The following is a 60355-nucleotide window of genomic DNA, read 5'->3' as shown; positions in this document are numbered from 1 at the left end:
CTCACTTGAACCCAGTCTAGAAAGCCCCAGTAAATTATGGGATTTTATGGCCCTGTCTGGCCCAGAAGTTGTTATTCAAGTCTTTTGGGAGAATGCAAAGATTAGGATTTTCTTTTTCCAAACACTGCTTTTGTAAACACTCTGTGGAGAAAGATTTGATATCTTGGAGAGAAACTTTGTTGTACACTAGAGAGAAATAAACAAAATATGAAACTTGTCTGCACATTTTCAGTAAGAGGTGCACTAAAGCTGACTGGGTATCAGCCTCAGACTAAGATTAAATTCCTCATGCATAGTCTGGATTCCACAGGTACCAGTGTTAAGTGTCTAGGTTGAAGATAAGAGGAGTTTGATTAGCGGGGGTGCTATATTTACTGCCATTAGATAGGACCCTTTACCCTCTAAGGTCGTCCAGACCATCAGGAAAATTTCTCTGTGGAATCTCTGCAGGTCAGGCGTGAGGAAATATTATCACATTTTTTTACTCATAAAAATTCAACATTGCACTGAATCATTTCCAAACTGTCCAAACAGTAAATGTCTCGGTTTCATCTATTTCCGTGAGGGCCACACGAACCTCCTTCCACTTTGGGAGATATCACAGTTACCGTGAATCAACATATCTTTCCATTTTTGTATCCAAGTCTTTAAAAGGAATTATGCATGTCAGAGTGAGAAAGATGTTGGTTTACTGAGAGTATCGTACTGAGATTCAAGGGCCTGACGTACGTTTCTTTGTCCTTTTTTACACCAGCTTTTAAACAAATAGCACATATCAGGGAGGAATGAGGAGGAGAGGGTCACAACCGAGTAACAGTAACAAAGTTGAAAGTCTTTCTGATGAGCCCTGGCAAACTCCTCGCTCTGCAGGGCACACATATCTCAGAACACTGTAAATAAATCTGTACTCAAACATGACTTTAATCTCTCTCCAGCAAAACACTTCCTAGACAAATATAGTAAACGATACACATCCAGCCAAGCCATCAAGCCAAATCCGTCCCAAATCATTTTCTAAACATTTAACATAAGCACCACAGACTTCAGCAAACTAATTCAGTTTTGCTAGTACTGGATTTATTCTTTGTTATATATCAATTATATCATATTTGCGATGAAAGAAAAAATAACGGGATATAAACTGTGACATTTAAAGGAACAGACTAAATGTTTCTCTGTGTGTCAGATCCGGGTTAAAGCGAACCAAAGGCTGGGAACCACCCCCGTCTGTGTACCCAAGGGGTCAAGGTGACATTCCAAAACACCTCTGAGACCGGCCCTAATGGAGGGTATTGGTACATTGGCTTTTGTTGAGTGCGAAAGAGGAGACCATGAAAAAGGGTGTAACAAGAGATGTAAGTATGTAGAAAGGGACAGAGGGAGGGAAATGGGATTCTGGGGCAAAATTATGAGATAAGAGGTGAAGGTAAAAAGGACAGGAAGGATTTTGGGGGAGTGAACTTAAACATTTACACATTTAGTCCATAAAGAAACAAAAATATGTTGGGGGAAGTTCAGCTGGTGATTCGTGAATACATAAAGCTTTAATTAATAGGGCCCAGACATATTTTCACATAATTCTTAGACAAACTATTAAATCCTCAAGACTATAATCCAAGTTGTTTCTGAGGCGAATGGCACAAACCATTGTTTTTATTTGACGCAATTTACAATGTTACAAAAGACAAAAATTATACTCTCACTATATAATTGTGGGTTTTGGCGGAACAGTTAAGTATAATTCACTCATTGTAAAAACTATTTAGGCCTCTTTTAATTTGCATTCTCTTTTTAGCATCAATGTGTTCATAGCAAGGAACAATACACACTTGAGCAGCACTAAAACGTCTTGGTTTGTGTACTCAAACAGGACTTTCAAACAAAACGTCAAAACAAATAAGACTGAGATAAATTTAAATATTATATAAAAGGTTTTTGTTGGATTAGAAGTGTCAAAAAAACAAGAACTGATCAGCTAATAATCAACTTTTAAAATTTGAATTTAATAATAAAATGATCCTGCCTCGGGTGTTGAAAAAAAAAACTCATGTAACTATAGTTCCAAATTCTCTGAGCCGTTTAAACCTAACATAACGTGACCTCCCATCCAGAAGACTGCAGGTGCAACCGTCAAGCAGTGAAAATGTAACTCTTACCGTCATAAAATCAACAGACTGGAGACTTTGCTAAGAAGAGTCAGGTAAAGGTGAGCGAGGAGGTGCAAGCCCCGTTTCCCTCCTCTCCTCTGCTCTCGCCTCAGGGTTAAGTCTCTCCTCCGGGTCAAGCCTTATTCCCAGGTCTTCCTCCCGTTTAACGCCTGGGAAGCACAGAGACAACAGAATGAGGAGAAAGTTAGAGCGCCAGAGAGAGGGAGTGACGGGGAAAGAGTAGTTCCCTGTTTGGGTGAAGCCGTGATCAGATACAGCTATTTTCAGACTCAGGCATGCTCGTCTATGAGACTGGAAAGTTACCCCCCCCAGTGTAGATGGGTGGGGGCTAAGTGACAGGGCTGACTATCTCTATTTTACCACACGCACCCGTTTGCATGCACGCATACCACAGCACACAGTATATACACACTCATGCACGCAAAGTCAGGCTATTTCTATACGCACACATTCCATCGCTGTAAAACAACAACGCAGTCACGTACATTTTGTGGTTCTATGGAAAGGTTACACCAGGTAAGTCCACCTTTGACGGGTTATGCACTGTTACATGGACTGCGGGGCTGTGAGCAGACAGAGGGGGGGTGTTGGAGTGCCTCCACACTTCCATCTTTCCTCCCGGGGCTTTAATGTCACACAGTAGCCAGGGCCGCCACTGTGGTGCTATGTAAAGTAGGCTACTCCACACGGAAACTGACGAGAGTGTCACATTCTTCTCACATGAGATTTTCTTTCACTTTCTGTGGCCGACGCTTTGATTGTCTGCTTTGATCCTTTGAAGGGTCTGTCTGAGACGGGCCTAAGTCCACGACTACACACGGAGACGCCCAAACAGTCCTTCTACCTTTTTATTCATTTAATTTTTATTACAAATGAGCCATGTGCACGTGCAGGCTGTAAAAAACTATATAGACTACTTTTATTCCCACTCACCTGTGTCGTTAATAATCTTACTGAGTTGTAATCCATATGGGAACGTATATTTGGAAGTGACCACACACATACACACACAGGGCTGAATATACACAGGAGAGAGGTCACCCAGAAGCACCTCTAGACCCCAGACTCCCTGCTATTCCCAGAATGATGATGTAACGCCTGCTATTAGCATCTCCTATTTAGAGCCTGGATACCTAAAACCAGCCAGGCAGCTACTGTGCGATATGCTATTTGGACGACTTCCACCTCCTGATTTCACGCCTGCACTTGACAATAAACAAACGGGCACAAAAACCAGCGACTCACTAATTACTGCGGAAAGGACTGAGCATTTACTACAAAAGGAAACTCGTGGTAACGCAGCATCATTAGAGGCAGGGAGAGAGCTGATAAGATTTTTGAGCGGTGACACCATTCCCCCCCCAACGAAAGCAGATAGCCAAAACAACCGATTCAAACTATGACCTTTGCAATTAATGATGTTGCTTCTTTTCCAGTTTTTCCGGCGCATAATGTCAGTTTCATTCAATTTAACACAGAATTAACATAAATGTATTCATCAACTTTGGCTACTGCCTTTTCTTTGGATTGGAAACAAATAACTGTAAATAGTTTGTAGAAAGAGTTTATGTACCAAAAGTAATATGTTAATTTCAACCAGTGTAGCCATCACTATCCACATACTTTATGTTGTTAAATAGAATCCATTAGAAGGCAGTAAAAGAGTCTCATCTAACAATTAACATGTCAAAAGTGGAGGAAGTTTTGATAATGTAGCCCTTTAGAAAGCGGAAAAAGCTGATTTTTTTCTCTGTGACGTCACCAAAGCTACAAAGTACCAAAAATGTTCTTCCTCCTGTTTTACTATGATGGTCTCGCTTCAACTATTGGGTACACTGCCCGCCTCCCTGTCCCATCCTTCAACCAAGTTTCCGGGAAATCTGTTTGATAGATTTTGTGTAGTCCTGCTAACAAATTAACCAACCAACCACCTTGGTTAGGGGTAGCAAGAGTAACTGGGTAGGCAGCATGTTTTATGTCATGTATAAAGCCACAAGAGTCAGACACTAAACTTCTGAACAAGTGCAGTCAACCTGCAGTCAACCTTTAAATCAAGCACTAGTGGACTTAGTTGAGTTGTCCGAGATCAACACTGACTGTGACTGCTTTCATCGTGCCAATGATGAAGTGGTAATGTAAAAATCCCGACTTCGCAGGCACTCCAGTGATCGGTGTGTCAACAGACACGATCGAATGGCAGCTGGCCCCTGGAGTTTACTGGTCTCGTGCCAGGGATCAGCGAGGTATGGTGAAAAGCTGACAAGTGACAGGTGCCAATGATGCAACCTTGGGGCCAGAATCAGAGGAGTATCCGGGGACCAATAAAGTATTTCAGTTTACCTGTGAAAAATGTTATTTTAACATGACACGATCCTTTAACCTACTACACTCTTTCGAAAGATGGTTAACGAGACCCCCCGATCAACATCTGAAGAAACGTTACCCAAAGTTTACGACATTTGAAAGATGTGTTTTACAAATCTAGATCACATCCCTCTTTCATCTGAGCTACTTTGAGCATCTCCTCCTGATTTATAAAAACAATTAAAACCCGTCATGACACAGCAGCAGCATAGGAACGATCTCATTAAAGTACCAGAGCAAACTATTTTTATAGCAAGTGACACACACTCACGCTCAAACACACCGACACTTTGACCTATGAGCCACTCCGGACTACCGCGGCCGCGTCGACATGGTCTCACCCATACAGTTTCAACACCTAATTCATTATCAGCTTCTGCAAGGCCCTGCCATTTCCACTTAAGTAAGTGGCGGGATATAAAAAGCATGAAGAGCTGTGCATTTTCACATTAGTAAGTGTCACTTACTGGAAAACGCTCAAACCTGAGAGCAGATCAAAAAAGGAAAAATATAAATATTGTGCGGCAGGCACAGCGCCAAAGTTGCGTTCCTTTGGAACAACACACAGTGACGAGGAATATGAGCCAGAAACTCCAATGCGATATGCGATCTCATGGTTAACGGATTTATTACATGTAATTTAAGAAAAGAAAAGTAAGTAAACCCTGATCTCAAAAGGTTGAACAGAAGTGGTCCTCGTTACAGAGCCCTCAAATAGACACTGTAAAGAGTCACTTCTTCTTTTATTGTAGTTGAGAGCTACAGGCTGTACCATGGCATTTAACTTCACCCCTGACCTTTGGGAATTGCCTTTTATGCTCTGTGATGGGTTGAATACTACAGTTGGGTCAAATGTAGTGGTGTGCATGCAGTTGTTTTTATTTGAATGAACAGAAATACCATTCTGCACGTGTTCCTCCAAACATTCATCTAACGTCATCTGAGGTGTACGAGACTGGATTTGTTAATTCTGACCTACACATGTGCTAAAGGTAGTCTTTGTCCTGGCTTAGCAGGATAGACAAGCTAATCCCTCTGTGTTGTGTTGCTAATCAGTTTAAAGTATCCAATCCTCTACTACTTAAAGACTTTTTTAAGTTCGACCTCTCTATAGTGCTCTGGTAAACTAGTTTTTACTGAAGTAAGGGATAAATGTGAAGAGACAGGGTAGAAACCATATTTAGGTTCCAGTGTGGACCTGGAAATCATGGGATCCTGGTTGGGAGGATTTAGTAGTGAATATGGGAATGTAGACATTTCCTTGTTTAAAATTGCATACACCTGGGCCAACTTAGGCTGTAGATTCCCTTGCTTTAACTACACATAGGCAACATGGCTGCCTCGCATGTCCTACGTCTGTTTTGGTGCATCGGTTTTCTATGTCCTCAGAAATGAACAGAATGGACGTAAGAGGCAGACACCATTATCATGACATTGTTGATTTACTATGCCGTCACCATCGCTTTTCCTGTCGTGGTCTCAGAAGTATCCACAGGCTAAGCTGTTGCCAAGTTTTTATATATAGAATGCAAATTCATGAGTTCTGTCCTGTGTCCTTTAGTTGAATACTCCAGTATAGAGACATAGTGCATAACAAGTGTGTTTACAGTCATTACAGTTCACAGCTCACAACACATCTGATTATCCACAGCTTTTGGGAAGTTTTAAAGTTCAAAGCATTTACTTCTAATTCCGTTAACCGCAACAATTAAAAGCCCCAAAAGAACATGCAGTGATTACAGCAGCAACAACTAAATCCAATGAAACCTATTTTGAGCAAGATACGATTGTTTTTTAGTTTTTCAGAATTATCTCATTCATTAACATTACCATATATAACATCCTATCCTTCCTACACTCAAATCTTTACCATCCATCAATCCATTTACCAAGAATCACTGATCAATCCTCTTTCAAAAACAAATAAATATCTTCAGACAAGGGACCCGGTTCAGCAGTTCAGCGAAGTTGAGCAGTTTAGGTAACAATCACCTAACGGCTCAGTAAGCTCCAAAGGATTTGGTCACTGAGGAAGCTTAGGAAGCAGGCATGTCCTGCAGGCGGCCCCCGGTATCACTTAAAACGGAGAATAAGACCCGTTTTTCACACAACACTCGAGCCACGACTTCAGCCTCTGAAGAAGGGCAGAGAGACAGAGAGGGGAAGAGAAAGGAGGCGGCCGAGGGACAATGAGAAAAGAGGGGACACCAAAACAAGGAAAGAAAGGACAAAAGGAAATGAGTAAGGAATGTGTGTGAGACAGAGAGAGAAAGAAAGTGAACTATGAGATGAAAACCTCTTTTATGGTCTTGACTTCCAGGGGGAAATGTATCACGTTCTCCGAATCCCTAATGGCCTGCCTCGATCCCCTTTAGCAAACACACACACACACACACACACAGACACACACTTTCTACCAGTAACTCTAAACTGGCAGGTGCAACTGAGTTAACGCTAACAGAGAAACACTCTCTGGCCACCAGTCAAAATGCAATGATCGCCGATTGAGTGTGTATATTTACTCCTCTATGAGAAGCTGTTTATTGGTCCAGCAGCCCCTCATGAGACAACTGTTGCTTGCCATGTTGCATCACACTGCATGACTTCCTGTCCCCCCAACACTAAGCATGCAGTTGTAGAAATAAGTGAAATACTAACAACACATAGCTGTAGAGTGAGGTCTACACACACACATAAAGATTCCTACACACAATATACCACACACATACACTGGCAGGACAGGTAAGGCCGCACTGGGAGTGGTATGAGGTTCCCGGAGTGATAGTGTTACACTTTGTGCAACCTGGACACCTCCCAGCTCTCCCAGCATTCAAATGGGTTTTGCCCAGACACCATCCATCGCTGCTGGGTATTTATTTATTTGAATTCATCATTTCATCATTCTTCCAAACCCGGGGTAGTCGGTAGCAGCTCATGCAGGAACATGAGGGACAACTATATCTAACTGTTTTAGATGTGTAGCTGGAGAAAACAAAGCAAATGAGACTGGAAATCTGCTGCTGCTGCATAGAAATGAATGGATTTTCTCTCTGGCTTCTTATAAACGAGACACTGATTTGAATGTTGGCAGCCGAATGCAACTCGCATCAGCAGGAATGAGGAAAAACTGAACCTCAATATTGACTTTACAGTTTCCCCCAGTGAGGGACTGGCCTTCCCACACACACACACACACACACCTTCCTCATGTGTAGGTGTATTAAAACAACACAGACACACTACAAAACTCTCAGGAGAATGTGCATTAATGTAGAACAAACCGAGCTTAGTGTTTAGTTTGTTTTCTGGACTCTTGCACAGAAAACCCCTGTGGGAGCATTACACTGTACAACAATAGAGATTATCCGGAGTGTTTAGGATGTAGGTTAAACATGGATCTGTCAATTCCTGGTTATTGAAATCAAGTCCCCCGCTGGCTCTTTGTTAATGGACACACACTGGTGTCTCCTGATGATGCAATGTGTCTCTTCTGTCCCATGCAGACTCATGTAGAAGCTTGGTGGTTTCAGCAGTTCACCTCCAACCTCCCAGTTACCACCAGTCCCTGCATCTTCCAGTAAAGCACCCCACTGGAATGCACTTCATAGGGGGGAATAGAATCTTTCTTTACCGCATCCAGGACGAACTGGTTCATTGGGATCAACCACACGATGGTTGTTAACCAGCAAAGCGAGATGAGGGGAAAGGTGGATCTTTACCTTGCTTCGCGCCCTCTATTCCCGCAGCATGTCCGCAGGTGTCCGGTCTCTTCCGTGGGACACCTCCGGAGGTCCTCACCCGGAGAGAAGACACGAAAAGAGCCGAAGAAGAAGAAGAAGAAGAAGCAAAGGTGGCGGCTCGTTAGCTAGCGCCGCGTCCCGGGGATGAAACCGTACACCTGTTCGTCAGCTCGCATGGATGTTGACTCCCTCCCTCCTCCTCCTCCTGCTGCTTCTCCTCCTCCTCCTCCTGCTGCTTCTCCTCCTCTTCCTCCTCCTCGCTGGGGGGCTCGGGTAGCAATGCGGTGTAGCCCCCCTCTTCCGTGCCCTTCCCACCTCCCTGTTCCTCCTCACGACACGAACCCTCCAGGGAGAAGTGAAGAAGAGGAGGAGAAGTGAAGAAGAGGAGGAGAAGTGATGAAGAGGAGGAGGAGGAGGCTCGGTCACCGCATGGCACCAACCGCCTCTTCTCCAGAAATGTCCCGAGCCCGCTTCCGTTTTTTTTTTATTATTATTATTATTATTATTATTATTATTATTATTATTATTATTATTATTATTATTATTATTATTATTATTATTATTATTGGATGACGTCGGTGGCCCCGAGCGCAAAATGGCCTCTTGTTATTTCCATTCAGCAACAGTTCACCGCCAGCTCTTCATTGGGTCCTCGCGTCGCCATGGCAACACCCCGCGGTTCAGTCGGTGCTGGGCAGAGAGGACAGACCGGAAGTGAGTGCACAGCCCGGGGCCAGCAGCTGAGTGACACTTTAAAGTTCCAGTGTGTAAGACTCAGGGGGAAAGGGTTTTATTTTATTATAAAATAATCCTAGTGATGTTGTCACTAGTGTGTGCCTTCTTCTAAATTGTACAAATTGTTTTTTTCTTGACCGTAGAATGGACCTTTATGTTTAAATACTTTATGCCATGTTCCATTACACATCAGAATGACTTGGCACCTGAATAACATGAGATGATAGAGTTCCAGTGGCACAGGCACAATGTTTATGTTCACGATAACGCAATACACGGCATTTCACACAAACTAGCACAAAGTAACACGTCCACAGACTGTGATTGGACACAACTACAGTATGTGTACAACACATTTACGGACAGAAGTGCTAAAGAACAGTAAAAATCCAGCCTTCACTACTGTTGTTACACAGTGCAGCCATCTTGGATTTTGAAGTTGGGGGGGTTAAAGACTTGAGGTTGTGTTCCAGTTGCAAGTTCTTATTAACTTCTTAAACTAAACATCTTTGGGGTTTGTATGACAACCAAAGGCTACCACAGGTTTGGAGAGGCGGTGGACTAGTGGCAGAAACTTGGACTATGGGCAGAAAAGGTCTCTGGTTCGACTCCACGGAGAAACAACAAAAAGACAAACCTGGATTGATCTGTCCAAAAATCCAAGAGGATTCTCCCTACCCTGTCTAGTGCCCCTAAGCAAGGCACCTTACTCCCCTAACATCTGCTCCCCGGGCGCTGTACATGGCTGCCAACTGCTCTGTGTGTCCTGCACCAGATGGGTTAAAAGCAGAGGTTAAATTTCCCTGCTTGCATGAGTGTGCTTGTGCATGTCTGTGCATGTGTTTGGGACAAATAAATGTATCTTAATCTTAATCTTAAAGTGGAGGGAGACGTGAGGGGTATTCAGCTGCAACATGCAACTTCACCACTAGTTGTCATAAAATTCTACACACTGAACCTTTAATGTCGTGTGATCGCGTCTGAGGCAGAACAACGTGGCTAGATTTGCAATAGTTCGCCCTGTGGAGGTTGGCTGCAGGGGTTTTAAAAGGAAAGATCCTAACTGGACCCCAAGATGTTAGGGACACACACACCCCAGTCGGATCCTGGTCTGATCAGCCTGTGTTTTGACTTTTGATGACTTAATTAGCTGTGGAATTAAATCAACCCTCTCCCCATGTTTGTCTGACTCCCTCACACACACCAGCGTTTAAATTATTTACAGACTGAATGGTCGTCGTTTACAGTCAATACAGTCTCAGTGCAGCATCACAAACAATGGGTCCGTGGACCTCGGGTGAAAAAGCCCCACGACTCATGAATTTTTGAAACCTTTCAAGGGCACTTACAGATGGTCTAGTGACCTAATATGGAAACAGACAAGAAGCCAAACTGTGATCCAGTTGTCTGATGAAAATTATACTCCAGGGGTGTTTGGCTACAGCAATGTTTCACCTGTTCAACTCTGTGATAGAGTTCAATGCCTTGTTATAATGCAAAGCCAGTATGATCAGTGATACAGCCACATAACCTGCAGCACTTTATATATATTAAAAATGTCAAAATTGTTTGCATAAAATTGAGTAGCTTTTTTACAAAAGATAAAAGAAGAATAAATAGATTTAAATATGTGTATGACACGGTTTAATAGGTTATTTAATGTAAGTTCATGTTGCTAATCGTGTTTGAATGTTTAATGCTGCAAGATAAATATTTTATCCTTAAAAAGCTGCAGAGTAAGTTTGTTCACACGTGCATAAAAAAGCCCCTCTCTTCTGTCAACATTAAAGGGACACAGATTTAGACTGTTATTGATAGCTGACCTTTGTGAGGTGTCAACAAGACAACATCTGTGCGGGTGTAGCTTATTTATGTGTATGTGATTTTGTGGGTGTGTACTTGTGCATGCATGTGTTTGGTCTTTTATCACCACCTCTGATGTGCAGTAGGCAGCCCTTACTGAATCTTACTGTTGTCAAGTACCTTGCCTTTTTATAGCCGCTGCGCTATCCACAGACATGCTCTCAGCAATCCATTCTGGGGGGGGGCAGGGAAGACGATGACAATACGTTATATCTGGTACGCGGTGGCCCACTGGTGAAACAGGTCCAGACATAGTAAAGATGGATGTGTAACTACATTTACATGAATCAGTACCTGAGAGCCTAATATGGCTTTAAGCATTTGTTGTAGAGTTGGCTATCGCTGCATCTTTAACTTAATGTTGATATCAAGTAACGACTGGAGAGCAATCAAAAAGTTCACCTTGGATGCAAAATATACCGAAGTTGACGTCACCCTATTCAAAGTGAATGAGCAGCCACCAACACATACAAGTGAGAGGTCCATTATAGCATTTCCCTTTTAGGATGACAACATGAGCCTTATCTTAGGGTGCATTAAAGCATGTGTTGTGTTTTTATGGCGACAACAACCATTCTAATTCCACATCATGGCTGCAATTATCTTTTGTCAAGCCCGAACATACACTACCGTCACACCCCCCCCTTTCCTAGAATAGACCACAATAAAGCCGAGCGGGCTGGCACAGGGATCTTGAGAGAAAATAACTCTTTTATCTGAGCCGTGGCACAGCCTCACATCTTTCCACCGTTGCTGTCCAAAGAGATTCCACATTTGGAACAGCTGATACCGAGGTTCACTTGTCTGGCTAATGTTAAAGTAATACAGTGGTGCTGAGCGAGAGGACGTGGGCAAATGAGTGCAGGGGGACATTGTCTGGCCGTGACATCAGGCCACGTCTACTTATATTCCAGAAATCGCTTTGATGTCTAAGAGCTGACCAGGTGAAATGCCAGAGTCCGGCATCATCACTCTGTCACCGAAGAAAGTGCCGACCTTCTGCCTTCTGTTTATTGCCGCAGGCTTGTATTTTCCTGTATTGTTTAATTTCCTTATTAGTCTTGTGTTCACCTCATCAGTTGCGGTTAGTCGGACGTCTGTCTTAATTAGGAGCAGTTGGCCGCCTGCCCTTTTGATATGGTGTATGCCCACCTTTCGCTGAGAGTGAAGGAGAAATCCTGCATCCAACCAACCAACATCACTCAACCACCAAAACACAAATCTAAGTACACCGAGCTCAACACTCAGCCTGTCCTCTGTGCTTTATCAATCAAAAACAATGAAAAATCTCCCGGGGGGAAAAGGCCAATGTCACTGCTGGCGCTGCATCGCTATAACGGATGTTGTAGGCGGAGGAGGACACAACAGTACTGAGATGAATCGTTGATGAGAGAAGATGAATAATAACAAAATGACACAGTGAAGGACACAGGAATAAAAACAGTAAGAATCAGGCTAAATTTCAGCTTTCACAAGAGGACATCATCAGTCGTCTGCCTGTCTAGACAAAGATGGACGATACGTCTTCTCTTCCTCCTATATATCCAGAAATGAAACCAAAATATTCCGGATGTGAACGGTGCAATCTTATGCATTTGGAGTCTGCGAATTAGGACTCGAGGAGATGGAGCGGTGGCAGCGAGGTCCTGCTGATGCATGCACTTGACCAATCTCGAGTCAGTTTCAGTTGGACGTCATTGTGATTAGAACTCTCTTACATGACAGAGCGTCTTTCAGGAAATTGTATTTGACTTATTAATTTGGCTCGTGTCCCATTCACTAACACAGAGGAGCAGAGTTTATGACCTATAATGCAGCGAGCCATTAGGTGGTTATAGAGATTATTTGGCTTCACTTTTCGGGATTATTAAAGCTGTCTATCTTTACATATGATAAAGTAATGGTAATAAAAACGTGAACATAATGCGTATTATGACAGACAATAAAATGTTCTGTGTGATAAAATGCTGGATCTGAGTTATTTCTAGATTCATCTTGTTTAATGAATTGAAAAACAGATGTAGTTTTACACTGCTATAGGCTGGAGATTCTGGGTAATGAATTAACCAGTCATCCAATAGTGGACAGAGATGTGTGGCAGGGTGATAATCTGCAAAACTATTACATAACTCACCATTAACCTAGTATACTTGGTTTTTACTAAATTATTTGAAAGACATTAGGTACAGCTGTGGTGCAGAGAGGATAAATCCCCCGACTTTTCCTGCAGCTCCAACAGGTCAAAGTTTTGCAAAATTATTTTTTCAAACCCCTGACCTGAGATTTTGTGTAAAATATCTGTACTTATGGTATTGAAAGTCCTCTCAGTACTGTGGATGGGGCATTCTTAAATTTGATCTTTTCCTCCCTCTTCACACTGATTTTTAAATTCCTAATCTGAGTCCTTGAGCTCACGACCTCATCCACTTTTCTCCCTTCTCCTTATCAGGTCATGAAGGGGGGTGGGGGATTATCTTACGACCATTATGCAACATACCTCTTCAACGTGTGTCTTTCAAACACAATTACTGATAGGCAGCTTCTCTGGAACGAATTTCTAATATTACTCTGCACTTCATCCACCTCAGTCCCCTCCACCTCGGGTTGGCATGTCCCCTCCTGTGCGGCTGCTAAGTGGATTGATAAGTGCTGTTGTGGCTGATGAAATGTTGCGTAGCTGGACAACGATGGGATGTCTGCCAGACATTCCTGTATTATCAATTGTTCTAACTAATGCACCGGAATTTATGTGCCCGGTCAGACAGGGTTGTGAGGCACCATTAAGCACAGGCTGTGAATAAAATGTAAGTCTGCTGTCCAAAGGTTGCATTTAAAACTGTCTGAAATCACACTCGAGCTTTATTTTGTTTTATTTAAGGGACGACGGGGATTGGAAATTGAACCCTAGTTTTACTTTGCATTCAGCTTACGCAAACAACACACCTTGTAGTGACATCACCAAACAAACAAAAACACGTGCTAGCATGCTAGACTAATATGGTAATTACTGTGTCCTGCTGGACGGCGTGCTTGTTTATAATGGAGCGAACACAAAGGGTCCCGATGAGTCCTGACTGGTTTGTCAGACTGTGGGTTAGACGTTAGATGCTCTGGTGTTTTAACACTCACAGCTATTCTAGCTAATTGTAACCGTTGAGTTTTGTGATGTAAATATCTGTTTTTCACAATTTTGTTTAAAAATATACATCCCCAAGAACATCTACTATCTTTTGTTATGTTTTCATGGGCATTTGTTTGTTAGTTTAGTAGGATTACGCAAAAATTGCCGAACGGATTTCGATTGCATTTTGTGGAGTGGTGGGGCATGAGATACGGAAGAACCATTACAATTTTGGAGCAGATATAAGAGTGGATTCAGGAGTTATTCACATTTTGTTTGTTTGATTATTTGTTCACATTGTTTGGTGTATGCCTGGGCCTTAGAACAATCATGCTGGTGGGGATGTGGATTTAAGTGCAGATCCAGGATTTTCTTTGACTTTCTTTAACCTTTATTTTCACTTTCAGACCACTTCTTTTTTCAATTTTCTCAATTCTAAAACCCAGTAATTAGACAGCTATGTTGTCTAATTTAGAAAAATGGCCTGTAATTCAAAATCATGAAACATATTGAAATCAAACGCAGAGAAATGAATGTGATGTACCATATCCGCAGGGGAGAAACCAGCTGGGTCTGCACTTATAGAGCTGACAGAATCAACAGCATTAGTACCAGCTCCTTCCTTCATCTACTTGCTAATGAGCCTGTTAATGGAAGTTGTTTATGAAAAATCTGCTTTAGAATCTGTCTGTGACTTATTGGCAATGCTGTGAGTCCTCTTCAAAGATTTTCAGCTTCTTCTTGTGGCCGGTAATTAAGTAATGGCTCAATTAATCCCGTCAGACCCGCAGAGAGGGGAGAGCGTGAAGGACCATTCATTAGGAGCCCTTAGGAGGAGGTTAATACAGACTAAATATGAAATGGTGCTGGGACACAAGTTTTCTAACAACAGTGGATGATTCTAATGGGTTCAGAAACTTAAATGCACGACTGAAAAACCTGCAGAGCTCGTCTATTTGTGTGCAGAGAGGAAACTTGGAGAAATCACGTTAATTTTGAAAGGAGAGATGGTGTCAAATAATATTCATTATAAAACATTGTGCCTTTTTCTTTTTACTTCCTAATAATAGAATGAAAAGCACAGAAAAAACAAATGCCAACATAATGCGGCTGTCATGGTCCTCAAGCTATCGAAATACTTTCCATTTTAAAGCTTAAGTGGCACAGTGTGTTAGCACAAACACTTAACAGGAAATAGGAATAATGGTAATGGACAGCAGAAAATTGGGCTGCTGTCTTTAGGGCCAAATGTGATCTGTTCAGCCTCAGAGTCTTTCAGGAAGAGGAATGTGACCCTCGAGTCTCCTTCTTCCTTCTTTGGTAACAGCGCTGCACCATCAAACGAGACTTAAATCGCTAAATCAGTTTTGACCACATGACCAGCGGAAATACTTGTGTATTTAGCCAAAGAGGATGAACTTATTAAAGAGGGGTGAACAAAAGAAAATGTCATGAGTGTTCATTTATTTATTTATCAGCTGAAACCGAGTTGTGCTCTACAATTAACTGTATCCTATCAAAATAATGGACATTTGAAATGTTTATTCTGCATTGGACACATACTTGCGCTTTTACTCTTTGTTGCTCTGAGTGAAGGTAAAATCCTCCATTAGACAACAATAATATTCCACCAGCACACATTCCACTCAGCATACATCTGACCTTTCCTAGCCAGGTAATTTCACTTACATATTCATTATAACATTGTACTGTACATATGGGTGCTAGCTCTGTAGTTTCAGACATCTGCAGCGGTCGCAGGTTCAATTCCAGCTTGCGGCTTGCTTCGTGGCTCAACCACTCTTCTCCCTCTCTCATGCCTAGTCTGTCCTGTCAATCAAAGGCTATTATCATTAGGGGGAGGCATGTGTACTTTTATTATTTTACTTTTTTCTAAATTGATTGTAAATGTCATTAAATTAGCAGCAAATGAGTATTATTATAGTTTTTTTAAAAAGCCTTGAAATGAAATGATAATAAATGAATAAAAGTAGCCATAAAATAAGTTGTAAGTATAGATTTTTTGAAAAGTATTATTCAATTGCTAATTGGTCTTGAATGTGAAAATACTTTGAATTCCATTAAAATGTACACATCCTATTGCTAAATGTATGAATTAGCATTTTAAATAAATCTATAAATAAATTAGGTTTTTACTGTAACTCTTTACTGAGAGAGGATGATGCAAGGTGAAGTTCCTGTAACTGGAAGTTAGCTAACTTACTACCCCCTAACCCTAACCCAATTCTTATAACCTCTGTATATGCTTAAAGAAGCTATTACACAGCGATTCCTCACTCCACGTGGCTTTAAGTCCCGTCTGCTAACCACAACTGACAGGCCTGGATCCATGGCACGGCCAGACTGTCGTAGCCGAAGCTTAAGGGGCTTGCACACGGTTCTGCCTGCCCTCCAGGCACACTGTCTGCGGTGTGAAAGGTGTAATCTGCCTCTGACAAGGCCAACTTGTCTCCCAGCGTTTTCACAGCACACGGTCAAACCCCTGCTGTCTCAGCTCAGACCACCGTCTGGGGACTGCAAACACGAATTCCACCAGATCTGCCTCTGTGAATAAGATCTGAGAAACTAAAACAAGGTAATAAAATGTGTAGTTAATTCATGAGGACGTCAGATTGGAAATAAATTCCAACTCTACACAGAAACACTTTTCCTTGGATTTTTAGAAAATGGTTTAGTTAGTATATTAATGTTTACAATGAACTTTGTCTTGATCACCCCTAGTGGCTGGCTGCAGTATAGCTCATAATCCCCGCCTTCTCCATGTTAACGGATGAAGCATGGACCAAACAAAAAGTCAAAGTACATTTTATGTAGATTTATGGTAGATCTTATCGCACTGATATGTTCAAGGGTTCCTTTGAAATTGTCAGTGAAAGAGCCACTGCATGCTACCTGCCTAGAATCTAGCAGCTACAGAAACAATTATGTTGCCTACTCACAGAAGGCAATTTCTAAACCCCTCGATTTGGGCTCTTTTATTAGTTATAATGTATAATGTTGAGTTATATATTTTTAGTAGTATGATTATTATGGGTCTTACACGATTTGTCCTTGGTAACGTTTTTTTGTCGTTTGTTGTACAATGTACTGTTGTGCAGCTGCTGTAACAATTTCCCCATGGGAACAATAACATATATTTGATTTGGTTTTGTTGGATTTCAATAGAAATGAAAGCTGCTGTTGCAGTTCCCAGACGTTGTCTCTCTTTATAGCGCTCTGCACTGCAGAGAGGTAACAGCACAGTAGTAGATCCATGCTGCTGATTCCAGCTGAATATTGACGTCCTGCCACCCCCGAGGATCACTAGGAGACCTAAGTCAGCACTTGGCGAGCACTAGCCTGCGATGAGAAGCACATACCAGCAAGAAAAACTCCAGAAAAAAATAATAATAACATGCATTCACAATGAATTTGTTGATAATTGCACAGCAGTTGCCGCTGACTGCAGGTTTTCCTTTGCAATACCTCTCACAATGATAGCAAGTCAGCTTGATGTTCTCTCGTGTGGGTTCAAGTAATCGCACTCAGGGATAAAAGCTTCCACGTGGGTGCAAAAATGAATCCTCAAGGATGCTACATCTCAGTCATCAGACACCACCTGCCCACTCTGCTGTGTCTGGTTCGACTCTCATCTTCAGTGCACATGCACGTGGAGTCGTCCAAACTGTGAGTGCTCTCAATTCATTACTGCAAGGACAAACCCTGACGAGGAACACTGAGCGTTAACATGCATCCCCTGCTCGGCGTTCTCTCCTGCGTGTGATGAATCGGTTTTAATCAGCAGTCGCCCCCCCCCCCCCTTCCTGTGAGGTGTTACCACAGACGAGCTGCCTGATGACACTGGTGGCGGAGCCGGTGGAGTCCGACCTCCAAACAACATTGGTCAGCAAACTGGGGAGGGGGAGATATACTGCAGTGGGTTTTTTTTTTCTTTCTGCAGAGGGCAGGGAGAACATGCTACGTTACTGCTGCTGCCTGCACCATTCCTTGTACGTACATCACCCTCCCTCTCCTCCACATCTCTCCCTGCCCTTTATCTATCTCTTCATCGCGTAGTTTTCCCGCCTCTCCCTCGCCCGCCTCGTGCGAAGATGAAATAAGGTTTCTTCCCCCCCTGCTCTTAGACTATCAATGTAAAAGTAAAAGCGAACAAAGACAGTAAGATGCATCACATTACACCAGACCATGCTCTGTTGTGAGAGTACTTCATTCACTCCTCTTAGCTACACTCAATACTCTTTTAAAGGCATCATTTGTAATGCAGATTTGTAATGCATGGATGATGAACTGGCAGAGTGAGGTAATGTGCATCATTACATAACGCATCATGTACAGCAGTGAAGAGCCATGTGGGCGAACTCACCTTTTGTTTCAGGGCATTCCGGCACTCCAGCGATTTGCAAATGAGGGAGAGGAGATTTACCCCCGGAGCCGATACGATGAAGAATGTGTCACACACACACACACACTCCCACGGATGGAGCTGCTGCTGCTGCTGCGGCCCCCCCGACCAGTTATCCCTTTTGCGTGAGTGCATTCAATCACATGTACACATGACATGCACTGTGGCTACAGTGAGTCAGACACGTACAGCAACGCCTGCCACTCCAGTCAACAGTTCAGCAGGAGGGTTTCTACCTCCCTAATCCCTCACTCCGATGCCAAGTTGTGTCTCCAGCGGGAATCTGATGTCCACCTGGTTCCTGTCAGCTCCCCCGTCTCTGTTCCGACCCCTGAGCTCCTCGCAGAGCATCTCATGGTTTATCCCCTGCAGCATCATTAGCTCTAGTTCTCATTACGGCCCTTTTCTGCTCCACGTCGCTTTTACTCCCTACTTATATTTATGGCTGTTTTTCCTGCAGAACCCCCAACACCCGACCCCCTGAGACTTATCTGCCCTCTGTTTCATCACATTACTAACTCCACCACCACAGTGCTGATCAAGCTAGCTCTCCCCACTTTTCCACACAGGTCTTCAGCAGTTCCAGCCATTGGCACAAAGCCCCGTAAGCTTCCCCGGCTTAACACTGGACTAAACCAATCAGACGGCCTGAGGTCTATCTCAGGACGGGCCTGTTTTATTAATCTCAGGGAGGGATAAAGGGGACAACAGAGGGGATGGAAAGGTGCGTGTGGACAGTGTGTGTGTCTCTGTGGACATTGCAACACTCAAATCAATTTATTACAGGGAGAAACATGCTGTGATGTTATGTCATGGTATAGGACACGTGTCCTCCTCTTCATGAATCTCGACCTTATCAATATGCTTGCAAAGACATCAGTATAAGCAATTGAGCCTATAAACAAACAAAAATGTTAAACTGATGGTGGTTCAGGGGCTTAAAGTGAATACTATTCATCCGGTGGAGACCTTGAAAAACCCTGGAATTGATCCCCTGGGTCCATGAATGTCCGTATACAATGATGTGTCAGCCCAACATAAAGATAATGAGATGTTAAAGTTCTAGAGCCACCAGTAGGTCAGAGGAGTCATTAACTCCACCAAGATGGTTATGTTTTCACCCCCGTGCATTGGTTTTCTGGTTTGTTTGTTTGTTTGTTTGTCAGAAGGATTAAATAATAACTACTAAACAGATTTTCATCAAACTTAATGGAAGGACGGGACGTAGGCGCAGAAGGAACATACACATTTTCGCAGTGGATTAGAACAAAAGGGGCAGATTGAGTTGATTTATCTTCAACATTGTGAGATTCAGCATTTATTGTATTCCCGAAGGAAATATTCATGAATCTTAGGGGACTGATTTCTATAGCTGTGTGCAATTTAGTGCCCAGCCTAATCGGATTTTCATGGACTGCTAGGTCTTTGCAGAGGTATGTCCTCTATGAGTGCTGTTCTAGTTATTTATCTATCCTCTGGGGACTATGAGTGTCCAATTTAAAATAGAAATCCATCAAAATGTTGAGCTATTTCAATCCCAACCAAAGTGGTGTATCAGCCAACAGATCGATATCACGGTCCCTGAGTCACTAGCATGGCGATAAAGAGATTTTCATAAATGCAAAGTATTATTCTAAGTTTTTTTTAAATGAGCCTCAAATACAAACAGATTTCTGATCAAAGCTCCTCTTGGATTTCTGTGAGATGACTCATTCATTTCAGTGCAGCTTTGAACTGTGCCAGTGTTTGTTTGGATTAATGGCTTCGCTGGGAGTGATGTAGGACACATGCTCCCTCCCATGACAGCTAATGTCAGGCTAATTATCACATCGTGGTTCACTGTCACTGCCGGTGTAATATGACTGAAGATTCAAAACGCCACACAGAACATTCCAATCACTGACGTGCTCTTTGAGTGAACTGTTAACAGGAGATTAGAGCAATTCTTTACAAAGAAGCACATATAGTATTCCTGTTTAAAGGGAAAGTTGTCAACCATCGTCAATCCGAGATGTAATGACATAATTCTGACCAATATTCCACAACAAGGCATTAATTGCTTGTGCTCTAAGAGTTTAAGGTTTTTTTGATCTACTGCTTTAAATCTATAACACTCCAGCAGCAGCAGCAGCAGCAGCAGGTCATCTCAGCTTTTACATTACTGCTGACCTTTCAAGACGCATTTAGCCGTGTGGTTATACTCAGATTTATTGGTGTTTGGGCTGTTGTAATGCAACGCCTTGCAGCCGGGAACTGCACTGACACCAATATACATAAATATATATATATATATATATATATATAGTCCAATAAATTAGCCATTTACTCCATTTACTAACGATGCATATCTTGTTGGAGATCCATTACCTTAATAAGATATATATTGTTTAAGAAGTAATTCATCACTGAAAACAAACAAATGGGAATAAAAATAAAAATGATCTGTGTGCTGCAAATAACGACCTTGGATGGCCGAAACCCATTTGCACAAATAAAAACAAACAGTCTGATTAACATGATTTACAGCTGTGGGTGATGCTTTTCAGTGCTTTGATTTTTTAGCATAGCTGAGTCACCAAATTACCTGTGATCAACAACAGATGAGACCAAAAGCCATGCATTCATATAAATATGAAAGCAATAATAATAATAATAATAATAATACTTCTGATTGAATTGTACCTTCTAAAACAAGTGATACATGACATGTGGATAAACTTGTTGTCATGAGTCATGTATATATATATATCGTCAAAGTATCAGACCCGATGACAAAGTACTCTATGTAAACAAATGTAATTTCTTGTGTGAAATATGAATCAGTGTATATAAGTTATACCTACAAAATGAATCATGATATATATGCTTCATCTACCTTGTTGTACATGAACCTATAAAGACATCAACAATCAATAAATATGAACCATTTCCTATCTGCAGTAGTTGTTGGAGGAACGTAACAGTAACAGTATTATACTGCCCTCTAGTGTTAATTTCTGTTGTTTTCACTTGTTTCATTTACCTGGTGTTGGGACGACGTCAACTTTATATACAATTTATGGTTAAGTTCTTCAATGTAATAAAACTATGTTGAAAGTGCATAACATGATAAGACTAAGTAAATGAGTGAGTGAATCAACATCGCCCACTCATGTTTTATAACTCTTAAAGTGCAAATTAACAAAGGTGTGAAAGGTGAAAGGAAGTCTGCGTTAGTGTATCTATGTGTGTATAAAGTTCACCCAATAATGTTTACTGCAGTAAAAGTAGCATATAAAATATATTGATCCTGTTATCATGCAGTGTTTAAGTAGAGTGTGACACGTCCATGGGATCACAGCAGCTACAACGTCCATTAAATGTTGATGTTTGGGCCCATGAGGTCATCTGGACTTTGAATGACATAACATTGACTCTGATGGACTCTCACTCTAACCTTGACCTTAGTTACCACTTGTCTAATGCTAACCCTTCACTTAACCCTGATATAGACCCAAACCTAACCTTAAAACAAGTCTTCCAACTTGAAATTGTGATTTACATTATGGGGACTTGCTTTTTGTCCCCGTAAAAAGACAAGTCCCTTAATGTGAATGTGTAAACAGATTTAGTTCCACACACAGATACAAACACACACACACACACACACACACACACACACACACACACACACACACACACACACACACACACACACACACACACACACACACACACAGTTCTAAAGAAAACACAGGTGAGTGAATCACTGTCTTTATTCTGTTAAGAACAAACACAAACACTGAACCATGAGTTTTTAAAGCCACTTTTCTTCTTAGAACAGAAAACTTACTGGTCACATTTTATTTGGACGAGTCAACGTTCATACTCAGATGTGACTTCATGTGTTTCTGGCTTTCAGAATTAATTTCTCAAGCCATTTCACACTGAACGTATCTCATCTGTTCATCTGTTATACAGCCCATTGTTTAAACACGGATCATTACAGATGCAGATCCATAAATCACCTACACTTTATGGGCATGATCATTTATGCTTTGGAATTTTATCAGTCCATAAAACCTTGAACATATAATCTTTGAAGGGGAGGACTTGATATTTCAGATCATTGTAAAAGGACGTGCAGCTTGTTTTGCAAAATGGGGGCGGAACGTCATGACCTGAAGACAAGTTCAACTACAAACACCCAAAAAAATAACCTGATTTAACTGCCTAAAAATAACTTATGCAAAATACCATGTGCTCCTCTGTCTGATGATCACAGCCATTGCTTGTGTGTGTGTGTGTGGGCGGTGGGTGAGTGAGTGGAGGCCGTGGAGTGGATCAACTTCTCTTAACTATACAAGGTAAGGTAATGTTGACCTTTCGTGCTTTACCTCCGGAGTCTCTCTCTCTCTCTCTCTCTCTCTCTATCTCTCTCTCTCTCTCTCTCTCTCTCTCTTTCTCTCTCTCAGACACACGGAAGCCCTTTCTTAAAGGAGCCACGCTACCCATATGAAACTAGGCCAATTATTGAATTTTACTAGTTAAATGCAATTTTTTCAGTGCCATTCATCCCCAGCCCAGACAGAGAGACAAACAGAATGAACCCTGCACTGTTACAATATTGTAACAGTAGCATGTAACAGTAGCAGACAGACTTTCCTTTGGAAAGGCACAAGAGTCTGAATTCAAGCCCAAAGAGACAGAAAGGTGGTGATGATGAGAGAGAAGGACCAGGTACCGCCCACTGTTCCCACCCTGGACAGAATCAGTATTATATCGCTGTGCTGTTAAATACAAACTCTGTTCTTATCCTGATCAAACAATGTTATAACCACATATTCTTTGGCAATTATAATGAAACCTACAGGCTCAAGTTAACTACACACCTAGGGGAAGTATAATAATAATATGGTATTTAATGTTAAACACATTTTGCTTATGTGGATGCACTGTTAGAGACAAGTTCCTATAATTTAAATACAAAATGATGCAATCTCAAACACAATGGTGAGTAGTTTATGCTGTTGTCCACTGAAGCTGCTGTTCACCAATAGTTACTCACCAAACATCTCATATTGTATTAACTTAGTTCACAGGATTACACAAAATGTATCAGGAGGTGGATTCTGAATTTCAACATTACAAGCTATGGTATAATTTTTCAATGATTTCCCGGAGATGAATTCACTGACTTGTTCAGCAGAATGATATTTATGAGTGTGCAAAATTTGTTGCTGATAAAAATACAAATTCTGGATCCAGGGAATTTAAATTTGGTTTTATATTGACACTGTTGGGCCTGACAGAGGCGTGGTCTCTACTGAGTTTCGATTTCCTCATTAAATACATTGCAGCTCTATTTGTACAGTTACGGTAATTGTCACACACAGGCTTCACTTTGATTTCAACACAAATTCATCCAATGTTTTGACATATTGAAATATTTATCAGCCATTGTTGACTACGATGATTAAACTGACAATTTAAATCAATACTTTGACAACAGATATATAATAATGTAATGGATTTTATATCAACCTTCCCCCGTATAACATACATTACGGTAGAATCCTGAATCTTAATGTGCCACAGCTTGTTTACAACACGTGTTGCCACCTCCTTATGTCTGGAGCCATTTTGATCACAGGAACGGGTATGAATGTTTAATAACATTTAATACAACTCACAACTTCTGAGCGTCTTGCATGAAACAGTTAATGATTCTCCAGCTTTCTCCTGAGGTGGAAGTGAAACCGGAGCGTCCACTGCCTCATTTCCTTATATTCCTGTTGTGCTGCCGCTAGCTTCACAAACAGCTGAGACTCTTCCTCTGAGACCAGCACCAGAGTTATTGAAGCTGGAAATACATTAGTCTCTATTTGAAGTCTATGAAGCATTGATGCAATATGCAGAGGAAACATTGGGTAAGAAATCTGCAGGCACTAGATATGAGCCAGTGATAGTGTGTGCAAAATGTAGGTGATTATGTGCTATCACTATCCTATAGTTACCATATATTCTGTCATAATAATAATAAGTCTTTGGAATTTAAATCGACATTGCTGCATATTAAAGTTGCACCTCATTAATATTGTATAACAAGGAAGTCAGTGTGTAAAGTGTCAGTTGTTGCAGCCAGGAGATTTAGTGAACCTGAATAACCAGACCAGCAGCAAACAGCAGACCACATCAAATAATATCTTACGAAGAAAAATCTCCTACAGTTGTGCCAAATTATTATTGTTAGTTCTGATTTGTGTTCATGAAGCCTGGTCAGGTCACGTTTGGACCAATCGTTTGCAAAAACATCAGATCGGATACAAACACAAAATTCAGAAGACCTGTCTCTCTCTACTCTAATATAGACGTGACATTTTTATACTATATTCAATCAGATATATTAAATAAATAAATTCAATCCACCTGTAGGATGTCACATGAAGAAAGATGAGAGGTGGCTAAGGTGACCCTGCTTTTAACTTTGCTCAAGCAAATATTTAGCAGAGATAACAAAGCCATTCAATATACTTTGTTCACTAGAAATCACACTAAGTTGAGTGATTTCAAACTTTAGTTTGAACAGTGATTCACTTTCTAAGAAAGGACAATGTCTTGGTTGTTCATATTGTGCTGTGTTGAGATTTTACTCTACTCTTTCCATAGGTTTTTGAAGCAATGTGTTCCCCTCGTTCCCTCCACTTCACATGGATCGTCATCGGATGCTATTTTCTGATGGGGCCGCAGCAGTGCTTGGCCTATCAGAAGAAGACGTCCTGCCAAGTGCAGGACGGCAGAGCGGACTGCAGCCACCTCAGCCTCAGTGCCATCCCTCCTTACCTGCCGGGGAACATCTCCAGCCTGGACATGTCCCACAACCGACTGGTGAGGATTCCCCCTGCGGCACTCAGTCCTTACCAGGGGCTCCTCCACCTCGACGTCAGCTACAATAGTGTCACCAAGCTGGACGAGGGTTTGTGCCGGACGCTGCCGCTGCTGCAGACGCTGAACACCAAACACAACGAAGTGCACTTGCTGAAGCAGGAGGATCTGAGTCACTGCACGAGCCTGATATGGTTGAATATGGCGAGTAATAGGCTAAAGCTACAGGGGGCGCCCTTCTCCGGACTAAAGGTACAGGTTCCATAACACCATAGGTCACTTTTGGGGATTCAATTCAGTTCAGTAACTGTTTTGTCTTTATTCACTTTTCAGAATCTAAAATCTCTTGATGTTTCCATGAACAAACTGATGTCAGCGAAGCTCAGCTCTCAGCCTCAGCTGCCCAAGCTGGTGTCACTCAATCTGGCGTTCAACGACTTCACCACAATGAAGAAAGACGACTTCTCTTTCCTTGAAAATTCAGCCCTTCTACAAGTCCTAGATCTCTCATCCGTGCCTCTGAAGACGGTAAGAAACTTCCCTGGAAATTGGGAAATGAAATTGAGCTGTCCAAACCAGAAGTAGACTTGTTGTAGCGCCTTGGTTTCAGTTGTGTGTTTTGTTTCCCTTTTTTCGTCTCACCGCAAAATCTCTGTTGTGTTTTCCTGCAGTTGGAGCCTGGTTGCCTTAAGTCGATTTCAGGCCTGCGTACTTTAATCATGGATGGGAGCAAAATGAGCGTTCAGGTTCTTTCCAAACTCTGCTCGGAGCTGTCGGCGACATCCATCGAGGCCTTGTCTCTACAGAAGATGAATCTGGTCACACTCCAAAACACGACCTTTGAAGGGCTGCAGAAAGTAAATCTAACCTTTCTGGATCTGTCCCACAACAGCATGGGTAAAATAGAGGAAGGAACGTTTCGGTGGCTCCCCAGACTTCAGACCCTAGTTTTGACCGACAACAACATCAAGCACCTGACAAAGGCCACGTTTCAGGGGCTAACGAGTTTGACAAAACTCACAATGACAAAAGCCCTGGTGAAAGGTCGAACCTCCGCCACCCCAATAATCGACGATTTCTCTTTCCAAATGTTAGGCGCCCTGGAGATTTTAATGTTACAGCAAACTGCACTTCGCGAAATCACAGCACACACGTTTACAGGCTTGACGAGTCTTAAAGAGCTTGATATGAGCTGGAGTAGTTGCATATCGCTCCGAAGTATCTCCAACAAAACCTTATTGTCACTTGCGGGATCGCCTCTCAGAAAACTAAATCTGACAGCAACAGCTATGGCACACATAAATCCTGGAAGCTTCTCCGTCTTGGGAAACCTCACCAATCTTCTTCTAGATTTTAATTTCATACAACAAACTCTCAGTGGAAAAGAGTTTGAAGGCCTGGGTCAGATTCAGGAGATTCACATGTCCTACAACCACTGGAAAATCCAGCTGAGCTCCACCTCCTTCATCAATGTGCCCAATCTGAGGGTCCTCACTTTGGGGAAAAGTCTGAACAGCACAACTTTGAACCTGGATCCATCGCCATTCCAGCCCCTGTCCAACCTCACCTACCTGGATCTCAGTAACAACAACATCGCGAACATCAGACAGAGTATGTTGAAGGGGCTTGGGAACCTGAAGGTGCTGAAGCTCCAACACAACAACTTGGCGCGGTTGTGGAAGGACGCCAACCCAGGTGGGCCGGTGTTGTATCTTGAAGGGGCAGAGAAGTTGACAACCTTATGGATGGACAGCAACGGGCTAGATGAGATCCCACAGGAGGCGCTGAGAGGTTTGACGAGCCTCAAGGAGCTAAGCCTCTCAAACAATCTCCTCGACAGTCTCAAGGACTCTGTGTTCGACGATCTGAAGTCCCTGCAGGTCTTGCGTTTACAGAAGAACATGATCACAGCTGTGAAGCCTGAAGTGTTCGGCACTCCCATGAGAAAACTCAGCCTACTTGTCATGGACAAAAATCCATTCGACTGCACGTGTGAGAGCATCCTGTGGTTTGTGACGTGGTTGAACAGCACAAACACGACCAGTGTGCCAGACCTCAGCGACCAGTTTATGTGCAACACTCCACTTGCGTACTTTAAACACTCCATCATGCAGTTTGACACCCTCTCCTGCAGAGACAACACCCCATTTTATGCTCTTTACCTTCTGAGCAGCACCACTGTTTTGATGCTTATGGTAACGGCCCTGTTTGTGCGGTTCCACGGCTGGAGGATTCAGTTTTACTGGAACGTACTGGTCAATCGCACGTTAGGATTTAGCGATGCCACTGTTGGAGAGGGCAGGGAATTTGAGTACGACGCTTACATCATACACGCGGAGAAGGACACCAGATGGGTGGAGAGGGTGATGGTCCCCTTGGAGAATGAAAACTGCAGCTTTTATTTGGAGGATCGAGATGCAGTCCCTGGGGTGTCGGTGCTCCACTCCATCATGGAGAACATGAGGAGGTCCAGGAAAATCGTGTTTATCATCACTGAAAGTCTTCTCAGGGATCCCTGGTGTAGACGGTAAAGCAAACCTTTATTTAATACATTTTCTTTAATTTTGTATTTGTGTATATTTGCATTAGAGTAAACTCTCATACTTGTCTCTCTGCATCCCTTCCCCACTTCTTTCCTCACCAGATTTAAAGCCCAACAAGCACTGCACCAGGTGATTGAGGCCAGCAGGGACTCTGTGGTTCTGGTCTTCCTGCAGGATGTGCACGACTACAAGTTGTCTCGAGCACTCTACCTCCGCCGGGGCATGTTGCGATCGTGTTGTATCCTGGATTGGCCTGAAGATAAGGAGAGGGTGCCGGCCTTTCACCAGAAACTCCTCATAGCACTTGGCATGACCAATAGATTTAGGGACTGAATCTATTTCTCTAATAGTCATGGAAAATTCCACTTTTCATTATAAGTTTGTCCAGTTATATCCAATTGCTGAAAGTTGCTTATTATTTTGTCCTTTGTAATTATGTATGGAATAGTTGTCATTAACACACATATAGTATATGTATATATACACACTGTATATACTATATATACATATACTATATATGATGACATTTGGTGTTTGGTGTTTTTTTGTGTTAATATTTAAGGAAAATACTTAAAGCAAAATGAAATGTTCTCCAGAATTGTTTTTAAGTTCAATGAAATATCTAAAAAAATATCTCCACCAGGGGGAGTACCTTAAGTGTTTTCTTTGATGAACAAAAGTCAATAACACCTTAATGAATTAAAATACTCATTGACAGTTATATAATCTGAGCGGCATCTTCTGTTTCAGTCAGATTAAATATTGTGTCATTCTGACATCTAGTGGTTGTAGTGAGAAACTACAGCCTTTCTGTACAAATACCAAATAAAACTTGAAGTGTTCTGACCAAAATACTCTTAACAGAGAATAGCTTTGTCCGTATTTAATTTGATTTTCTATTTACTATTTTGTTGGTCTACACGTTTTCATAATTAAACATGCTATAGTCTATATGTTTTAGTTTTTACACTTTCTAAATGACTAAAAATAAAAAAATACATGAGAACACATGGCCTAAATACCTCCTACGACCCTGATGGTCCGCGGCGGTGAAGTGATGGTGGTTCATCAGGTCAGTGTTACAGCACCACAGACGTCCCATGGCCTCAAAACGAGGAGACAACTGAGATACAATAATTATACATCATCAGGTTTGTTTTATTTTCAAAGACATATTGGACATTTAGACAGTAAATGAGTGCTCAACTGGAATGGCTCTCAGAGAGTAAATACCTCTGCCCAAGGCTCAACAGCCCCCTTGTGAAACAACATTTTAATTCACTATATCTGCATTTTTATTACAATCTGCACCAAATTGCACAAACTCACCTAAACTTGCCTGATTTCTTTTCATCATGATTCTGGATTCATTTTCTGGGAAATCAGTAAAAATATTGATTTTAAATATCCGATAACCGATCCTGCAATACTAAAAAAAGTGATAAAACATATTTCTGGATCTGCCCACCGATCCGGATCCACACCGAAATGTCTTCCCTGTCCCACAGAGCATCCGTACACCAAGTTGTAATCCGTCCAGAAGTTTTTTGCGTAATCTTGCTAATAAACATACCAAGGTGCAGGGGTGAAAACATAACCTCCCTGGCAGAGCTCATCATTGAGTATACATGTGAAATGATAATAACTTTATAAATATATATATAGTAAAACAACAAAAAATAACCCAAAACTTCTATAATATTGTTATTTCTAAAAAACTGTTGTGAAACCTGTTCAAAGTATAAAATATATTTGATCGACCTTAAGCTTATATAAGGCTGCTACTCAGTAACTAATCAGGTCAGTGTGACTTGAGTGGATGTTGACCTGGGGAAAAGAAAAACACATAGGGCAGAATAAGTTGGACAAAGGCTGTGCGAGGACAGCTCCTCTGACGTGGTGAATAATTAACATCTCTGCTGCATAATTTGCCACAATATTTACATTCAACTGATGATTTTGCACATTTGAGGAGCTTCTTCGTGTTGATCTCTCTCCCATCGCTGATATAACACGTCTCCTATTTCCAGCTTCAACACTGCGACATTGTCTTAAACTGTGTTGGCGCAATGAAAGGCAGTAAAGGCAGGGGCCTCCCTTGACCCTGTTGAGCTTTCAGTGAATTTGCATCAGAGGGAAGGAGGAGTAGAGGCAGCACACGCATCACTGCCTCTATATAAAGAAGGCAGAGCACAACAGGACACATATCGACATACACACACACATAATCTGTTCATATACACTGCTGGAGAATGACAGCCTTACTTGGTGGCTCCATGATTCCTTTACTGGGAGTCAGCGTCTTCCTTGCTGCTCTCACCTACATCACCTACAAGCTGCTCAGCGGTTACCTGCACAAATGGATCGAGATGAGGCCGATCCCCCAGTTGGAGGGAACGTACCCCTTCATCGGAAACGCACTGGAGCTCAAAACCGATTCTGGAGGTATAAGAGAACGATCAGCATGCTGCTACAGGAGCATGGCTGCACTGGTGGCTGGGCAACTTGCTAAGGCATCGACCATTAGGTCCAGTTACATAATGGATGTTGGAATGCTCCCTTTCTGCAGGTTTACAAAAGTTTCTCTGTTTCAGATTTCTTTCGCCAAGTTGAGCAGTTTACCCGTGATTTCTATGACAAACCTCTGTTCAAGCTCTGGATCGGACCGGTGCCGTTTGTGATCCTGTATCACGCGAACACTGTTGAGGTATGATGATCAACCACATAGTTTGTACAGTAGTCCAAACGCCTTATCTTATATTTCTATAAATATGTCAATTTTTTTTTGTATAATAAGCTTTACGCGATGAAACACCTGTCCGTTTATGTTAGACACTGTCTTTTAATATAGTTGTTTTGTTAATGTGTTGTTACACGCAGCATCTGTTGCACTTCTGTCCGTCCTAAGTAGTTTTTTCCATGTTAAAATGTTTCTTTTTGCTACTTTCTCTTCACTTTAGTGAGTGTCATGGGCAGAGGATGTCAAAATCTCACACGTTAAATGACAACTTGTTACCTTGTTGACTTTGGACCTCTGTCGATGCTCAGACTGCAGCCACTGTACCGTTCATAGCTGCTACAGCTGATTAGTTCAGTAGTAAAACCCACCCTCCCCCTGTATTGACTTAAATGAAGCAATCAGTGGTTACACTCTAAGATATGGTTGATAAGTAATTATGAGTAAATCTATTGAATGGCCCAACTGTAATAACGATAGTAATATACATTCTCCTCATCTTGTGCTATATATTTTGCCATTTAAAATATGACTGTTCATGACATTTTGTTCGTAGACACTCCTGAATAACTCGATTCACATGGACAAAGCTTATTCATATAAATTCCTCCACCCTTGGCTTGGAACTGGCCTTCTTACCAGGTATGTACCGAACAATGTTGAAGAAGACATATTCTGCTCATATTCAGGTTCATAAGTTTAATACTTGAAAATTATCCCTTAACTGTGGTCTCTAAGAAATTGTAAATTATTCTCTGCAATGTCCACAATTCATTTCATTAAATTCATTACGGTCATTTTGCCTTCTCGCATCTTTTTGCAGTTTATATGAAGAATATATCCAATGTTGATTTGTTCTCTCTCAAACCTCAAACCCATTTTGATATGTTTTCCTCTTCCTTTCAGCACAGGGAAGAAGTGGCGTCAGCGGCGGAAGATGCTGACACCCACCTTCCACTTCTCCATCCTGACGGACTTCTTGGAGGTGATGAACGAGCAGGCGGAGGTCCTGGTGGAGAAGCTGGACAAACAGGCCGGGAAAGGTTCCTTCAACTGCTTCAGTCACGTCACTCTCTGCGCTCTGGACATAATCTGTGGTGGGTGGACGGAAAATTAACTTATTTAATTATCCTTTAACCTCACATAAAGCATATTTAGCTGAATTCGTCCTTTTCTTTCAACCATGTTATTTCAGAAACTGCAATGGGAAAGAAAATCTACGCCCAGAGCAACTCGAATTCAGAATATGTTGAAAGTGTTTACAAGTGAGTGGTTTTCATTTCCGTTCTAAATCATAAATGATCTGATACTTTGCTTAATATCTATCATCTTTAACATGACCTTTTTGGGTTCACTCTCAGAATGAGTGACATTGTCAGCCGCAGACAGAGGAAGCCTTGGTTCTGGTCGGACATTGTGTACCACTTCTTCGGTGAAGGTCGGGAGCACGACAAGACACTCAAGATTCTGCACTCTTTTACAAACAAAGTGAGTAATGGAATAATGGGTTGACATTCTTTTTTATTTCTGTAGATGAAACAATATCAGGATATCGCTTTGTTTAATTCTCTTCTCAGGTGATCCATGAAAGAACAGAGAACATTTCCTCGACCGAGTCAGACAGCGAACCTGAGAACGGCAAAAAGAAACGCCAGGCATTCCTGGACATGCTCTTGAAGACCGAAGATGAGGACGGCAACAAGATGAGCCACCAGGACATTCAAGAGGAAGTGGACACCTTCATGTTCGAGGTCAGTGGTCACAAAGGGAACTGGAGGAAAAAGTATTTAAGGGGCACCAATCAATATTTTGAACGATCAAAGTACAAAGTAAAAATGACAAAAAAATTGTAATTGCAGGACCAGCTATAGTTTTGAAAATAAACTCCAGATGAATATGTTATCATCTGTTTGACGTGTGAATTCGTTGTTTATATAATGACCATGACAACTTCATGACGTGATAACATGAAAAAGCTGTGACTCGTTCTATCTTTATTTTTGCAGGGTCATGACACCACAGCCGCGTCTATGAACTGGTGCCTCCATCTGCTGGGCTCCCACCCTGAGGCGCTCAGCAAAGTTCAGCAAGAGCTGCAGGAAGTGTTCGGTAACAGTTACATCTTCTTCATGACATCATTTGTGTTTTACTGCCCGGAGGCCTTTGGTCTCCTTTGCTCTGTATAAGTAAAGGGATTTTTCACACTGGGATAATAGCTGTGAAAAACATGTCAAAAAAAAAAAATGAATTACTTCCACTCCTCTGTGGATTTGTCGGAACATTTTCCATGAGACAAGCTTTGGCCTTTTCGCCATAACAGCTTGAGAATTCAGTTCCTCTCAGAAAATAAATCAACTTAATTGATTATCGCCATAACTTTAAATTATTAGAAAACTCAACTTACAAATACTTGTAAACGGTGCTGTATTTTACTGCTTATTATTTATTATCTAGAGACTGTTACAGGCCTATACCTGGGTCATAAAGGGAATGGAATAAGGCTCTCTGATTGGTCCACTGAATGTTACACGCCCTCGACTTCTTGACCAATTGGAAAACTCTATTGTTAAATTGTTGACAGTGAGTTGGATGCCCCTGCACCATGTACCATGAACTTTAGGTTACTGCCCCTGAACTTGTATCGTATCACTTCAACACAATATATAGGGTGAAGTACTTCTGGACTCTTATCTATCTTGGAGGCAGCAACAGATTAAAGTAGGAGAAAGGTCAAGAGCAGGAAACTGAAGCTTAAAGTAATTGATAGCTGTCTGACTTTGTTTTGTTTATATATATATATATTTTGCACTGTTAACAGTATTTCCTGTCTAATGTGCAAAGGTACATCTGAGCGGGCCGCGAATATGGAGGACCTGAAGAAGCTGAAATACCTGGATTGTGTGATCAAGGAAACCCTGCGACTGTTTCCCTCTGTGCCTTTCTTCGCCCGGCGCATCTGTGAGGACTGTCACATCAGTGAGTAGCACATGTTATATTATTTATTTCATGCTGTTGCCGCAAATTTATAATGTGGATTTAAAAATGTAATTTGGTAGCTGAGCATGGTGAGTTTATTAATGGAAAGCCAGTTCTTGTTGAAATTCTTTGGTTAAAAAGAAATTAGACTAATTAAGAAATTAGTCTGAAAGGAAACGGTGAGTTTGAAACACCCGAGATATGGACTCTCAGGTGAAATCATTGAAAAAAAAAATATTCTGTGTTTCTATACTTAAAAAAAAATTGATATGTCAACAGGGACAATATTTTTGTCTTTTATTTTTAATCTTTATTCTCAAAAAAAATGAATCCTACACAATTCAGTGGCTGTAATAGCTCTGAAGTTAAGGTTAACGGCTCAGTTTTGGTGAAATCATATAGTGTCATAACTTAAAACTCCCCCGCCCCACACACACACACAGCAACTCATTTGGTGATTACAATGTTTTTATAGCATCCTTAACAATAATTTTGGTGACATTATGAAAATAGGATTTAAAATGTCCGCATGTGCTGTATTTTTTAATTAATTCCTTCCTCTCGTTTTTTGACATCTTAGGTCAGTTTCCTAATCACATTTTGTTTTGACCGGTAGATGGCTTCAAGATTTCCGAAGGTGCCAGCGCAATCATCGTCACGTACGCTCTTCACCGAGACCCGCGATACTTCCCCGAACCCGAGGAGTTCAGACCCGAGCGCTTTCTGCCTGAGAATTCTGTCGGACGGCCTCCGTATGCGTACATCCCCTTCTCCGCTGGACTCCGCAACTGTATCGGTAAGAAGATGAAAGAGTTATTTAATAAGTTACTTGCTCTGTTGTTTTTTTTCATTCATTCAAGAGCATGGACTTTCAGTTTGAGAGCAGGACTTATTGATTCCACATTCAGGTTTTGTAATGCTGTCACTCAAGACCCTGCGCTCACACTCAAATAGCCCATGCTTGTGCTTAGATTTGCTTCTGCTTGTGCTCAAACTTGCACTCAGATAATAGTAGATTTTATTTGTGTAGCGCTTTTCAAGAAACTACATCAGGCATAGAATTTAAAATAAAGCCACGCTAATGATAAAAACAATGTCAGGTGTTGACAGATGAGGAGAAGAGCTGAAGCTGGAACACTGAAAATCTGTCCAAACAACAAAATATCTGAGTGCAAGCGCACATTTTGAGCACTAGCAGAGCAAACCCAAGCACAAGCAGGGGCTATCTGAGAGAGATTGCAGGGTTTTGAGTGAAAGCATTTCAAATTCTGAACCTGAAATCAATAACTTCTGCTCTCAAACTGAAAGACCACGCTTTTAAATAAAGTTGTTGTTTAATGTTTGTATCCTCAGGTCAGCGTTTTGCAATGATGGAGGAGAAGGTGGTTTTGCTGTCCATTCTGCGGCGCTTCAGCGTGGAAGCTTGTCAGAAACGAGAAGATCTGCAGCCGATGGGCGAGCTGATCCTCCGACCAGAGAAGGGCATCTGGATCAAACTGGAGAAGAGGACGAGTCAGACTCAATCAAACTAGAGCCTCATGGTGTTTATGTACATTTCCTCCTCTCAGACTCGAATGATGGTGTTTTTTTCCCTTCATCATTGTCATCACAAGCACAAAAAATAAGCCTCGTAAAAATATACAGACATTTTCTCTCTTTTCTTACACTCTCAAAAGCTACACGTTGCACTTTTCGGACAATAACATTCATAAATTAAACGGAAAACTTGCTGCTTAAGAATGAACTATTTTTAGAAAAATGAACTGGTCATTTTGAAGCTCATTATTGAATATCAACGGGATGAGAATGAGATAAATGGGGCTACTGCACTGGAATCAGTCACTGCCATCTGCTTTCTGGGTCACGTACTTTATAGATAGATTTTTTGGAACAAACGAAAAAATCTATACTTCATATACTTCATTAAACCATTAATTTAATATCTATAATCCAATGATTAACAAGTATCTGTTGCATCTCTGTTTTTGTCACCAGCTCCAAAGATGAGTCTTTCAGTCAAGCAGAACTTCCTCTGAATGTTAATTTTCAAACCCAAACAACTGCAGTCGTTTCTTTCTGTGATTCCAAACCTCATCTCCTAAAGTCTGTTTATTTCTTTATATTCTGATTAATTCATTTATCCACAGGGACCTTCTCACTGTGTATTTGTATTTCCCTGTTTTTGTGCGAGTCTGACTGTTTGGAACAGTTTGTGTTACTGAGGAAATGGGACATTGAAGAAAGTATTTCATTATGTAAACCTGTTCCACACAATAAAATGTTTGATACACTTTAATTCAAAACTTTTCAGCCCTTGCATTTGTCATCACACCCTCCTGATCTGTTGAACATGCACAGCTTTCATACTGCACAACCCGAGTTTGTACCCCAACCTAACACCAAAAAATACATCTTGAGTTCTTGTGAAAAATGTTATTGGTCCATAGAAGATAAACCTGACCTCTTGTCACCCTGACACCTGAGGGAACCTTCACGCCCACAATGAACAAACACTATTTATCCACTGAATCACATCCAGGTCAGAGGGATCCATTGTAACGAGGTAATCATCACATGACACAGATACAAACGACCCCATCCATAATGTCACAGGATGATTTAGCTCTTAGGGGGGGGTGGGGGGTGGGGGGGGCATAACTGATGATAAATTGCCAGCTCTTTTCCAATGCTATTATTTGAATTATTGAGCACATCTCTAATCGATGGCAGGATAGAGCTGAGGCGCCAGAGCTCCGAGCGAAGCAGGAGGAATTCATTCATCATTGAGATACAGATGGGAGGAAAACTTTAAAAAGGGAAAAACCTGAATAAATGAGCGGGGAAGCATAGCGGAGGCAGATGCTCTAACACGAGTGCACGGCATGCTACGATGATGAAGCAGTAAACCTCCAGCGATGCTCTGTGGCATGTTTGAAAAACGCTGAGCAGACTGAGTTGATTTTGAGTGTGCATCGCGATGACAAGAGGAAAAGATCTAAGTGGCTTTGAGAGAGGGTTCAATGCTGGGGCACAGGCAGCAGGAGTTTCAGTCACAGACGCTCGACTGACTGGGGCTTCAGGAGGAGACGTAGACTATAAATAACGATGGACGACACAGCTCTTCTTCCTCTCACTACCCAGAAAGAGGGACAAAAACATCACAGATATACGAACGCTGGCGTCTTGAGGCAAGGACGTAGTTTGGAGCCAGAGTCTGTCGGAGGTCGAGGTCCCAGCGATACACGAGCCTGACCAATCACCCACAGGTTTCACAGCTCATAACTTACAGAAAAAATGAACACTTGAACATACAGCAGTGTGATACGAACTTCCTACAACAAAGAAACCACCTTTGAATAAAAAACATATTCATGTGCATTTTGATTTTTTTAGATTGATCCATGTCCCATCCATTAACATGGAGCAATTGAGACGTTGGCTCATCAGCTAACACGGAGGATGCAGGGTTTACGATCTATACTGCAGCCAGCCAAGACACTTTGGCTACACTTTAAGGGAGTCATCATGTCCTTATATACAGTGTATGGTTTGACCCATGTCTCATAGTCTAACATGGAGGAGGTGTTCCCTTTTCTGGAGATGTCATGACGTCCATCCGTCCTCTGGTGATGGAGAAGGTCAGAGCAGGACATGATCGGACGAGAACAGTCAGTTACATACAGAGGACTATCACAGCAGGACACTGTATAATCCCAGGACACGGTATAATCCCTCATTACAAAGATAAGTGGAGAGGTCGGACTTTAAAAACCATCGTCCGCAGAGAGACGTGGGAAAAAGTCCTCTGGTCGATGAGTCGTCATATTCTTGGCATGCAAGTGAGTGTTTGTGTGGGTTGGAAGGATTGACCCCCACAGTGAGGGCATCTGGTGGCTCTGGTGCTGCAGGGGACAGTTGTTGGCACAAGTTGGGTCCACTTGTCCTCTCACAGGGAGGAGACACCGAAAATCAATACACATTTTTCAGGAGTGATCACCTTCATCCCGGGATGACACAGTTCTGTCCTGATGGAAGTGGCGTCTGCCCGCAGGAAGATGCTGACACCAGTTGGCCACACGGGGTCACTGACGGCTTCCAGGGTTGAGAAAGTGATGTGGGTCTTCACAGTCAACAGATTTCAACTCAACTGAACAGACCCTCGTCAAGACACCAAGAATTGGTTTTTTCCTCTAGTTTGAAAACTGTCAATATTGATTTTATCATAATTATATTTTACTTTGCTGGGAAAATCCAAACAAGCAAGTAGCACAGTCGTAAGTATGTGGATGATGCTTGATAATAATAATAATAAATAAAAACCATTTATTTAGAGTCTCATTTCTGCCTGAGTCCTGGACAAGAATTCAAATAGCAAATCAAATAAAAAAAGCTTTATATAAAATACAAGCAATAATGAGGACACGTTATTGTTGTGTGTTTGTGTGTGTGTGTGTGTGTGTGCTTTTCCTTGATGCGCCTGTGTCTTTATATTGTTTTAATCATTATTTTTACCTTTAATTACCCTTTGTCCATGTTCACATGTGACAATCTTGCCATTGATTTATTAATCAGTTGTGCCTGTGTACTTTTGTGGTTTTTGTTTTAATTGGTTTGGTTCTTTTGTGTATTTTTCAATAATTTTCCATAAATATTCACAGTGTTTTGAGAGAAGCAGCATCTCTTGTACTTTTTTCTTTTGTACTGTGACAATAAAGGCTTCCTCTTCTCTTCTTTTCCCAACTTTATACCATCGATCGTTCAGGGACTGCGGATAAATACTACTCTGCATGTTAATTAATGTGCAAATAAATATAGTCAGTCTTGAGAGAGAGAAACAACAACAGGTCAGGAATGCAACAAGGATTCCTTCCTGACGCGGCTGCTTTTCACTGTGTCACTTCATCACGACATTCCACCAGACGCATGTGAAACACTGTGAAATAACAATAAAAACAACATGAAAGGCTTCAGTCACACTTTAATGCCAGCAAGTGTCTTACCCGAGACCCCAGCTCCCCTGGGGCTCTGTGATGAAATTAAGTGAAACCACTTTGAGAAACAAAACGACGATGGATTTTATTTTTTAGCCCCTTTCGGCTTAGAAAAATTGAAAGTATTGTTGAATGGATCATGAAATATTGCGACTCGCCCCCCCCGAGAGAATAAGAGGCTCTGAGATCTGACGCCTCAGTCTGGGCCTCAATAAATTGCACTGCTTTTTGAATATGGTGTAGTACACGCTGATGACCAGAGAAGGGCAGCAACGTCTATGTTACTGAAAATAAACAAGCAGGAGTTCACTGTGTGTTGTACAGTGTGTGTGTGTGTGTATATGTGTGTGTGTGTGTGTGTGTGTGTGTGTGTGTGTGTGTGTGTGTGTGTGTGTGTGTGTGTGTGTGTGTGTGTGTGTGTGTGTGTGTGTGTAAGGACGACTGTGTTGCCACCCATCACTCTCCTGTTTGTGAATGTAAGTGACAGCTGTGTTCAGCGTGTGTACAGTTTACAGCTCGTGAGTTTGGGATGTTCACTGTTCTGACACATGATAATCACACAACGTCACTATGAAAAAAAACAACACCCGCTTGATTAACTCTCTTTCCAGGGTCTAAGGAACAATGTGTGTGTTTACCGTTCACACACAGAACAGAGACGCTCAAACCCATTGTGAGAAAAAACCTCATTTGCAGATAAGACGAGATTAATTAAGACGGAGGCTGAGCGGAGGAGCAGCCCACTTGCTGTCATTTGCAAATAACACGAGGTTGATTGAAGTCTTAATAAACTCAGAAGAAACAAACCTGAACTAAATTGTTTCAAAACTTCTGTGGTTTTCGCTGGAGTTTCTATTTTAGTATATCATTTTTCACAATTAACTCATCCCGATAACAATATAGTTTAATTTTCTCAGAAACTATGACTCCCACTCGTTAACTAATCAAAATAATGACAATAATATGATCAGTAATACGACCTTAGTGTGTGGGTAGTTTGCTTTCAGTTCCGGTGTATTTGCACTAAAATGGATCAGGTTTGTGATATTCAACACTCTAATTATTGCATGTACACATTTCCTAAATAGTAAAGCTGACCTGTGCAGAAGTAGAACACAGAAGGTTATGGCTTATGGGTTATAGCAGTTGTGGAGTTTGCAGGTTCTTCCCCTTTCTGTGTGGGTCTTAAGCAGATACTCTGGCTTCCTTCCACAGTCCAACAACATGCATGTTAGGTCTGAGACGCTCCTTAATTAATGTACTTTTTACTTATGTTTGAGTCGGGCTTGATTTAAAAAATTGTCTTCGATGTATTTTAGGACATTTCTGAGCCAATTTCTTTAAATGAAACAATAAACACACGTAGTTCTTTCTACTAGAAGTTGGAAACACTTGAAGTTATCCGTCACGGTAGCTTTGCTGTTGGGTTGAAGCAGACAAGCTGTTCTCCTCTGAGTGAATAAATATATAAAAATATAATAATTAAATTAAATTATTATAGCTAACTACTAATTGAATAAAGTGAAATAAATGGATTTTTAAGACACAAGTGGATGTATTGAAGTAGATAAAACATTGTTTGTACATAGTTTTATAAATACCTTTTTATTGTGCCACAAGTACAGATAAATATAAGCGTATTGAAAATATTCATGTTAAAACAAAATGGTAATGACAATTGAAAAAATTGTCAAATCCCTTTTACGACCTATGATGTACTTATATAGATATCAATGGGGTTTTATAGATGGGATTTGCAGGAAGGTGTAGCTAATAAGGTGTAGTTTTTATATGTACATCTCTTACAGGCCGCGCTGACCCACAGAGCACAGGGACCAGTGTTGAGGAGGATAGGATGTGACAGGATCCCTGGATCTGACTGAGCATCATGCTGGAGCTTCACGACACACTGCTATCTCTATTGGTTCCTTTTAAACACACACACACACACACGCACACACACACACACACACACACACACACACACACACACACACACACACACACACACACACACACACACACACAAACACGCACACAAACACACACACACAGTTAAACCACCAACTCATTTCCAGCCCATCTCCCTGCTCCTCCGCCAGCCTCGATTCGGTCCATTTTCTGATGAATGCCCCTATTAGAAGCCAAACCTAGATCAGGACTGTGTCGCCCAATATGGAAGGAGGCAGCGGAGATAGGGACGGAGAGGGTGATGGAGAGAGAGAGAGAGAGGGAGAGAAAGAAAGAAAGAAAGGAGGTAAACCAGAAGGTACTGGTACTAGAATAAAAAGTAAAAAGCAAGTGAGATGTCAGGCTGAGTGAACGCGTGAGAGCAGAGGTCTGAAGGGAAAGACAAAGCGCGAGAGAGGATCAGCGAGACGCAACGATCACACAAACCAGATAATGTGTCTCCCACGACAGTTAGGATACTGCAGCAAAGGAGGGATTTCTCTAGGTTAAAATAAACCCATATGCGTGCCATCTTTACGGTTCCCATAGAAACACGTGAGCCGGTTGTCCACCAACTTCGAGGCGGACACGTGCGCATCGCTCCCGGCGCCAAGGCCACACATTCTTCACTTCCTTTGAAGTACACAAACACCTAATCTCACAGCTAAATTGTTTGAAATGTAGGTCATGGCTCCAATTTTACTACTGTGGGGTAAGATCTCTAAAAAAAAAAGCAGCCGCAGCTCAAAATATATCAGTGCTTAGTCCCTCTTGTACCTCGACTCGGAAATAATCTGTCTATATTCGTTCTTCATTAATCAGACGAGTTGCTGGACATGCTTTCCATTAAGTTTCAATTATGAGCAGCCACGGGGTAAACACAGGGCTGGAGGACTTTGAGGAAGCTGCTGATGAGAAGTCCAAAGAAGGAGAGCGCACTTGAAAGGACAATTGTGCAACTGAATGTAACTGGATTTTAAAGGTGAGAAAAAAAAGTCTTATAGTGTTAATTAAAAGATATATTATAGTGTTGGCTTTTGAAGGCACAGTGGCGTTGTATTGACTTTTCCACAGGAATTCGTCAGCTCTCACTCAGATATTTGTGTACACGACCTTTGCAGAAAACCACGGATGAGCTCCAGAGTTCAGTGCACGTATGAAAGCAGCGTTAGAAAGATAAACGACAAAAATGAAAATACCTTGTATAAGGATGCTGCCATGCACCCGACCAGTCGTGAGTCAGTTTCACCTTGTGTGAAACTGATGACAGTGATGATCTTTGGGGAAAGTATCATCAGGCGTAGCACTTTTTGGGGGGTTGGGTCCATGCCCCGTCCATTACCATGGAGGAGGCAAGGTAAATGATAAATGGCAGCTACATCTACATCTATGAGCTAAAAACTGAGGATAAGGTGCCATGTAATGCTTTTCAATTACCTTTCCATGGAAGATTGTTTTTGCATCACAGTAGATAAAACGGCAATCTATCAATTAATTAATCTCTCATTCTATGATTCATATAATTGTCATAATTATCAAACCAGTCAATGACCCTCTAGTGAATTTTAATAATGTTTCTGAACAAATTTATTCTGGACTTTCCTCTAATTTATCACATGTCTGTACATCTAGTGCAGGAAAAAAGGTTTTTCATGCAGCTACAGCAATTAAAGATTTTTTCCAAATCAGAAAAATAAGCTCTCAACACTTGTAGGAAATGACACAACAGCTCAGTCACTATCAGTCAAACTAATCCAAGCTGCTGAAGTTTAATACAGAATAGAGCAAATACAGAGGGACATCTGATAAGTGACCTCTGTGCAAGTTCTCCCTACTGTAGAGAGAGAGAGAGGAACAGATGGACAGAGAGAAGGAGAAGGGTTTTGTATGCCTCTCAAAGTCTGCACCTTCTCAGGCTCGCCATTACCGGCTTCTCCACAATCCCCCGGGGTTCCCAGTGGGCACAAAGGAAGAAAGAAAAGAAAGAGATGAACTTCATGCTGAATGGACGGCGCTGCATCCGAACTATAGAGAGCACTGTGTCATTACCATTTTGAGGTGTTGAGAGATGACAAGTGGCATAATCAGGTGCAGGGTCTGACACGCACACAGGGGCCGGGGTTAAAGCGTCAGCATGTTTAAAACAGGACTGAATCCTTGGCACCTCCGGATACGCTGAAGAATTCAAGTGACCGAGTATCACAAAGAAAAACTCCGCTCCACTTCTCCTCGACAAACTCGCATCCCAAAAGTTAAACAAAGTTCTCCGGAGATTGATATTCAAACTTCACGCTCCTTCTGTCCGGCTACTTTCTGTGTTCCTGCCAAGCAATTTGTTTTCTTCTTTCATTACAGACCTGGAATTGGAAAAAAACACCACTCCTGTGCCACAGCTCGTCCTCCGTCTGTTGGGTTAACATTTCTCCAGTCTGTGCTGCTTGCGTGAACACAAATGAGAAGCAATCACGACTTAGTCACTGTATCCTCTCTGTTCTTCTTGCGTGTAACTGTTATATAAAATCTCATAGCAAATAGAGGACAAATGCGTAATGACATGTGACGAGGTTGAAAACTGCCTGACCAAACATCCCTATCTGCCAGGGAGTATTTACCTCGGCAGCCATGTTTGTCCAAATATTAACTGTGCATGATGGGAAACGTGCCCAGTTAATTTGGATGGTGGAAGACTTGTGTATATTTGTCATGCTCTGTCGATCCCAACCCTGAGTGTATGGAATCACGACGACGGGAACCGATGCAGTTTGACTCACTCAGTATTGTGTCGGTTCAAATGACCTCCGCTGGCAAATATCTTTAACTGGGCGTGGATGATAAAAAGGAATTCAGCCCATCTCAACGTGAAACAGTACCCTGACTAAATATGTGGAAATATGCAATTACCCCATTCCATCCTCATGCCCAGTTCTCCTGCACCGTCTGACTGTAAAAGGCCAAAAAATGTACAACGTCACAGTTTGATGCAAAGTCAACAAAGATTGTTATGAGGGCTGACTGTCACTCATGTATTACTAGAAATGTGACAGTGAACAGCTGATATATTTCACATTAACCCCCCATAATGACATCCCGTCTGTATTAAAGATGACATTATTGACACATCACTGGATTGGCCCCTGTAAATACGGCATTGTAATTTCCATAAAACAGAAATGACATGGCATATCTCCTAATAAAATTTATATTTAAAATGTGCATTTCACTTTTAGGGTAGAGCAGTTGTCCTCCAACCAGAAGGTCAACTCAAATCCCAGCCCATGCCAAAGTGTCCTTGGGCACGATGTTGAGCTTAATAGTATGAAAAACAGTTCTCAAGGTCTTGTGAGATTTAGATTTAGAAACTTGCTTTGTGATGGAAATAAGATTGACTGTGGCTCATGAAACACAAGTATATTTAGCTGAGTTCAGGGTTTGGTCAGATTACTTTAGATTGTAGTCAGTTACTGAAAATGTATTATTTGTATTGATAAAGTAGTCTGTCAGATTAAAAAGAAATTCAATACTGTTGAATTGCTCCAAATATTGGATTTTTTGCACCTATCACTGATGAAATGAATACATCCAGAAATGTGTTTAAAAAATGATAAAAGTATTAATTTGAGGTGATCATCCACAAAGAGAGAGCAACAGGGAATTCACTCAACTCGAGTGTGGTGCCACTCATGTGTGAAAAAGTGACAGCAGAGCAGAAATCACACAGAGATGAACAACAATCTGTGGAAAGCACGTAAAAGACTGTGATCAAACATGAGGAGGAGGACGCCGTGACTGTTTTATTAATATTGGAGCAGGGTCAGAGAGCTTTACATTCACAAGATAAAATAGTTTCTCATCACAGGCTGGCCTCATATTGACCTGGATAGTAATACAAATCAATTCTGACTGATATTACGGTGGTTAATGCACCGATCAACCATATTACACATGCAGTCAATGTGAGCTCGCTTCGATAATTGTGAAGTTTTAGAGTCACCAGGACTCTTTTTTCCGTTTAGCCAAACTGAGTAACTTGACAAGAGAAGCTGTGGTCGGGAAGGTGCCCACAAAGTCCTGTGAAGAAGGGAGAAGCTACCAGAAGGATCTCAGCAAAACTTTAATTTAAGGCTTCATTTCAGATTTCTAGAAGATGTTATACTTGCTTACTTGGAAAAGTGCACATGACAAAGACAATTCATTCATAGGTTCTATATATATCCATCTGCCATGGGCTGGATTACATGAGATCAATACAATAAATAAACTGGCCTGTGCTACATAGAAAAAACATTTTCTCAGTGTTTTTTGTTTTTTCTTTGAAGATATTTTTAATTTTTCTTGCAAATTTAGTGCATCTCACAAACGATAATTTGTTTGGGGGGATTTGTCATAGAATTAAAAACTGAAGGTTTCTGGCTCTCGAGCTACAGAACATCCAGCTATGAATTGTTGTGTCAACAAGGTTTGTCATAGTTACTTTCCTACAAAGATTAATATATATACACACATACACTGAAGTCTGATGTTGAGCTCACGGACAGAGATGTAGTAAAGCTGTGTCTCCACAGACAACAACTGAGATTATCCTGCTCGCTCCACTAACGTCAGAACTTCTGATCTCACAGGAACTCACAGGATTCAGTGTGATACCATCAGAACATCAGGGGAGACCGACAGCCACACTCAGTTTATCCCCCCCCCCCCACTGACAAACGGCCCACACTGTCGGACTGAGTACTTGTAAAACACACCCCAGGGTTTCAATGATTCAAATGAAGTACACAACATTTTACGCCTCCCACTGTTTGTTGTGGTACTTTAATATATTTGTTTGAACCTGTCATACTGTCCCTTTCAGTTTTGTTAGACACATCATGTTCAATATATAAAATACCATCAGCTAAAAGTTTTCTTTGGATGTAAACACTCTCAGTGTTTTAAACGATGTCACACGAAGAGGAGGACATAAATAGCTCGGAGTCTGGTTTCCAAAGAAAAGAGAAATGGGCCAAGACACAGGCTCTTGCCAGTTTTCTTAACACGTTGAATTTGTAGCAAATCAAATTGTCCTCGCCCAAGTAACAGGGCAGCAACCTCGTCGTGAAGCAAGTAACACAGGGACTTGAAACAGGCTAAATGTTAATTATAGTCTGGGTCACTAGTGCTGAGCCTGGAGGTCCCATGATAAATTTCCAGGGTTTTGGGACATTTAACTAAATGGGAAAGAAGAAATAAAAAGAACACTCACTACTTAATTATTACATCTCTCCAATCATTACTTTACTAATTTCCTGGGAGATTTTTAGTTTAAAATCTTCAGCAAGAAGACAAATACATTCACAGACTATTTCCACCATTTGAAAGGGAAACTCCACGAATAACAGCAGGTCACATGTGGTCACTGGGTAATTTCGAGGTATAATGATATTCAATACCCTAGTTTAAATACACAGCTTTGTTTCCATTTGGGAAACAAAGGAAGCAGGATGAGCTTAACTCTGTTTCTGTTTTGTGTATTTGTGCTCAGAACAGAGGCGAAGGGTGGAGGGGCAGTGGGGGAGCCTGGCTCAAATGCCCAAATTGCTGGAAATCAGCAATTTGGCTCCAGTTCACCTGGATCCTGGATATATTATCTGTAAAAGGGAAAATAAAAACCTCTTACTACATCCTGTACTCTACATTCACACTTTGTTCAAGCAGCTTCCCTCCGTCTTTCTCACCCTTTTGTCTTTAACATGTTCTACAGACTCATTTTCTACAGACCAATGTTGCTTTAGAACGACCTTGGAGGAGGACAGGTTGTGTGAGACAGTAAAAAAAAAAGACTGTGTGGCAAAGCTTGCTGCATTTGCATTGAGAGTGAAATCATTATCGAGTATATTTCACAATTTCGACTCAAAAAAAAATGCATCCATTTGTACATAATGTCCTGCACAGTTCGTATCTAATGAACAGTTTTGGGGAGAGGTGAACGAGCCCCAAGCATCACATGACTCACATTGATCACTTCAGGGTCGAATGCACGAGCCCGTATCTGATTTACCGCATGAGAACTCCTGCCTAAAGTTATGATGAAGCAGAGAGTCTTTAGCGAGGATGATCTCCAGCTCCAATAAGACTGCGGGGCCTCGCAGAAATCCATACGTGATACGCATCTCCACAGTCAGTCAGTCAGGTCTGCTCACAGAGTGCTGGGGCTTCAAGGTCAGTCGGTCGTCCCACACAGAGGACACATGTAAATAAATAAAGTCAAGAATAACCCAAAGACAGATGTTACAACTCAACAACAATAAATCTTAATGGGATACTCGATTTAAGAAAGTTGGTATCGAACTGCTGTTATTCAGCACTTACTTCACGATGTCAACAATCTCTGAGGTGAATTCGACAGCTGGCGGCTTTGATCCATGTGCTTTGATGAAGTGAGACTTTGGGCGAGACTCAAATTAGAACCACAAATGATTCGCCCTCCAGTTCTCCTGCACATAATGAACAAATAAACGAAGTAGAGGCCTCATAGTGTACTGACGTACAGTACATGCATTATGATTCTATTTGTAGTTTTCATATAAGGTTGAGCACCTTATTAATTGATTAAAGAATAAACAAAGGCAGGGGTTATGGCATTAAAAAGTAAAATATGTAACAGTCGTTCATTTTTATATTCAGCCTATGGTTTTGAAGTCAGGGTGACGACCTTCCATTGTGTGTGTGTGTGAGTGTGTAACTGAGTGTTGTTTTCCCTCAGGCTCTTTTCCTTTTTGTTGTTTTTGCAGATGCATGAGTTGGAGTCACGTTTGATCTACATGAAACGAGTGGCTTCAATGTGTGCTGCTTGGATTACTGCTGCAGGAGGGAAACAGGAAACTTCTTGACAGGGATTTACTGATCTCCTCCCGTTTCCACCGAGCAGACTCACGGCAACATGTCCTTGTAAAAACTGTCCAATCAGAAGCCAAGAGGGACTTCTGCGATAAATGTAGGGGAATCATACTGGAAAACACAACAGATTATTATAACTGTTCTGAATATGCTGATATATAGTGTGTATCCAAAAAATATGAATATTTAATGATGAAATCTTCACAACAATATTTTTTAATAAATTTGAAGAGCTTTCTCACCTTCTGACTGCTATGACGAGTTATGGTGACTTTATCCTCCAGGAATGGAAACGGTTGGACAGAGGTGAGTGAACAACATCTAAGAGCCCCCCCCCCGCCCCCCCTCCCCGACTCCCTCTAAATGACGCTTGATCATAAGACAAGGTCCACAAAGTGATCCATCACATTCCTATCACACTCCCTTTTCAAATTCCTTGGGAAGAAACACCGACCTGAGGACTTTCAAACTTCAGAACCTTAACCCAGTCATAAAAACCCAGACCGTACCATTTGATTTAAGCCAGTTTAAGCTGGGGGAACATATATAAATCATGCTTGTGAGCACAGACCTGTCAATAATAAACTAGAGTAATGTGACCTTCCTTTTTTTTTTTTTACCCTGTATCAATTTACACCATCAAAAACCCTGTCAAAACAACAGCAGCCAGGGAGTGTGCTCCTGCTGAAATTAGAAATATGTGAGATTGTCGTGCACCTAATGAATACAAACTACAATCAGTATGGGAATCGGTATGAACACAATTCATACTTAAACATGAGCAGAAAAGCTTCTCGCTGTCAAATATACATATAATTGCATTCCTCAGCCCTATGAATTTAATGAAAACAAATTGAGCATGCTTATAGAATGAGTTGCATATATAGCGCCAGGCATTTGCATTAACATGTCAATCATCTGGTACGGTGTCATGTAATTAAAGTAAAAGAAAGACTGAGACTGAGGTAATGAACCCATATTGAATTATCTTACAACTTTTCAATTTCCCATTAGTTTTAAACTTTATAGTTCTGACAAACCCACTGTATGAACACAACCTGCCATCAAACTGAGGATCCATTGCCAGAAAATGGATCCAAAAAGACACCTCCATATAAATGTTGTTGGCTGTATAAATATGTGAAGCGTGAGCTACATTTTTCATGGGGAAATCAATTCATGCAGATTATAGTTAGGATGTTCGTTTGTTGTTTGCACAGAGGTCTAATATGAATAATTGTTCTCTGTGCCAGAGTTTGAACAATTTGAAAACTAACTAAACCATTATTAAAATGTTTTTCTAATTGGAAAGAGAAATATTATCTCACCAGCAGCTGGCTGAACCTTCTGTTGCCATAGGAACGGAGAGATGAGAAACAACAGAAACATCAGAAGTTTCTGTTGAGTTCTGCTTTGAGTCTGAGGCTCAGCGAACACACAAGCTGTGTCTCAACTCAGGCTTTAAAGGCTGATTGCGTCACAGGGGCACGATTATCCGCATTCCAAAGATGGCCAACAAACTTGGAAACTAAGGCTAAAATAAGTGGATCCTTCTCAGGCCAAACTTTCCATGGTGTCAATGCACTTTGGCAAACCAGGAACCAGGTAAAGACGCCAGCACCCGACAAGACAAAGAGTTGTCATGCTCCAACTGAACCCTAATAAATGACGGTAGCCTATATGTTGAAAAACCAAGGGGCATTCAAACTTTCTCTGTGTCCAGCTGCAGCAACAGCGAGTTCGGGACAAGCTGGTACTATTAGTGAGGGAAATCATCTATAGACCAAACCATCTCACTTAAATTCAGGCTTTGAACCTAAGTGAGCCGATTAAGTTCCATCACAAAGCTACAGTGTTGTTGTGTTCATTGCAAACTAGCAAGTAAATGTGAGACACATTAAGACAACAGTCCGATAGGTAGCTGGACTTGAATAACATTAAAATTTCAGAGGTGTGGTTAGCTTTAGCAAGAGCCTAATTTAAGTGTTTGCTTCATAGCCAGAGTTAGCATTACCAATGTTTACAAGCGTAGAAACATTGCGAGTTTAGTTTTATTCCTTATATTTCACTTCTTGTCTGCTGCTGAGGTTAGCACTTCCTGATAGCGGGTCACTGTAGTGTCCAGTCTGTCCAGATGTTGTAAACGAAAAATGGCTAAGGTTATTTGCAAACGACCTTCACCACCGCTCCATCCCGCCCAGAAACCATGTCCAGCAGCGGAGGAAACCTCGAGCCCCTGACTGAGATAATCTTTAGAGTTAGATCTTTAGCTTTTGGGAAACAGAGACCATGTCGTTATCTCCTCTTCCACCAGCTTATACTGTAAATGTCACACTTTCATTGATTTGTAATACACACACTTAAACAGGAGTGTAACTGCGGGGAACTGAGGTGAGCTGACATTCACTGAGTTTCTTTGTGAGCCAAGTGGAGGAGATGAGCTCATGACATTTTCCGATATGAGGTCTGATCCAGGTTATTAAGAGGGGAATAGAGTGACCCTCAAAATAAACTGTCCGCTCATCTCTCCGTCTCATCAGCTGTGAGGCAGCTCACACAGGGATGTCGTGTTGTGTGTTGTGTGTTGCACAGGTATGTTCCACGGCTGATGAGATTTTGTTTTATAGTTCTGTGGATCTGGCAGCACACGCGATGGATGAGCGAGGTGAGTGCACATTTGATTTGATATTCGCTTTATCATTGTTTCTGTGAGCAAATAAAACACTTTAATAAGAAAAATAACAGAATAAAATACTCTCATTTTAACCCACAACAAAAGATAAACCATTATCTGTGTGAATGCAGTTTTGATTCAATAAAACTACCTGAAATTGCATTTTTTAACACGTGCGCTTTATTGCACTGAAGCTGATTCACTTGCACCAAGGTCAAAATGTCACATGCTGCTATACAGCCTCCATTTACCAACTGGAGATATGATGATGAACCAGCCACGAAAAGCACTTAATAACCGTGATATTGCTTCAGACCAGCCGACCATTATCTGATGATTGTCTCTGAGTCTGATTGATGTAACATTTTTATAAACGGATTTAAACACGTTCCATTAATTTCATTTTCAAGAGCGATAGATGTAATTGAATTGAAATAAATACACAAATGATAAAATGAATTGAAGTTTTGAAATGATTGATTGTTTTGTTTTTTTTAAAGCTTTTACAATTTAATAATAACATATTTTCACATGGTTAAGAAATATTTTAGCTTCAATCAAGTTTGTATAGAGAAATGCACTTTTACCATTTAACGATTGTGTTTCACAATATATATCATTTAATATATTATATGATCAGGGATGGATTTATTTTAGTAATATAATTAAATACAATTAAAGATTATAAATGATTATTATTATAAGTTTGTGAGAGCTCCTCAATACTGACTCATTTTCCAAAGAGGGCACATCCTTCATTCTGATCTTAGTTATTCACTGGAAATGCACAAGAAAGTTTTCAATCCCCCTTCTCAGTTTGAGCTCGTAGATTATGTTTTTATCCTCTCAGCTTTCCGCACACATGAATGGCATAAAATAAGAATTTACTGAAACAAATTTAATTGACATAATGGTTCAAATTCTCATGATAAAAAGAGTCATTATGTTTTTCCCGCTTACAGCCGTTCTTTTTTCGTGGATCTCGCTGTGAATCCCTGCAGAGATCTGTTAAACCCCAGGTAACCATAGCAGCCTGTGCTCACTTCTGCAGACGGGTTCACGGGGACTTGATGAGACGAGAAAGTTTAACTCAACATACCTTGGTTTTTTTTCTCTGCTTCGTTAGTACAGAAAACACTAAAAATACCCACAACGTGTTTTGAAAAAGACATGAAAGAAACACCTCCCCCTCACTTTTTTATTTCGGTACATGCAACCTTATCCTGTGTTATGTTTTATTCAACCCTCAGATTTAACGCTCGTTTCACAGCTTTTTTTTTCTGTCATTCGAACTTCTTGTAATGTGTTAGTCAATAATGAACACTTTGCAGTCACACGTATCTTCAACTTGCCATCAATAGTAAAAATCAATTATGTTTTGTTATTTCAGGGTCGATGAGAACTTTGAGCGATAAGCCAACAATGATCTATTCTGCTAAGGTTTTGAATTTCACTGCTGCTACTGAACACAATGTGCACGATTACTGTAGAACTCTAGTGCTACACGATGACATACTGTAACCTCTCCTGTCATAATGGTAAAGGTTATCAGTGCATTATATATTAATACATCACCGAGCAGCACAAATGATGAGCACATACATGGCATTAACACTAATGAGGCTGACAGCGGATGTGCAGAGACGTATGGGAGAATGTCTCCACCACCTCTATTCAGTCCACGGTTACATCATGTGAACGCCGCCTGCGGTCCAGAGGAAACTCGCTCATCCTCTTCCTCGGCGCTGAACGACCTCCCGAGCTTCAGACCCCTCCGACTGGCTACCGCGGTAATTGCAAGTCATAGCTGTTGTCACGTTTTCCCCAGGGACTTGCTTGTCTGCCATCGGTAAATCCACTATCTCTCTGCTCCTGCTGTCCGCTCGCTCTGCCTAAACGGGTCGTCTAAGCTCCACCGTGGGATGCGCCGCGAGGCCTGATCAATAGGTCACACTTGAGCGTGGCTCTTCCCCCCCCGTTTCTCTGCTGTCTTCTTGATACTGCCAGTTTGGAAATATTTCCATTTAGTGGAATATCTGTCTCGATCTGTTCCTTCTCGCGTCCCTGTGCCACTTTCTCCTTCCTCCTCACATTTTCTCCCTCGGCACGTTTCTAAAGCCAAGCAGAGGATTGCACGGAGCTTATGAGCGTTATCTTGAAAGTGTTCTTTGTAAAAGGGGCCTTTCCATTTTCTTTGTTGAAATAACTTCTCAAAGGTAAACAAAAGCCGGTGTGGGTAATTGAGGGGCCAGTGCAAAAAAAAAAAAAAAAATCTATGTCAAAGCCAAAGAAAAGGAGGAACAGAGAATTGCTGGTGCTACAGTACCAGACTTTTTAAGGTTTGTCAATATACTTCCAATGGAGGCATAGGTTGTTGTGTTATATAACCAGTTTTTCTTCTGTAAAACTCTGCCAGTGTTTGTACCTCTTCACTCTCACATTCAACATAACCTTGTCCTGACTCTCCCACTTGTTAACACAGCGCTGGTCTGCACCAAGAAAAACAATGGTTTGATTTTTTGGAGATGGTCCTGATTTATAAATGTATTATTGATCTTTGCACAACTGCATGCTTTTTCAAGCAGGGGATGCAAACCTGTATTTGCACTTTTAATCCGAGCTCCCAGTACATGGTGGATATCGAACTCTGTTGGGTATCCTGCGGAAAATGTGTGGGAGTGTCCGTAACCTTTAACATACACAAAAACCTGTTACTGAGCATCATGTGTCTCCTTTAAAAAGTACAACTTGAGAACTTGAGGTGAAATTTACCTGTAAGTTTTCATTCTACTCTGATCAAGACTTTATTGTTAGTAGCAGTATAATCAATTCCTGAATTTTCGAATGTATGGCAAAAGATCAAAGCTAGGGGGTAATCAGCACACAGTATTTAGTTAATTTTTTTATACTGTGGCTTGTGAGTGACACGTTGAGTCAACGTCTGCCGGGTTAAAGGAGGAGATTGAGTGCAGTTAAAGCAGAGACGATCGCCTTGAATAGCTTCTTCTCAAAGTAGGTCACAAAATTCTCAGGAGGACGGGAGAGAACGGGGAAGCAGGTGGAGCGAGCTGAAGGAATATAAACACAGAATGTTGTCTTGTGTTTTAAAGCAGAAGATTGGATTTAGAAAAGGCTTGTTGGTTTAGCAGCTGATGGATAAGAAGATGACGGAGACCAGAAGGGTCATGGGGAAAATTCGATTGAGACTGTTTCCCTCAATTACCTAGAACTCTGTGCTGTTAGATTGCAAGCATCTAGTTAAAGGGAAAGTCAGGCAGTTTCATAAGATATATAGTTCCTCACTCAGTCACGCACTTAATTTGAAGAATCTCGATTCTGTAAAGCCGGTCGATACAAAGATAGGTCCAGGACATGACAAGCCGGGTCAGTTGCTTTATTTAAAACAAACCAAATATCATTTAGAATCCAAGCACTATGTAGTTTATCCAGTTTTTACTTGATTTGATGGATGGCTTTCATTATCAGCACCTCATTTGCCCCCAATTTCAATACAATATATATATATATATATAGCACGTCTCCAACTTTCTCTCGCTATCCAGAAATTAAGCCAAAATATCCAGAATATGAACACTGCCATCTTGGGCCAATAACGTTACTTGGAGATGGAGAATTCTTAGAGATGCACACAGTACACGTGCTTGACCAATCGGACGTCGGTCTCTGCAAACCATCATGACGTCTCAACCTGATATAGCATCAAATAATGAATGAAACAAAGTGTTATGGTACAATTGGCATTTGAACAAACAAAACAAATTTTGATAATTCAACTTTGGTCCATTAGCTAATATGGATGTTGTATATTATGAACTATACTGCAGCCACCAACCAGGCGGCGATCAAGATGCTTTGACTTCAATTTTTGGGAGCTCTCACTCTATCTTAATATGCATTCTATAGTTTGAGTTTCTGTTTAGTTTGACTCATTAATAAGTAACCTCCACTGGCCTCAAGTGACCACCCAAAACGAATGCAACTTTTCTCATTGTTAGTTAGTACAACTCCACACACGAGCATTCAAAACTCTTTGAAACTCATCAGTGATGTGACCTGTTAACCTCACGCCTCCTCAGAAGTTTAGGGGAACGACCTGCTGCAAATCCCGGAGTCGGGCATTCTTTGAGAGAAAAACCTGATCATTCTTTGAACTGCACTGATGTCATTTTCCATAGGGAGACCTGATTTAAATGTGAAAAACACTGGGAGAGGCAGTGGTTCCCACGCCCCCAGCCTTTTAATCGCTAATCCTCGCCAGACAGCTCTGGACAGCGGGAGTGTGTGTGGGCTATTGTGCGGAAAGTGTATAAATGTGCATGTGTGTGTGTCTGTAGGAGGAGGATGGTCCACAGAAATCTTACATAGATTATGTTTCCTCAATCAAGTGATGAGGGGGCTTAACCGCTGATGGCTCTTCATCTAATTTAGGTTTGCTTCATTTCAGGCCTCCACTGAATCGCTAAGTACATAAATAAATCGATGGAAATGAGCTCTGTCTGTAGTAATCTCTCGGAGACGCAAATGCGATGTGGCTCTAAGTAGAAGATTTCAAATAGTTCAATTGAATATGACTGAAATGTTCGAAAAGTTAATTATCTAGCAGATTAAAATAGAGACGAGTCAACAGAGAGAAACCACAGGTCGTTTAAAGAGATGGACGACATGACGGCTCCCAGAAGTGAAGTCGCAGCGTCTCATTCAACCCACAGGTGCCTGGATATACATTAATATAGGTCATAAACCCTGCCTCCTCCATGTTAGTGGACTGGACATGTGGCAGATCTAAAAAGTCAAAATGTACCTGGAATAATTTGTGTTATTTCTGTTGTTTAGGTAATTCTTAGGGCGATTTATACTGTAAAATGGGGCGAAATATCATAAGCTGCTTTCTGCTCCGTGGCTCCGTCCTCGCAGAGCTAACACATAAACTCTGGGTCCAAATGTTGCCCTCGCCGCAAGATGGCAGTTTTCATATCTGTGGACATTTGTGGATAGCGGGAGGAAGCTGGGAGGTGTCATCCATCTATATACACAGTGTTATGAGGCAAAATTAACTGGCTCGCTATTATTGATTGCTAGTCCAAGTCCTCAACGTTCTTGAATTTAATTCAGTCCCTGCCGTGTTTGCAGTTTACTGGTATCGCATGTCTCACTTACCAAGGTATTGGCAGGTTATCCGACTTTTTCAGCCAAACTTGCGACATCGTCCACCGGCGTTTCTATTAAACTGCGCCCACACATTTAAAGCGGACAAAAAAATAGATATCTTTGTTATTATGACAATATTTCTCTTTTCATTATTTGTCTGCTCTGATCCAGATGTGCCCTGTGGTGTTTTTAAAAGCCACAAGGATGATATGAAGTTCATGTACAACAGTCCTGACACCTCTGCTCTTTTTATGCTTTTTATTATATCTGGTGGATTAGAGGCAGTGAGGCCAGGACAGTCTGTGCATTTATATTTATGTAAAAAAAAATCCCTGTGTATCTATCCAGGCGAATGACTGTTTTCAGCAAATATATATATCAGTTCAAAGACACAAATCAATTTACATAAGTTAAGCACACGCTGCTCACTGTAGTTTTCACAGTTAACCTCCTGCTGTGATGAGCATGGCTTGGAAAGTTCTCCCGAAATTAAATCAAAAGGGAAAAGAAACAAAAGAAGATAAATGGAAGTGAGTTGCTGATTATGCCTCAAAGTAAATGAAGTGTTGAAGCTGCAAATGGAACTTTGCAAAGATGGTGTTCAGATGGATTTACTTCCACTTTAGGTCGAATTGAAATAAACAGATTCTTACACAGTGAGTTTAATAATGCATGGGCACGGTTTCTGTTCTTGTACAGGTCTTTCAAGTGCAGTGCTCCACATTAACATTTTATATTGTTGCTGTGAGGGCTACCTGATCTAATGGGGAGAGAGTGGTGATGGATCTTCACTGGGTCAAGGCCACTGGAATGAATCAGCAAATGTAACAAGGATCAGTTTGTCCAAGAAAAACGCAAACTAGTCACTTCACACAATATCATTCTTCAACTTGTCTATTGATCGTGAGTGTAATGGCAGTTAGCCAATTTCCCTTGGGATCAATCCTAAATTTCCTTGTGATCAATAAAGTATCTATCTGTCTATCCATCTAAAGTTAATGTTTGATAAACTGTCCAGGAAATGAATGTTATCCAGTGCAATGTAATGAGTTAAGTTATTAAGACACGACTGTGTGTGTTTCTGCTCGATTTCCTGCAGTTAGCATTAGAGGGCATGATAACATCTAGGATAGACTCGGTCATTACCCCCCCCCCCCCCCTCAGCTTATTTCTCCCTCAGCAGAATGTGTGTGGATACTACTGATGTGCAATATCACAGTAAAACCAAGGGGACACTGATACTTTGTGCAAAAGATTCATGTGATTGGAGAAGGGGGGAAAAGTAGGTTACTTCAAAGTATAGCTGTGTAATGACACTAAGATACAGACTTCTCTCTCTTATTCTCTAAAGCCCCTACAAGGAGTTTTGAACTGCTTATGAAACGGTCTAAGAAGCAGCCATTTTAATATATTTAATATGGCTGCTTCTCTATGACCTACAACAGCAAATGAGAAAATCAGGGAGAAAGTTGGATTTTTATATAAACTATTCTCAATAGTCTGTGCTCGGGACGGATTACCCGCAGGGCCAGAGCAACAATTTACGATATTTATGTAGAGGGAGTGGAAACAGAAGCGGGGGAAGCCAACTTTACGCCCCTATGCATTGAGTGACTTGGTATTGTCTCAGGTGGGATGTTCCGTTTGCCCAAAACAAGAGGAGGTAGGAAGTATGGATTTCTGGTACCTGTATAAAAGTATTTAATACTCAATATTTCTGTTAAATCAGTTCTAATATTGTTAGAAGATTGTTTTTACTGAGAAATGGCTTCATATTTTATGTATCTTTATTTTTATACCTATATGTTTAGTATTTTGATGTTTGAAGCGTGTAAATATCAATCTTTTAATTTGAGGATATTAACATATCAGGCTACATCCTATAGAACATGTGGTAATGGAATAAAGAAGCAATAACCATGCGTGTGATGATACAGGGTATATTTTTAACTGCATCGGGCTCGGGTCGGGCTGAAAGATCGTCGGGATCCAGTCAGGCTTGGTTAGTTTTCTCTCGGGCTCGAACAGGTTTGCACAGAAGAATGTGGCCCGGGGTGCACTCTACTGTCGACCCACTGTTGTTGATGTGTGGTCCAGCCCAGATATTAGGTTCAAGTTGTGCATCAGCCACAGACTTTCCCTGACAATGCTTTTAGTCCACTAAATTTGGCTTAAATAAATATAATCTAACAAAAAATACTAAATATAATAAAATCTCTGGCTGGCAAGTGACTATTAATTAAGATAAACTTTGATTTTATAGCCTTGTGTTGCAACATGGGTCTGGAACCTCTCTTTATTTTCAAGGGGCGTGATTCATCAACGGTCAACCAATCAGAACGACTAAATGTGTGACGACCACAGTGTGATAGGAAGATAGTTTAACACTGTTTCTAGTTAATTTAACAGATCTAGCCAAACCTACAACAGCCGTCTTGTTTGTTGATGAAAATGCTTCCCCTACTATTATTGAAATCAATTATTTATCTTCTTGTTTTTGCTTTTTAATAGTTTACATTTAATTTTAATATCTTCATGCTAAATATTTTTTATACTTCCATAAAGCACCTTGAATCCCTCGTTTTTTTATTTCTCGGCCTTGTAATTCTATTATCTTTAGTGTTTTATTTCTTATGTGTTTCCAGGCCTTTGTAGAGCACTTAATTTGCCTTTTATGTTGTAAAAACAAAAACCTACTGAGTAGATGACTGAGACGGAGAGAAACCAGAGCTGAAGGCTTAAAAATTGAGGTTTAGTTACAAGCTGCAGATGAGACCTAACAATGTAAGGGTGGAAACTCTCCTGTATGAGTGTGTGCTCCTGAGCCAGCAGGCACATCTGATGGAAGTTTATTAAAAGAAATGACCCAGAGTTCTTCCAGCCTCGTACTTGAAATGTCACTTCATGATAATCGGGGTCAAAGATGAAACACGAGACAGAGGTCAGGAGGCAGCGTGGACATTGGCACGGCAGGGAGAAGATTCTGGGTCAGGCAGCTGAGGAGGATTACCCGGATAACCCTAAAGACCTGACACAAAGTTAAGAGGGCAGGACGCTGGAAAGCTGCTGGCTTATGTGTATTTTTCCGAGTGTTAAAAATATGGTGGCAGGGAGAGAGAGGAACCGTGATCAAATCTCCCCTTTGTCCCAGTAGAGGAAGCTGGATTTCCATTGATGCCGAGCGTCCTCTTAGTATTCCACTTACGCCAAGGTCGAGCAGGTGAGGTCCCACATTCATACAGTCACACCTGTGGCAGTGTCAGTCAAACCCTTGATAACAGGACCAGTGGGATTAACAGGGAGAAGGGGCTAGACTGAGCCTTTCTATGCCTGATGGCCAGATAAATAATTAATCCCTGGTCTAACGATGAAATGGTCAAAACTAATGAGATCTCCACCAACCGCTTTCTAATGAGCCTATTGCCAATTCCACTCACTCTGTGTCTCTGTAACATCAGCATATGTCATGTTCTATGAAGCCAACACTTGAATATTAAACTTTTTGTCATGCACACACTGGTCCATGTGCACCGCTGCTGAGGGAGAGAGAGTGATGATGGACGACACATCTCCACTTCCTGTAACTATCCAGTTTGTGCCAGATGGAGTTGCGGTATCAATAAAATCTATAACATTTTATGTGTTCTTCATTGGGTCATACAACAGATGGCAATGAAAACATAATCTCCTTGTCGGAGGTAATGAATCTTGAGGTGACATTGGCTTGTCAACTGCTCTTTCAGGGGTCAAGACTGAATTTTAAGCTAAAATGATCCATTTGTCAATTAAAATAGTTTACATCTATTTTCATCTATTTACATATGTTTTAGATGGTGTTAGATCTATAGATGTACTATATAACAGTAGATAATATAAGGTTTGTTATCAGCTGAACTAGAATGGCACTGGAGACCTTCCCCAAGGCCCAGCAGTCCCCTTATGAAACCATATTGTATTCACTGGATTCAGATTATTAATGGGATCTGCACCAAATTGCAAACACGTATAAACAAACAAACCAATAAACAATGTAACTCAGAAGAGTGCAAACCTCCCTCAAGGCCCAACACTTCCCCCTAATTTCGATCAAGCTGCATTAAGTTTTCATAAGGTACACAAATTGTTTTCTGGAGAAATCACAATGTTAAAATAAGTTTATACAAAAGTTTGAGTTTTGTGGTAATGCCTCCAGTAGTTCTTACAACATCTTGCTTTCAAACACACCTACACAAATGGACAGAGGTGGAAATATAACCTCCGTGGCAAAGTAAATAAGCAAGTCTTGTGCCAATTATCCGTCTGTATCCATGGGGACCACCGTTTCTTACTCACAGCAGATTTGCAAGTCTGTCCCCAAGTTGACCATTTTTACGCCCTTGCCCTTTGCCCTCCACATCGCCCTCCACTGGCTGACTTCACACAGAATAACACTCGCCAGTGTAGCGCTGGAATCTGTGTTATGCGAGTGCTTACACCAGAGCACAGGTGCGTGACATCATGTTTAGACAGCTGGTAGTCGACCGGCGTCGTTAGCATGTAGCGGCTCGGGCTCACATGATGATCTGATGACCTCATACATCACGGTATGCACACAGACCAAAACATATCATTTATATAATGACCACCTGTCAGCGCACTTTGATCTTTCACATGAGACATGAGACATTGAGAGCCGCGGCTTATTTGAGTTATTAATTCTTGTTGACACTCAAATATGTATTACTTAACCTGACACCGACATGAATATGTCATGATGAGGATGATTTTAAATTACTACCAGTCGTCTCCCTCTCTCTGCTGCTTGAGTGCAGTGATCCATCATCTTGTCGGTCCAGCAGGTTCCTGCTAGTCTCCACGCTCATTTGCAGAGATGAGAATTATTTTGTGAGATGCTCTGTAATTAGTGTTATATTTCTACCGTGTTGCAGGAGCAGAAACATTTTTTTTTAAATGTCACTGCTTGAAAAAAGTAAAAAAAACAAAACAACATGGAATCATTCATTTGAGAATAGCTGCAAGTGTTAAAAACAACATTAGAGCAGAAACAAGTTAACTAAAATAATGAATGCAGCACTTCACACAGAGAAGAACAATCCATCCAAGGCTGCAGCTCGAGGCCGGCTCTTGACCAAAACCCTGCATTCTAGTGAAACTTGAATAT

The 60355-nt window shown here is 41.3% G+C and overlaps 2 protein-coding genes across 3 annotated transcripts; both read left to right on the top strand.

Moving 5' to 3' along the window:
- The first annotated feature begins 23988 nt into the window (after positions 1–23988).
- On the top strand, positions 23989–28673 carry tlr3 (toll-like receptor 3). Of its 2 annotated transcripts, none has more exons than XM_061093861.1 (5): positions 23989–24052; positions 25063–25530; positions 25612–25806; positions 25950–27805; positions 27923–28673. In XM_061093861.1, the coding sequence occupies exons 2-5, from the start codon at positions 25075–25077 to the stop codon at positions 28152–28154; spliced, it is 2739 nt and encodes a 912-aa protein (XP_060949844.1). In that variant the 5' UTR covers positions 23989–24052; positions 25063–25074; the 3' UTR covers positions 28155–28673. The 2 variants fall into 2 exon arrangements, with proteins under 2 accessions (XP_060949844.1, XP_060949836.1); XM_061093853.1 differs by lacking the exon at positions 23989–24052 and adding an exon at positions 24132–24323.
- Positions 28674–30001: 1328 nt separating this feature from the next.
- Positions 30002–35837, top strand: LOC133020317 (cytochrome P450 4V2). The gene is made up of 11 exons (XM_061086836.1): positions 30002–30266; positions 30416–30528; positions 31115–31200; positions 31465–31655; positions 31754–31823; positions 31920–32046; positions 32136–32309; positions 32565–32667; positions 33400–33534; positions 34151–34330; positions 34888–35837. Exons 1-11 carry the CDS (start codon positions 30074–30076, stop codon positions 35064–35066), a joined length of 1551 nt encoding a protein of 516 aa, XP_060942819.1. The 5' UTR covers positions 30002–30073; the 3' UTR covers positions 35067–35837.
- Positions 35838–60355: the final 24518 nt, after the last annotated feature.

Source organism: Limanda limanda, chromosome 2 (assembly GCF_963576545.1).
Source record: "Limanda limanda chromosome 2, fLimLim1.1, whole genome shotgun sequence".
NCBI lineage: Eukaryota > Metazoa > Chordata > Actinopteri > Pleuronectiformes > Pleuronectidae > Limanda > Limanda limanda.
This window is presented reverse-complemented; position numbering and strand designations above follow the sequence as displayed.

Coding starts and splice junctions, on each gene's coding strand:
- tlr3 (XM_061093853.1), top strand. Junction 25,531..25,611: donor CGCCCTTCTCCGGACTAAAG/GTACAGGTTCCA, acceptor TTCACTTTTCAG/AATCTAAAATCTCTTGATGT. Junction 25,807..25,949: donor CATCCGTGCCTCTGAAGACG/GTAAGAAACTTC, acceptor GTTTTCCTGCAG/TTGGAGCCTGGTTGCCTTAA.
- LOC133020317 (XM_061086836.1), top strand. CDS start 30,074: ATGACAGCCTTACTTGGTGGCTCCATGATTCCTTTACTGGGAGTCAGC. Junction 31,656..31,753: donor CGCTCTGGACATAATCTGTG/GTGGGTGGACGG, acceptor ATGTTATTTCAG/AAACTGCAATGGGAAAGAAA. Junction 33,535..34,150: donor CTGTGAGGACTGTCACATCA/GTGAGTAGCACA, acceptor TTTGACCGGTAG/ATGGCTTCAAGATTTCCGAA.